Raw genomic sequence first — 72,089 nt, 5'->3', positions numbered from 1 at the left:
TTTTCAGGAATATAGGGCTGAATTTCCCCAGATTTGCACTAAGTGCGGTAGCGGGCAGGTAAAACAGAGTCCTACCCGCCAATGAAAATGGCAGGTTTTCACCTGTATCTTCCTGAGCCCACCTCACTATATATTCAGTCCTGCGAAACACGCCGTTTCCATGGTGGCAGGCTCTCATTCGCCCGCTCGCCATCACCCAGCTGTTGCATCACGCCGGCCGTCATCTTTAATGGGCAGCCACCAGCTCATCACCGCTGCATGAGAGACATGGCCAGCAAAGGCAAAAACACTACAGCCCCCTGCTTCAATGATGGGTCCTTTGAGCAACTTGGGATGCTGTGGAGGCCGGCTGGGATGTGCTTTACCCCTGCTCTGGCCACAAGATGGGTAGCAATGTCACCAACCCGGCTTGGGAGGCGGTAGCAGTGGTGGTCAGCATCAACACCCTTCAGAAGAGGACAGCCATCCAGTGCTGCAAAAGGATGAATGAACTCTTCTGTTCCACCAGAGTAAGTCACTCTTCTCATCACTTCCAACTCTCACACTCACAAACCCATCACACACCCACAGGGCCCTCACTCACTGCCCAGCGCAAGGGACATCACCATTCACTCTTTCGTGCACACCATCATTGTCTTTATCTCGTCCATGGGGCCACTCACCACCCACACAAGCCAGGCATACTTATCATCTGGCCTGGCAGGCATCCTGATACATTCCCCCCATCTCTATCCATGCAGGACAAACTGGCCCACAACAGGAAGGAAAGGTCGCAGACACTTGGAGGGATGTCAGAATTCAAAGTTCTCACAGAATTCGAAAACAGCCATCCAGCTGGCCAGCAATAAACAGGACCGGTCCTGTGCTTACGGTGAGGTCGGCACTGCTCTACCAAGTGAGGATCCAGCAGTGCAACATCCATCAAGTAACCATGCATGAGTGATGTGTCCTCTTTCACAGGCCACTGCCATGCACTAATTATCTCCCTTTGCTTTCGCAGATACATCTGGGAAGCAGCAGACTGAGTCCACGACCCAGAGCCTCCAATCAAGCTCCGAAGAAATCTCCGAAGAGGAATCTAAAGGCACCCTCCCTGAAGCCCTGTCACAGCGCTCACCCACACCCTCTGCCAGTGCAGAGACACACACTCGGTAGGACCACAATCTGGTGAGCATATCACACTTTCTGATCCACAGCAGGTGGAGGCAGGGACTTCAAAAGTCCCTGGCACTTGGAGGACTACTAGAGGCCAGAACGTTGCTGAGTCTGAGTCAGATGATGAGCCTCTGGACTCGGTCATGGCACAGTTTCTGGAGCTGCAAAGGCAAGCTCAGGAACATCAGGAAGGGATGGCTGCTGCACTCCTCAGATTGCAAGGCATGATGGAGGAGTCCATCTGTCTTCAGGCTGAGGTGATAGTGCCAGCATTGCAACACAACAAGGTCAATACTGGCAGGATGGCGGCCGCACTGCTGTCACTTCTGTACTGCTGCATGGGCTTAACTCCATCACTGATGCCATAGTGGCCTCCAACAGTGTGTGTGCGAGAGGGGTGCTGGGCAGTTCAATCTCACTCAAGTTACCACCTCTGCTCATGGAGTCAGCCAGGGGGCCCCAGGCACCCATAGGGAGGAGGATCAGCAGGTGCACACTCCGGGGCCATCCACCCAGATGACTCTGGGATTGACCGGCCCATCTGACTCCCCTCTTCCTGTGACCTCCGCAGATCTAGCTTCACCGTCCGAGAAGGGTGCCACTGCCACACAGCAGGACCCCAAAAGCAGGCCTGGGCTTTCCAAGTCTCGGCCCTCCAGAGTACGCCCGCCAAAATCATCACAGACAGGGCGTCACAGTCAGCAGGCATATAGCTAGGTCACCAGGATCCATGATCCTAATCTGGTCCTCCTGCAGCTTGAAAGAGAGAGAGACATGATTAGCATGGCTGTACTTAGCACCTTTCCTGGCCCTGTGTGCTTCCTGGAGAGTGCTGGTCACCCCTCAGATGGCCAGAGATGAGTGCGCTGCATGGCTGCCCTGTCAACCTCCAACATGGGAGACATTGGTCCAAACCAGGATGCTGAGATTGCAAGGGGCTGTGAGCGCCTCCAGCAGTGACTGCTACATGGCCAGCGTTGGTGAGGAGATTGTACCAGGTGTGCAGTCCAGTGCTCTGCGGTCCAATAAAGTGGTAGAGGACTTGACGTCTTTGCTGGAAGGGTGGGGGTGGGGCGGATGGGGGGGTGATTAAGGTATGGAGCGCTTGGTGGCCCTTTGGTGCCTCCGTGATGCTTGCATGGGAGGGCAGGCTAGGAGCTTGACCCCAATCATATCACTGTGGTTGCACCTGATCTGTCTCAGTTGCAGAGGCATGGTCAGTTTATACAGGTGTCCCTAATGCATGGCCATTTCCCTTGCTTACTTTGCTCCCACCTTGAATATCTGTGCGTGGGATGCAGCGCCAGGGCAGCACTTGACCCCCCCTCAGCAGTTGCCTCTGAGGTTGGCCAGCACTTTTCTCCAGACACCTCCCACCAGTTGCCTGCGGGTCCAGGCATCAGTTTCCCCGCACCCCCCCCACCCCCAGCGCCACTGAGGCCTGTAAACAACAGGCGAGCTGTGGAGAACACGGCTGCTCATTCACCTCAGTTTCCCCAAAGTGAAGGCCGCCAAGTGCATGTCACCTGCGTGCTGTTGTGAAACATGTGGATGTGCTTTCCTGCCGATGTGGACAGATGATATGGTGGGGTTCCAAGAGCCTGGTGGGATGGCCTTTTAATTATATACTGATGTATTACAATTAGCTCCCCGCCAACCGATGGCGGGAAACACGGCTCGCCATTAGCGGGCTGAGTGGAAGATCGTGACCTGCCTTCACACTGTTGTGAAGTGGGCCCTGCCATATTTTCCGCGCATGCCACCTATCACGCCTGCTGCCATGGGCTCTGAAAATTCTGCCCATTGGTAATGAAATGAAGAGCCGATATTCGATTATTGCATGACACATACGAAGCTTGATGAACCAACAATGGGAAAATGTTCTCTAATGGGGGCTAAGGAAATGTCAGTACATGGCTGAAGAACATTGGGATATTGCTGAAAATAGAGACGTGCTGTTGAAGCTTTCATCCAGGGTAATTTGAGGTAAACTGGGCACTTCTCAAGTCTGAAGGTGGTGGGCTTAGGCCCATTCATAAGTTTGTGCGATATACAACAAACAATTACCTGATTGGGGTAACCATTGTTACCCCAGTAACAGAGCTTTGATGCACCATATTTCTTAAGTCAAATTGGCATGGAGCATATGGCTTGGGCCCCATTTACAATATTGCCAACAAGGCCAATCTCATACCAGATGGAGCTGTAGAAATCCCAACACGTAATTACCATGGAAGGATAAGGTATCCTAAAACTTTGAGCAACAGGTGAAGCTGGCCATTTCATGCTGCTACTATGCAGTAGCAACATGAGTGGTATTTTGCACTCATAGGATGCTGTTGTCAAGCCAAAAAGATATTCTGCCTACCACATAAATGAATAATGTGGCCTATGAATTTCAGTGCCAGTGCGATGCCATGTATGTATGTCATCCCGATTGTGCTCATCCAGCCTGTGCTTGCAAAACTCAGTTCGTTAGAGGTAATTCCATGATTGGACAGCAGCTGTTAAGAAATCCAAAGTGTGCTGAGAATTACGCTAACAACCAATTTAAGATTATCAGCTGGGCTTGCAATGTGGCTCGCTTATGCTTGCTAGTAGTTACATATATTCCTACATAGGGACCTGTCCTCTGCAGGCAAAAGGAACATGGCCAGGCATTGCACTTATTTTCAATTAAACAAAAGTGTGGCAGACCATAGTTCCCTAATGCATTTTCCATGGAAATGCCTCGACAATTGAAGCTGATTTGCCAACCAGTCAGCATCCTTTTCTCATACAGTATAAGTCATTGCACCCTTTGAAACTTGGCATTCTTGTTTTTGTCCTGATGAGGGCAAGACGAAAATCTTCAACAGCATGTCTCTTTTTCAGCAACATTGGAATAATAATGCCAAGGGCCATAAGAAAAGAGGATGCTAGTAGAAGATAAAATGCATAGGGAATAAGTGCAAAGTCTTGTTGACCATGTGGGTCAGGTGATAGAACTTAAAATGGAGTTCAAGGTTGTATTATGCTGCAACATGAGAGAAGCCTCTGCATAATACACTGCAGCCTGAAATGAATGGCAGCTGCAGGAATTTGTGTCTCAGGGAACAGGAGCCTTTAGGTAAGTCGTCAGCTCTAAATGCTGGTTTTGACAAATGGCATTAAGGCCTAGAGTAATGGAATGGACAGAATAGAGAGAGAAATATCTTCTCAATACTGCAATCTCCAATGTGGGTATTCATTGTATGCTTCTAGGAATTAAGAGATATCAATAATTCCTTGAGGATGTTTTAGCATAGATCAGTGGAAATCAATGAGGCACTTGCTGCTGACCAAGATAAAACTCCACCATTACTTTTTTGCGCTGGAATTTTAAGGACTTCCTGTCCTGGCTGCGGGATGCAGCCATTGGCGAAGGCAACCATGAAGAGTAGTGGTGAGGCGTTGATGTCAGCAGCACAAGGAATGTCCCTTGAGTTCCAGTGGCCTGGTGATTTTAACAGAGGTGATGTCTTTTGAGGCTCTTAAGCATTTGTTAACTATTTTTAATCTTTCAAAGACTTCTAATTGCTTTTATGAGTTTATGGAACCTTTAATTTATTGCAAGTAAACTTGGAAATGTCTTGATATGAATTAATAAAGTACTAGACTAGGTCTGCAGTAGGTGTAAGGTAACCAACATGAAAGAAAAACATAGTTGGCCTCATCCCCACCAATCTGCCTGCCGCGAATGCATCTGCCCATGACAGTATTGGTAGGAGTATCCACCACACAGTCGCTGTGGAAACAAAGTCCCATCTTCACATTGAGGATAACCGCCATCATGTTGTGTGGCACTACCACCATGCTAAATGGGATAGATTTCAAACAGATCTAGCAACTCAAGACTGGACAACCATGAAGCTCTGTGGGCCATCAGCAGTAGCAGAATTACACTCAAGCACAATCTGTAACTTCATGACCCGGCATATCCCCCATTCAACCATTACCACCAACTCAGTGGATCAACCCTGGTTCAATGAAGGGTGCAGGGTGGCATTCCAGGAGCAGCACCAGGCATACCTAAAAATGAGATGTCATCCTGGTGAAGCTACAACACAGGGCTACTTTTGTGCCAAACAGCATAATCAAGTAATAGGTAGAGCTAAGCAATTCCACAACCAATGGAGCTGATCTAAGCTCTGCAGTCCTGCCACATCCAGTCATGTGTGGTGGTGGACAATTAAACAACTCACTAGAGGAGGAGACTCCACTAACAACCCCATCCTCAATGATGGGGGAGCCCAGCACATCAATACAAAACATAAGGCTGAAGCATTTGCAATTATCTGCAGCCAGAGGTGCCAAGTGGATGATCCATCTTGGCCTCCTCTGGAGGTCCTCAGCATCACTGATGCCTTTCTTCAGCCAATTTGATTCACTCCATGTGAAATGAAGAAATGGCTGAAGGCACTGGATACTGCAAAGGCTACGGGCTTTACAATATTCCGGCAATAATAGTGAAGACTTGTGCTCCAGAACTTGCTGCGCCCCTAGCCAAGCTATTCCAATGCACTGGCATCTACCCAGCTATGTGGAAAGTTGCCCAAGTATATCCTGTACACAAAAAGCAGGACAAATTCAACCTGGCCACTCACCACCCCATGAGTCTACTCTCAATCATCAGTAAAATGATGGAAGGGGTCATCCATAGTGCTATCAAGCACACTTATCTAGCAATAACTTGCTCACTGATGCTCAGTTCGTGTTCCGGCAGGGTCACCTAGCTCCTGACCCCATTACAGCCTTGGTTCTAACATGGACAAAGAGCTGAACTCCAGAAAGAGAGGTGAAATTTACTGCCCTTGACATCAAGGCAGCATTAGGCAGAATGCGACATCAAGGAGCCATTTTGTAAGTTTCCTTTAAACTTTGTTCTTGGTTTTACAGCTGACCTGAATTAGGGGCTGTGCCTGATTTATCCCAATTTTGTTGATTTGGTTTTCATTTAAAAGATTATCAAGGAGCCATAGCAAAACTGGAGTCAATGGGAATCAGGGGAGAAACTCTCCACTGGTTGGAGTCATACCTAGCACAAAGGAAGATGGTCATGCTTGTTATAGGTCAATCATCTCAGTTCCAAGGCATCACTACAGGAGTTCCTCAGGGTAGTGTCCTAGACTCAACCATCTTCAGCTGCTTCATCACTGATCCTCCTTCCATCATAAGGTCAGAAGTGGGGATGGTCGCTGATGATTGCATAATGTTCGGCAATAGTCACGACTCCTCAGATCCTGAAGCAGTCCACATGCAAATGCAGCAAGACCTGGACAATATCCAGGCTTGGGCTGACAAGTGGCAAATAACATTTGTGCCACACAAGTGCAGGCAATGACCACTCCTAACAGGAAGAATCTAACCATCGCCCCTTGAAGTTCAGTGGCATTACCATCACTGAATCCCTCACTATCAACACCCTGGGGATTACTATTGACCAGAAACTGAACTGGACTAGCCATATAAATACTGTGGCTGCAAGAACAGGTCAGAGGCTAGGAATCCTGTGGCAAGTAACTCCCCTCCTGATTTCCCAAAGCCTGCCCGCCATCTACAAGGCATAAGTCAGGAGTGTAATGGAATACTCTCCACTTGCCTGGATGAGTGCTGCTCCAACAACACTGAAGAAGCTTGACACCATCCAGGACAAAGCAGCCTGCTTGAATGGCACCCGCTCCACAAAAGTCAGTCCCTCCACCATTGACGCACAGTAGCAGCAGTGTGTACCATCTACAAGATGCACTGCAGGAACTCACCAAGGCTCCTTAGACAGCACCTTCCAAATCCACAACTACCATCTAGAAGGACAAGGGCAGCAGATAGATGGGAATACCACTGCCTGGAAGTTCCCCTCCAAGCCACTTACCATCCTGACTTGGAAATATATCGCCATTCCTTCACTATCATTGAATCAAAATCCTGGAACTCCTCCCTAACAGCACTGTGCGTGCACCTACCCCACACAGACTGCAGCGATTCAAGAAGCCAGCTCACTCCCTCCTTCTCAAGGGCAATTAGGGATGGGCAATAAATGCTGGCCACCCAGTGACACCCACATCTCTTGAATTAATAAAAAAAATTAAATAAATGGTAAAATGCATTAATATTTATGGTTTAAAAAAAGGGATTGCATGGACAAGGTCTTTGAGTGCATTGATGTCTTCTTTCATTGTTTAAAGAAGAGATGAGCAGTGGACAAAGACTTTGAACAAGGGTGGGAGCTGGGTGACCATCTACCAGTGAAACATTTAAGGGACACTTTGACTTGGTTGCAAGCCTGTAAGAGCACGTGGTGGGAGAGAGTGGTGCTGCTGACTGAGGTGCTACCTCAAGCTGCACACGTGCAACGTTTGACACATGCGCACAGAATCAACAAAAGCATGTGCCAGGCCCAATACAGGCGCAGATATGAGAAAAGAACGTTCGGGGCCCAATGCATATGGAAATCTGGGACAAAACACTTGTTTTTTTTATAATGATATAAAAGCGCCAAGCGCTCATCAGAGATTGGGTAACATGTTGTGGGTTCATTTATTTAGACTACCACTTCTCACACATATCCTGAAATGTCTTACCAATAAATTTTAGACTTATCCATAATGACCTCTCTAGGCACATCAAATGAATTGAAAATAGCAGTTAGAGTGTGTGCAATAGTTGAGTTTGATGTGATTGATGTATTTTATGCAATTGTCGAATAATGGGGTACTTGGCAAAGTAGTCAACAATGACGAATTCACTGCCATGGATGTGAAAGAGGTTGGATGTGACTTTGGACCAAGGATGGTTAGGAACTTCATGTGAAATCACTGGTTCTTTGAGTTGACTTGGCATATGCTCTTAACATGCCTCGCACTTCTTGACAATGACTTTAATGTTATTGTTCACAGTCGGCCAATGGACTGTCTTCTCATCCAATCTATACCCATTTGTGAGTGGTGAAGTTGTTGAAAAATGTCATGTTGCAAAGATTCCAGTGTGATGACCTGCCTGCATTTACAATTGACTCCCCTGGAGATGCCTAGCTTGTCCTGGTAAAAGTAACATGGTCCAACACGTATGTGGCATGCTAAATTGAATCAATGATTGTTTTCCACAGTTTCTGCAGTGTAGAATCTTTCACCATTTTTTCTTTTAGCTGCTGGCATTTGCTTTGCAAAAAATGTACCAGATCAATTAATAGACTTGCATTCCCCTGCAAGTGTAATGCAAGCTCCTTTGAAATGCCAATTTTGTTGAAACTTTCTGGATATTTTGATGTTAGGTCATGAACTGAGGTGATAGCTGTTGTTTTTGAAGTTGATCTGCCTTGTGATGTCTGACTATTTCCATGGATTGTTACTACTGCAAGGTCATGGCATGTCGGTAGACCAACAATCACTGGGCCTTTAGTCTCCATGATGTAGAACATCTGTGACACCAGGAGGATTGATGGTACTTGCACTCTAAGAATAAGGATCTGCATATGGAATTAATGAAAGTTGCACAGTAGTAGGTTTTGCAATGGCCTTCCATGTCTGTGGATACATGTATTTTAGAATTTGCTGGGGTAGTGTGTTGGCACTTGCTCCTGTGTTAATCTTGGCCAATAATGAATAGTTACCAACTTTATTGGGACAGATAATTTGAATCTTGGCAAAGACCTCAAATGCTGTGACGACATCTGTGTTTTCCATGAGATTGACAGTGTGAAACATGTGCTCTTCATCTTGTCATGTGCATCACTGTCATTTTCTGGTTTGTCAATCACCTCTTTTATATGTTTCTGATGGGATAGTGGATGGTCATTCTTATTGCTTGAAAGTACCCATTGTGTATTATCTGTTTGGATCAGTGCACAGTTCTTTGTAGCTGCATTGGCCTTTGCTCTAGTGCACTGCCACTGCCAGTGGCCTTTTCTGCCACATGCCTTGAAGAATTGCTGGAAAGCTGGGCATCTCCTTGTTGCACGCAAAAGGCCACATGTTCCATATGTTTGGCTAGGTTTTGGTGTTCTGGTAAGTGCATCAACAATTGGGGTTGTAGTTAGAATGTGTATGCTTTGTTGGCCTGCGAGGATCGCTTCGTACTCACATCTGTCCTTGAGTAGCTCTTCGATGCTATATGGTTTGGACTTGCCCAGCAAATCTTGCTGGAATGTTTCCATGGGAGTGGATGCGATCACCAACTCAACAATTCTGTCTGCAAGTTCTGTATCTGAAGAATCACAGTACATACATTTTCCTCTTTGCCTGAAGATGAAGTGGTCAATAGATTCTGTAGGTAGTTGTTGAAATTACATGAACTCTAGTCGATGAATACGGAAGTTTAACTTGATTCTGATCTGGCCTTTCAATGTAGTCCATATGTTTTAGGGATATTTTAGCTCTTTTGTTAATCCTGACACGTTCAGCCAATGTAGACCTTCATTCCCAATAGCTAGGCAAATTATTATGGCTTGCTTGTGCAGTTCAGACCCATCTGAATCGAGAAACCATAGCTCTGTACATTGTTTAAGCATTTTGAATTTGGATAGTAGGCCAACTGAATCCCAATTCAAACTGGGGAATTCTGTGGAAATTTTGACAATATCCCTTTGGCCTTCCTCTTTGTTTTATTTAATTTATTGTTCAGCTACTCCCAAAGCCACCCGTTAAAATAGCAACCTTCTCTGGCCCGAATTTTATGACGGCTTTGTTTGTTTTTTTTGTTTGACCCACCCTCACTCGCTATTCAGCCGGCCCACATCCTGGTTACTAGCCTTTTCCGACTGACGCGATCTGGTGCTGGTCTCTTGATGCGCTGTCCCACTCATTGAACTGACAGGCTATGCACTGCAATCGCATGAGGAAGGATCCGTTTGCTTACCAGCTCTTTTCTTGAGCACTACCTCACTGCGTCTTCCAAGCTTTTCTATGCAGTCAGTATGCTGCAGTTTCGGGTCTGACCAAAACGTCATGGGTCGTCTTATTCCATGTACCGTGATCTAAGGCTGTTCACCATGGTGCATTTGTACTTAAAAAGCTGCCATGCTGTTTTACTACTGTTGCGCACCATGTTGTGTTTTAATAATGATATAAATACACCGATCACTCCTACGGGATTGGGTAAACACATTGTGGGTTAATTTATTTAGACTAGGCACATGAGAACATATATACATGGATAGAAAGCTTGAAGACATCAACAGCAGAGCTGTGTGTACTGTGTCCTGCTTGCAGGCCAAAGTGAAACTGAAGCTGGATCACATGACATACTTCCCTGCTAGTGATGTCATGCTGCTATCCCTTAAAGGCATATTTCAACAAACACATCCCAGGAAGCCCTGACCTGGAACACAGGACAAAAACCTAGATTATGGGACAATCCCAGAAAATCCAGGATTGTTGGTTACCCTGGGTGGGAGTGAGGGAGTCCAGACAGCATATCTCTGTCCATCAAAAGTTTGAAGTTTGCACACAAATAGTGCGCTTGTGGGCGCATTGGGACTTCCTTGCTGGATCCTGATGGTCAACAGTGGCCACTATCTCTTTCAGAAAATCCAGCCCATTATGTTTGATTCCTTGCCCACTGAATCCTTTTAAATTGCAACAGGAGATATCTGTTAGGCCAATTTTCTGCCTTTTCCTTTACAAGATAAATAATTAATGTAATGTTTGCTGATGAAACCCGGTTCATTGCATTTGATACATGATCAATGGATGATTAAATTTTATTGGATCACAGGCTTTCCACATGTGCTTCAAGCTACAGATTAAACTTGCAGCCATACAAACCCAAGAAGTTAGCATGTTGACTTTTCAGAGCCATTACAAGCACGGTCATGCTTCTTGAGCAAGTTTGTAGAACTCCCTATTTGATTGTGCAATTCTTTTTCATAGCTTCTGAGCTGAACCACAGCCACCTTATGCATAACTCTAGAAAAACATTTCAATAAGAAATTCTGAGTCTATACACCCAGTGACTTCTCTGGTCCATTGGAATGAAATATTGGGTAGGGTGTATGTAATGAGCAGGCAATGAGGAGAAGGAGAGCTACTGGCAACACAAGTCTTGCAGAAAATGCATCCTTCCTGTCCATATTAACTTTACTTTCTCCATCATGATTTTTCAGTCATGCTTTTTAATGTCAACATACCAACATTCTATAATAGATGATTAGAATTTTGTTGCTATGCTGTAATTGAAAGTTTCATGATGCGAGTTGATGTAAATATGTCAGCCTGGTCACATTACAACTCTGCTTGTCATTTTTGTTTTTCATGTTTACCCCTTACCACCACCTGAATTTTGGGCAGTTCAATTCTGACAGGGGACTAGACATAACTATTTATGCATTTGCTGCCATTTGATTTTTGACCATGCCCTACCTGCTCCCCTCTTTGTAACTGCCTCCAATGAACTTATTAAATAATATGTATGTTTAGTTCCCATGATCATATATCCTTTTTCAATTGCCTCATTCTTAGACTTTTGAGCATCCTATTATTGCCTTTTTGAAATTATTCCCTTTGTAGCGATGGAATGTAGTTCAGCAAATGGGAATTAAAGCTTAATGGTTATGTTACTGGTTTAGTAATCCAGAGGCCTGGACTAATAACCCATGATGAGTTCAAATCCCATCACAATATGCTGAATTTAAATTCAGTTAACTAAATAAATCTGAAATTAATAAGCTAGTAATAATGACTATGAAAATACTGGATTGCTATAAGTATCCATTTCAAATCACTAATGTCCTTTAGGGAAGGAAATCTGTTCTCAATTACCTGATCTGGCCTATATGTGTTTCCAGATCCATGTGTGATGTGGTTGACTCCTAATAACCCTCTTAATTAACCAAGCAAGGTGGCTCAGCACCACCTTCTCAAGGGCAATTAAGGATAAGTAATAAATGCTGGTCTTGTCAGTGATTGCCTCACCCCTTGAATACATATTAAAAATCAATTTAATAATTTATTGGAAAGTAAAGCTGATCCACAAAATTATTTATGCTATGTGCACCTGACTGAAGGGAATCCAACAAATCTATTAAATAATGATGAGTCAATAGAATTCAATGAATTATTGAATGTAGCTTCCTGAATTCTTTCTTTTGTTCTCTCTTTACCCCTATTTCCCCCTACTACCCCAAATATCCCTCACGCCAATACCCACTAAATTTCCACCACAGTCTGCTCCCTCTCCAATTTCTCATTTTTCCCTTCCAAATTCTTTTTACGCAAAGCTCACCTTGATAATAATTACCTGTAATCACCCTTTTTCCCGCCTTCCTCAAAATAATTACTACTATGGCAAATCGAATTGAAGTATATATGAGCCACAATCTACTGGAATAGTGAACAGGCTTGATGGGCTTAATTTACTTACTCCTGTTCTTATGTCCTTAGTTGCAATTCACCCTTGCCCCACAAATTCACGCTTGCCCTACAACTAATTGCAACACCTTATTCTTTCAGTATAAAATTCTTTACATCAATAACCCTTCCACAAATCCTCTTTTCTCCCATAACTGCTCTCTAATCCCATTAAACTACTCACTACCTGAAAATACAACTCACTTCCTCATCCTCTAAACTACTCCCACATCATTTCCCAAATTATTCTCTCACTTAAAATTACCAACACCACATTATTTTTACTTCCTTAGAAAATAACATATCCTGTGACTTCTTGTCATCAAAATAATCCTGTTTTTTTGTGTATTAATTTTAATATTTCATATTAATTTGTTTTACCTCACATTCTCCTTTTCGTAAATTCTACAGCTACATTAGAGTCAGCCAATGTTAAACATCATCTAATTTTTTAAATAACTAAATTAATTTAATTTGAGTATTTATATAATCTTTCCATCATTTACACATTTTTTTTATTTTGAATCACCGTTCTTTTTATTTTCAATAACAGCTAAAATATACTAGCCTCCATGTAAATCTCCTTTCATTATGAACAATATGTGGAGCAAATACCTGTGGGAGATGGGGAACAACCTAGCATAAGTGCTGAGGCAGATTTGACTGGGATCTCTTTGCTGACATTACCAAAATTTGTGAGGTCAGGCAGTTTTTAATTTCAATGGTATATGTCAAGTACCTGTGCCACTAAGGATGCACCTTGGACATCTACCTTGTTGGAGGCTGAAAATTGCAGTGACCGAGTGGCCAGCCAGGTGTGCATTGGGTTCCTCTCACCCCACAAATAATTTACATGTGCCTCCAGTGGCCCCTTTGCAGCTCCTCACCATGTGAGTCTTCCCTCCCACATTGCAGCCTATGGTTATTCCATTGGCCTTGTAAGGCCTGAATGGTAGTTCCTCTTATGTGACCCATGAAAATTCTGATATCATAGTTCTTGTCTATTTTCAGGTCTTCTGTTGAGTTCTCAGTAAGTTGCAGCATGACTGCAGGAATAGAGAAAAAAAAGCACAGGAACTGGAATTACAAAGTTAAGACGATTCTGCTAAACAAAATGACTCCGCGTTCTGAGTGGGTTCCTCCACCCTTATATTCTTGGGCATTTTTATATGCATCTGGATCTACTGAGATATTTCTCGTAGTGAATAAGTAGATTCCAAGTTTATAGCATTTAAGGTACAGTGTATTTTGAAGGCCACTAGTTTATACTAACTGAATATGTGGCATATCATTTTATTGTACATTTCTAGGGTTGGTGATATTTTCAGGCATGAATCCCATGGTTATATCCAACAATGTACATAATAGGATTGAAAGTTCAAAACCCTTCTAGCACACTCCAACTGTAACTCCACTAGGAGTATCAGATATAAGGGCCTGGATTTTGTGAAGCAACAGTGCTTGCTGCTGCCCTTGAAGAAAGCTGCCCACAATTATGGCATGTTTTTCCCCTTTCCCGATGGTGGTTTAAATCTGATGCAAAGTCACTGGATGTCTTGGCATGAAGCAGCAGTGATGTCAGCATGCAGATAAGTAGCCAAACACATTTGGGATATTCATAAACCATGAAGTTAAAAGGACTGAAATGCCTTCACTTTAATTTAAAATTTCAACCAACAAAATAAATGATTATTATTGAATTAAGACAGAAGCTAAAATAAAGGCAAACAAACTTTTATATTTTTAGATGACAACCAATTTAAGATTGTCAGTTGGGCTCACAGTGTGGCACATTTGCATGTACTGGAAGCTACATACATTAACACACAGGGTCCTTTTCTTTGCAGACATAGTGCACCTGTTTCAGCTAAACAAAATAAGTGACAGTCCTTTGCTGACTCATTCCTCAAGGCAATGCCTTGACTAATTAGGGTCAAGCTACCTGGTTTAAATTTCAAACAATGCTTGGCAGTTAACTGTCAGTCACTATCACTGGTGCATTCTCCGTGGCAATGCCTCTATCAATCAGAGTCCTCTTGCCAACCAATCAGTACTCTCTTCACATACAGTATAAATTGTTGTTTCGCCTTATATTGGTATTCTTGCGAAGTGTCCTGATGAGTGCAAGATGAAAAGCTTTGACAAATCTCTTTTTTCAGCAATACTCAAGTTCTGTACTACAAAAGGACTATTTTTATATTTTATTTACAAATATGTGAAAATATAAAGAAATTTAACATTCCAAAAAAAAAGATTTTTTGGGCCAGTAAGGGTTGTGAGCAGTAATTATGAAGTTAGCATGCAGTTAAAAGGCCAGTTAAACTTCAATCAACAAAATATAGCTTTTTTACAGCCAGACTAATAGTGTAACAGTTGATTTTCTTGTTGATTCAATTGTTTTCCAATTGATTACACTCTGGGGGTATCTCAGATTTGCACCCTCTGGAGAAGGATAAAATCACAAACAGAAACTTGATTCTTGTCTTCAGTATTCTGCCCTCATGTGGATTCCAGAAGCTGCTGCCAGTTTTAGTGGAGTAATGACAGCTAACACTGACTTTTACCATTATTGCCACTGCAAAATCCAAGCTTAGGTTGAAACACTAATGCACCGAGTTCTGGCCAAACATTGGGATTTCCACAGACCTTGTTAGCGCTGCATTCTCCAAGATATAGAAAACCAGTGGCGTAAGAGGGGTTGGGTCAGGACCGGGGTTGAACCAGGAACTCCCAACATCATGAATTCTCATATCTTGAGTGCTCATTGGAACTGCACTGAAATCCATGGTGAAAGGGCTCCATGCTGCCTAATGGTGGAAGTGATCCCATCAGAGGAGCCCATAGAGGTATAATGGCGAATCGAGCTTCTGTCAATACCTCTTCTTAATGCCATTAATGTCAGTGATGCAGCCTCCAATTACTGTAGATGGGAGTTATTGAGCAAATAGGATTTCCTATATAAAGTGGGATTAATCGTTTTGCATAGCAGCAGTAGCATTGAAGAGAGATGGCACTACTCCCACCCCAACGAGTCCATTAGCAGGACTGAAGCTGAAATAGGATGGGAAAAGCAGATAGAACATATGTGTGGCAAATTGCTGGGAAGTGAAGAAATGGGAAAACAGATAGTGTTGAAGGGATATTGAATGGTAATGAAAGGAATAAATAGGATTTTTTTCATCTTTCATGACCTCAGGATTTTTTTTTCATTCATTCATGGGATGTGTAGGCTTTGCTGGCTAGGCCAGCATTTATTGCCCATCCCTAGTTGCCCTTGAGAAGGTGGTGGTGAGTTGCCTTCTTGAAGCACTGCAGTCCATGTGGTTTAGGTACACCCACAGTTCTGTTAGGAAGGGATTTCCAGGATTTTGACCCAGCGACAGTGCCAGAATGGCGATATATTTCCAAATCAGAATGGTGAGTGGCTTAGAGGGGAACTTCCAGATGGTGGTGTTCCCATCTAACTGTTGCCCTTGTCCTTCCAGATGGTATTGGTCATGGGTTTGGAAGATGCTGTCTAAGGAGTCTTGGTGAATTCCTGCAGTGCATATTTTAGATGGTACACACTGCTATGTGTCGGCAGTGGAGAGAGTGAATGTTGGTGCATGTGGTGCCAATCAAGTGGGCTGCTTTGTCCTGGATGATGTAAAGCTTATGGATGTTGTTGGAGCTGTACTCATCCAGGCAAATGGAGAGTATTCCATCACACTCCTGACCTGTGCCTTGTAGTTCATGGATAGGCTTTGGGAGTCAGGTGGTGAGCCACCTGTCACAGGATTCCAGGTCTTTGACCCTCTCTTGTAGCCACAGTATTCATATGGCTAGTCCAGTTCAGTTTCTGGTCAATGGTAACTCCCAGAATATTGATAGTGGGGGATTCAGTGATGGTAATGCCACTGAACGTCAAAGGGTGATGGTTGGGTTCTCTCTTGACAGAGATGGTCATTGTATGGCACTTGTGTGGCGCAGATGTTATTTGCTACTTGTCAGCCCAAGTCTGGATATTGTCCAGGTCTCACTGCATTTGGACATGGACTGCTTCAGTATCTGAGGAGTCGCAAATGGTGCTGAACATTGTACAATCATCAGCGACCATCCCCACTTCTGCCCTTATGATGGTAGGAAGGTCATTGATGAAGCAGTTGAAGATGGTTGGGCCTAGGACACTACCCTGAGGAACTCCTGCAATGATGTCCTGGAGTTGAGTTGACTGACCTCCAACAACCATAGCCATCTTCCTTTGTGCTAGGTATGACTCCAACTAGTGGAGTGTTTTGCCCATGATTCCCATTGACTCCAGTTTTGCTAGGGCTCCTTGATGTCACGCTAGCTCAAATATGGTCTTGATGTCACTCTCATCTCACCTCAGGAGTTCAACTCTTTTGTCCATGTTTGAACCAAGGTTGTAATGAGGTCAGGAGCTGAGTGACCCTGGCGGAAGCCAAACTGGGTGTCAAGTGCCCCTTGATAGCACTGTTTATGACCCTTTCCATTACTTTACTGGTGATTGAGAGTAGACTGATTGGACAGTAATTGGCTGGGTTGGATTTGTCTTCCTTTTTGTGTACAGGACATATCTGGGCAATTTTCCACGTTGCTGCTGTCAGTGTTGTAGCTGTGCTGGAACAACTTGGCTAGAGGCACGGCAAGTCTTCAGTACTATTGCTGGAATATTGTCAGGGCCCATAACCTTTGCATTATCCAGTGCCTTCAGCCATTTCTTGAAATCACATGGAGTGAATTGAATTGGCTGAAGACTAGCATCTCTGATGTGGGGGACTTCTGGAGGAGGCAAGATGGGTCATCCATGCAGCACTTCTGGCTGAGGATTGTAGCAAATGCTTTGTCTTATCTTTTGCACTGATGTGCTGGGCTCCCCTGTCACTGAGGATGGGGATATTTATGGAGCCTTCTTCTCCAGTGAGTTGCTTAATTATCCCCCACCATTCATGATTGGATATGGCAGGACTGCAGAGCTTAGATCTGATTTGTTGGTTGTGGGATCACTTATCTCTGTCTATTGCTAGCTGCTTATGTTGTTTGGCATGCAAGTAGTCCTATGTTATACCTTCACCAGGTTGACACCTCATTTTTAGGTATGCCTGGTGCTGCTCCTGGCTTGCCCTCTTGCACTCTTCATTGAACCAGGGTTGATCCGCTGGCTTGATGGTAATGGTAGTGGGGGATATGCCAGCCATGAAGTTACAGATTGTGTTCAAATACAATTCTGCTGCTGCTGCTGCTGATGGCCCACAGTGGCTCATGGATGCCCAATCTTGCTACATCTGTTTGAAATCTATCCCATTTAGCACAGTGGTAGTGCCACACAACACAATGGAGGGTATCCTCAATGTGAAGGTGGGACTTCATCTCTACAATGACTGTGCGGTGGTCACTCCTGCCGATACTGTCATAGACAGATGCATTTGCGGCAGCCAGGATGAGGTCAAGTATGTTTTTCTCTCTTGTTGGTTCCTTCTCCCACATGCTGCAGACCCAGTCTAGTAGCTATGTCCTTTAGGACTTGGCCAGCTTCGTCAGAAGTGGTGCTACCAGGCCACTTTTGGTAATGGACATTGAAGACCTCACCCAGAGTTTGTTCTGTGCCCTTGTCACCCTCAGTGCTTCCTCCAAGTGGCGTTAAACGTGGAGGAGCACTGATTCATCAGCTGGGTGAGGGCGGTATGTGGTAATCAGCAGGAGGTTTCCTTGCCCATGTTGGACCTGATGCCATGAGATTCTTGGGATCCGGTGTCGATGTTCAGGACTCCCAGGGTAACTCCCTCCAGAATTTATACTACTGTGCTGCCACCTTTGCTGGGTCTATCCTGCTGGTGGGACAGCACACACCCAGGTATGATGATGGTGGTGGCTGGGACATATTTGTAAGATATGATTCTGTGAGGATGACTATGTCAGTCAGAAGCCCCCAGATGTTAGTAAGGCGGATTTTGCAGGGTTGACAGGGCTGAGTTTGTCATTGTCGTATCCGGTGCTGAGGTCGATGCTGGATGGTCCATCCAGTTTTATTCCTTTTTTGAGACTTTGCAGCAGTTAGATACAACTGAGTGGCTTGCTAGGCCATTTCAGAGGGTATTTAAGAGTCAACCACATTGTGGGTCTGGAGTCACATGTAGGCCAGACCAGGTAAGGACAGCAGATTTCCACATTAGTGAACCAGATGGGTTTTACAACAATCGACAATGGTTTCATGGTCATCATTATTCAATTAAAAGTCAATGGATTTTTAATTCCAGATTTTTATTGAATTCAAATTCCACCATCTGCCATGGCAGGATTTGAACCCAAGTCCCAGAGCATTACCCTGGATCTCTAGTTCAACGACAATACCACTACGCCATCCATGTAACATATGCAATGAAGGAAGTAATGAAGTAGGAGGAGTTAATGGATGGCAGTTAAGATAAATGGATGGTAATGCAGAGAGCAATAAATGCTAGCAGGAATGGCAGAGGAAATGGATGGCAAAGTATGGAGAGACAACAGGAGTAGATGGTAGAACATACATACAAACATACAAATTAGGAGCACGAATGGGCCATTTGGTCCCTCGAACCTACTCTGCTATTCACTAAGATCATGGTTGATCTGATTGAAGAGTAGAACTTCAGTTGGTAGAGGAGGATAGGTTAACAAATAGAAGAAAGAAGGAAAGGAAGACTTGTATTTATATAGCATCTTCCATCGTTTCAAGAGGTCCCAAAGTGCTTTGCAGCAGGAGTAGCTTGTGGATAGATGACCCCACCCCCCACCCCTACCAATCCATTAGCAGGACTCAAGCTGGAATAGGATGGGAAATGCAATACTGTTGCAATGTTGGAAAAATGTCACTCAAATGTGGCAGAGCAAAATCCCAGAAACATCAATTTATATTTTTTTTTCAGTGATGTTGTTTGAGAGGCAAGTATTGGTCAAGCCACTGCAAATAACTTCACTGCTCTTTTTCCAAATAGTGCCTTGGGATCTTTTATTCCCACTTGAGAGGGCAGCAAGGCCTCAAATTGAATCACCCAAAAAGCAGCAGCTGTAACGGTGGAGCACTTGCTCTGTACTGCACTGGTGTCAGCCTAAATATCACATTCAAGTCTCCAGAGTGGAACCTAAATGCAGAAACTTCTGGCTCAGAGGTAGGGTTGCTACCATTGAAACACAGCAGATGTGAGAAGAATGTGTCCTGTCATAAATGGAGCAAAGAAATCCCTGCAAAAATGTGTTGAAATTATTGCAAGCTTGAACTGAGAAAATTGAAAAGAGTGCCAACTTGAATTGGATTGGGAAAGAAGAACACCAATATGAATAGTAAGATGAAAGAAGAATGCTAGTTTGAACTGGGTTAGAAGAGAAGAATTTCAGTTGAATTGAGGGGGAAAGGGAATGTGTCAGTATGAAATGGCACAGCTGTACATGGACAGGAATGTGTCAGCGTGAACTGCCAGAACGGGATATGGACAGGAGTGGGTCAGTATGAACTGACAAAGCTGGATTTATACAGGAGTATGCATGTTTTTATTCTTTCATGGGATGTGGGCATCACTGGCTAGGCCAGCATTTATTGCCCATCACTAATTGCACTTGGGAAGATGTTGGTGAGCTGCCTTTTTGAACCATTGCAGTCCATGTGGTGTAGGTACGCCCTAGTGTGAATGTCAAGGGACATTGGTTGGATTCTCTTATTGGAGATGGTCGTTGCCTGGCACTTGCGTGGCGTGAATGTTACTTGCCACTTATCAGCCCAAGCCTGAATGTTTTCCAGGTTTGGCTGTATACAGGCATGGATTGCTTCAGTGTCTGAGGAGTCGCGAACGGTGCTGAACATTGTACAATTACCAGCGAACCTCCTCTGCTTCTGACCTTATGCTGCTGAAGATGGTTGGGCCTAGGCCACTACTCTGAGGAACCCCTGCAGTGATGTCCTGGGACTCTTTGACCTCCAACAACTACAACCATCTTCCTTTGTGCTATTTATGATTCTTCTCCTCTAACCCAGTTCAAACTATTTATGACCAGTGAAGAATTTTTCTCCTGAATCCCATTGTCCCCAGTTTTCTCAGGGCTTCTTGATGCTGCCTACATGTCAAGGGCAGTCACTCTGATATCACTTCTTGAGTTCAGCTCTTTTGTCCATGTTTGGACTAAGGCTGTAATGAGTTCAGAGGCTGAGTGGCTCTGGCAGAACCCAAACTGAGCATCAATGAGCAGGTTATTGCTGAGTAAGTGCCACTTGATAGCACTGTCGATGACAATTTCCATCACTTTGCTGTTGATTGAGAGTAGACTGATGGGGTGGTAATTGGCTGGGTTGGACTTGTCCTGCTTTTAGTGGACAGGACATACCTGGGCAGTTTTCCACATAGCCAAGTAGATGCCAATGTTACAGCTGTACTGAAGCAGCTTGGCAAAGGGCGCAACTAGTTCTGGAGCACAAATCTTCAGTAATATTGCTGGAAAGTTGGCATTTCTGGTTGAAGGTTGTTGCAAATGCTTCAGCCTTGTCTTTTGCACTGATATGCTGAGCTCCCCCATTATTGAGGATGAGGACATTTATGGACCCTCCTCCTCCTGTTAGTTGTTTAATTGTCCACCACCATTCATGGGATTGCTTAGCTCTGTCTATCACTTGCTGCTTTCGCTGTTTGGCATGTAGATAGTCCTGTGTTGTAGCTTCATCAGGTTGACACCTCATTTTTAAGATGTCTGGTGATCCTCCTGGCATGCCCTCCTGCACTCTTCATTCAGCCAGGGTTGATCTCCTGGCTTGGTGGTAATGATAGAGTGGAAGATATGCCGGGCCATGAGGTTACAGATTATGGTTGAGAATAATTCTGCTGCTGCTGCTGATGGCCCACAGCACCTCATGGATGTTCAGTTTCGAGTGCTTGATCTGTTTGAAATCTACCCCATTCAGCACAGTGAAAGTGCCACTCAACACAATGGAAGATATCCTCAATGTGAAGAAGGGACTTTGTCTCCAAAAGGACTGTGTGGTTGTCACTCCTACAAATATTGTCATGGAAATCTGCGGCAGGCAGGTTGGTGAGGACAAGGTCAAATAGGTTTTTCCCTCTTGTTCGTTCCCTCACCACCTGCCGCAGACCCAGTCCAGCAGCTATATCCTTTAGGACTTAGCAAGAGTGGCTCATTAGCACCACTACTGACAGAGCTGGCTGGGTCCCCCATCCAGAGTACATTGTGCCCTTGCCAACGTCAGTGCTTCCTCCAAGGTGTGTTCAACACAACTCTTATCAGCTGAGGGGATTGTTGGGGGGGGGGCGGGGGAATGGTGTGTGCGGTAGGATGTGGTTGGTGGTAATCAGCACCTTGCCTGTATTTGACCTGTTGCCATGAGATTTTATGGGGCCCAGAGTCGATGTTGAGAACTTCCAGGGCAACTCCCTCCCGATTGTATACCAATGTGCCACCACCTCCACTGGGTCGGAACTGACAGAGCCAGACATAGATAGAACCATGTCAGTATGAACTGACAGAGCTGGACACAGACAGGAGAGTGTCAGTATGAACTGGCAGAGCTGGGCAAAGACTGAGTGTCCCAATGTTTAATGAAGTGGGGGATTGAAGTGTAGAGAGCTGGGGAGAATTAATGAAGGACAATGATGGAGCAATAGATGTCACTGAAGGGGCAAGGGTGGCAAGAAAGGTGTTAGGTATTAGATTCAGCACATTGTCTTTATAATATGTATCTGGAAGGCTGGAAGGTCTAAAGTGCCTCTGTAAACTGGAGTCTGCAGCGGGGTTGAATGGGAGTGTGCTTATTGAGGTAACTTTTGGAGAAGTGATGGCTTAGTTGAAAAAATCTATTCATTGTGAAGTAATGAACTACTTAAAATAAATCAGAATGCATCTTCTATAATATTAAAAATCTATTTTTTCGGGGAGCATCATGTCTTACGATTCATTAGAAATGCATCACAACTTTGTGTCACCAACGCCTTCTTTATATTCTCATGTACTTATACACTTTCCTTAAATATAATTGTAGGAATGTTAGTTAGGCACCGCTTAAGTGACACAGCCTTTCAGATGTCAATCTGGCAGAGTGGATATCCCGCCCATTACAGAATCATCTAATTTTCATACCATTGATTTCATGAAAATCAGGCGGGTTCTGTAAGGGGGCGAGCTGGTCTGTAAGTCTACTACACAGGCACTGAAAAGGATAAGGAACTTCCTTCTTGTTGTTAGGAAATAAACAGGGTGCTTATTGAGGTAGCAATCTGTTTCTTCGTATTTTGCGGAATTGTTGGTTAGCTCTTTCATGTTACTAGTACAACAATATTGCATCGTTGGCAAAACAACATCATAAGATGGTCAGAAGACCATCAACATATGAACGAGAAGTTTGAGATTGAGTAATGTGCGATCTTTACTACATTTCAGGCTGATTTGACGGAAGTAGTGGATACCGAAAGTTGGCCAGCGGTCGCAACAACTTTCGAGTGTCTGCCACGCCGCCAGCTGCTCTCGGAGGGACTTTGCTCCTCTTCTGGCTGTAATTTGCATTATTGGGCAGCTATCCACACTGTTTCTCCAAGAAATCACATGATGACTGTTAGTTTCCACCCATAACAAACTGCATTTAACATTGGATTAATTCGAGTGACGTGACCTGGTTAAATGGAAAAGTGAAAGAGAACAAGTTGCCTTCACTTAAGTTAGGAATTCAACAGTGGTTCAGCAAGACGGTATGGTTTGACCGTAAGAAGGTGTGACGTTTGAACATGGCAAGCGAGGTAAAGTTCACCAAGTGCGATCTTCTATTGAACCTAGCCGGATTCGTGCTGTACTCAGCAGACATTGCAACCGATCTTTGGGTTGCTGCAGTGTATTTGTTCGAAGGACATTTTATTTGGTGTGTTCTGGTGTTGACGGTGACACTAGTTTCTGCAGTGATACTTCAGAGCTTCAGCTGGACTTGGTATAAAGATGACGAGGAACGCCAGCAGGATCATTCAGAAACAGAGGGTTCCCACAACCAAGTCTGTAAATGCGGGTGTTCCTGGCTCCTTGTCATTCATATCTTTCAGATGGGGATACCAATGAGGTAGGTACCTTGAGTTCATTTCCACCGGAATGTTACCAGTCCTTTGGGGATGATCTGGGAAGCGGGAAGCTGTCAAAATTGCACGGGAAGGTGTGGGATGGCATACTGGATCATGCCACCTCGCCTTTTTGCTAACAACAGGAAAGCTGGCAGATTGACTGCTCCCCCCCCCCCTTAAGTGGCCAATTAAGGGCCACTTCCCGTTTCTGTGAGCATTTTGCTCTCATCAGGTGGGCCCACTACCATGTGGGGAGACCACCAGATAAACCCTGTTGGCCTCCCAGCAGGCTCTGGAGGCAGGATGGGGGGGCTTCCTTTTTGTACATTCTTTGGTTCCCAGAATGGCTCCTGGTGGCAATGGCTGCTGACACGGCAACAGTGCTGCCTACCCTCACTGTGCCCCTCACCCCCTCACTGGTGCCTACCTTACTGGCCCTGGTGTCCTTAGGTACCACTTACCTGTCTTTGAGGGTGCATGGCCATCAGTGTACCCTCATCCTGCAGGTGCAGCCCCACCAATGGCCAGTGCTCCCGATGGTGCTGTTGAGTGTAGGTCCACAGGTCCTTTGATTGGGCAGGCAGCTGTTGGGGTCAAGGATGGAGGGCCTTGTGGCAACTACTTAATTGGCTGGCACTGGCAAAATGTGGTACCCGGTCCTCCTGTCTATTGAAGCGGGGTCACTTCTCATTTTTGGGCAACTTCTGCTACTTCAGAAAACTCTGGCATGTATTCACACACTGATGCAAATGGTCCAGAAATCTACATGAGTATGCAAAAGCTGACAAACTGGAATTACAGTTTTAGTGCAATCAGAAGTAGCCTGTCTGGGCTGCAACAGTTGAAGTTTTTTTTTGTAATTTACTAATTTTCCAGCCCACCCAACCTCACATTTTCTAGTGAAGGCTATTTCGTTCATGAAGAGAATTTAACTTCTATCCTCCGTGACTCAATAATTGATACATATAAAAACGTTAATCCCATTCATTTTAAACATGTCACTGTTTCAGCAAAAAAATCTCCTGAATTTGAATCTGAGGTTTTAGAAGTCCCTCTGCCTTGGCCGAAAATGGAAGCTAACTTCAGCAGACGCCTTGACACAGGGGCCGCACTTTGTCAGCTAAGTGGTTTGTGCTGGGGCTGCCAGCCTATTATGGATGGCGGCCCACCGCCAAGTGCTGCCCAGAGGGCTGGCAGCAGCCTTGGCAGCATCACCACTAGCAGTGGCCATTGCTGGGGCTGTATCTGTAGAATGAGGGCACATTGATGGCCAGTGTCCTTGAAGAAGGGTAAGTGCATTGGGGATAGTTGGGGCCTGGCAGGCGAGCCCTGTGATCAAGGGTGGGGATCTCAACGGATAGACAGTGAGTGCTGTTTTTGCAGGTTGGCCATTTCCAGAGGGGCATCAAAGAGTACTTAGAAAGGAGCCACACCACCCTCCCGCTCCCTCTCCTTCTCCCCACTATGCCCCCCTCTCCTTCTCCCTGTTCCCCCCCCACCCCAACCCACCCGCCACCAGCGCCTGTTCGGAGGCCGTCAGATTTCACTGGATGAGTGGCCCACAATGCAGGGCTAACTGCCTGTGAATGTGGGAAATAATCCTTAATTGGCCATTTACGTGGCTCAATTGGGGTCCTGGTGGGCGATTTGTCTGCCATCTTACCCGCTGCTAGCAAAACGGCATTGCAGCATGAAGGTTTTGGACCTCCCAATGCCCTTTTGCCAGTCTTCCTGCCTCCCATCCCAGCTGGCAAAATTCAGTCCATCGTTTCCTGTGGACTGAATACAATAGTTCCATCCTCTTTCCAAGTTACGCTTGTTATACCATGTGTTGTGGTAATATTTATGAATTGCAAAGAATTACAAATTATTTATAGAGCAAAAACAGATAATTCTGTCCAATAGGTCTATGCTGGTGTTTAAACTCCACCCACCCTCCTCTCACCCTACATCTCACCTCATCAACATATTTCTGTTTGTTTCTCCCTCATTTGTTTATCTAGATTTGCCTTTAACACGTCTATGCTATTTGCCTCAACTACACCTTGTGAGAGTCCCACATTCTAACCATTCTCTGGGTATGGGAGATGCTCTTGAATTACAAATATATCTATCTTTGCTACTTCTGAGAAGACTTTTCAGTGCAGGCCTACTGAGAAACAGTGGTGTACCCTCACTTGAAGCAGTAACGTTGAAATTATAACCCTCTTAAATTTAAAGGTGTATTTACAGTGCAATGTGGTATCTATTTAAAGTGGCTTTGCTTCCCACCAGAGCAAAGTGGTTGTGTAAATTGGCTGTCAGGGCCTGACCTGACTCCGGTGGGTTACCCCCTTCTTCAGCCAGTCTCACTCAAGCTCAGTCTAGAATCAGGTATTGATTTATAATATATTTTAAGATTTACTGAACCAAATAACGTTGCACTGATGTGACGGACTCTAAATGTCACTAACGTGTGGATGTCATTGAATGAATATTCATTATTTGTATTAGCATTTACGATTGCTAATGTTGCTATGCAATTGCAGCTGATGTGATCTTGTGATGGGCTTGCTGAAAAGTAATTTTACGGTGGCTTGTTGAAGAAGCAAGTCATTAATTACAGTTGCAGTATAGGCCAGGGTTGGGCAATAATTTAGGCTAGAGAGCCACTTAACAAGTTTTGGTGAACTGATGAGAGGTGTACACAATCAATTGTGTTAACAACAGCTATTTAAATATTAAATATAAAGTCTATTCTTTGTTGAATATTCAGCAGTTAGCATCTAACTTTCTCTTCTTTGATGAGGTCATTCCCAAATTTGGGTTAGGGTTTCAGGAAATTTTTCTGGTCAGATTTTGCAACACCAACATAGTCACAACAAAACCAATGAACACCAGTGAGGCTCAAATCACACACGAATACAGAGAGGTGCTTCTTTTATTCACATGTGCAGCGATAAATATTTATATAAAAAATATATTCCTTGGGCTGAATTTTCCCCCCCCGTTGAGGGGGGTGGTTTTATGGGTGGGTGGGAGCAAGTGCGAACCTGATCAGCGCCCCCAATCGGGTACGCACTGCCATTTTACATGGGTGGGCCAATTAAAGTCCACCAAGCGTGACGCTCGCCCGGAAGTGCTGGGCGCTCCCTGTGGGCCGGGGGAGTGGGGGGGGTGGGTTTCCCCTGAGTCAGGGCCTGCATTCTTTTGCCGATGTGGTTTGACATGTGTAAATTTAAAAAAAGGGAAATAAAAACTTTTAAAACATCACCCCTCGTGATACTTTCATATGAGCTGTGACATGTGAAAGAATTATTTTAAAAATTTTTATTGACTTTTAAAACACTTCATGGAACTTCATCCCGCCAGTGGATGAGGTTTCATGAAAAATGTGAAAGCTGCCTGGGCTCAGCTAATTTAATTAATTACTATTTAAATGGCCTTAATAGGCCTTTGACAGTTTGTTGGGCCCGCTGAACTGAAAATCTAAATGATGTGCGGTGATGTTGGGATGCCCGCCTGATGTCACCGTGCATCATTTTACATGTCCCGCTTGCCGACTGGAGAATTCTGACCCGTATGTTTTTTTTCCTGTTGCTAGACCAGTGTTCTCAAAAGTTTTGGTTGAAGAATCTCTTTTCAAATGGTGAATGCTCATGGATCCCCCATCTAAATTGTAATACTATACAATAATGACATGGATATGCAGCACTTAAGAGTATTTTGATATTGCTTTTAGGAAAACAGTGGAGGCAGTAGCGTAGTGGTATTGTCGCTGGACTAGTAATCCAGAGACCCAGGGTAATGCTCTGGAGATGGTGAAATTTGAGTTCAGTTGAAATCTGAAATGATGATCATGAAACGATTGTCGTAAAAACCCATCTGATTTCCCTTTAGGGAAAGGAGAATTTGCCATGGATCTGCCTACATCAGCAATTTGATTGACTCTTAAAATGCCCTATGAAATGGCCTAGCAAGCCACTCAGTTGTATCAAACCACTAACCACTAAAAGATCACAAAGGAATGAAACCAGACAATCACCCGGCATCGACCTAAGCACCAGAAATAACAACGGCAAACTTAGCCCAGTCAACCCTGCAAAAACCTCCTTACTACTATCTGGTGGCTTGTGCCAAAATTGGGATAGCTGCTCACCAACATAGTCATACTTATGGAATCATACCTTACAGACAATGCCTCAGACACCACCATCACAATCCCTGGGTATGTCCTGTCCAAATGGCAGAACGGACCAGCAGAGGTGGTGGCACAGTGGTATACAGTCAGGAGGGAGCTGCCCTGGAGTCCTCACCATCAAATGCATGGCATCATGGGCAAGAAAACCTCCTGCTGATTACCACATACCACCTCCCCTCAGCTGATGAATCAGTGCTTCTCCATGTTGAACAATACTTGGAGGAAGCAATGAGGGTTGCAAAGGCACAGAATGTACTCTGGGTGGGGAACTTCATTGTAGCACCACTACTGACTGAGCTAGTTGAGTCCTAAAGGACATAGCTGCCAGACTGGGTCTGCGGCAGGTGGTGAGGGAATCAACAATAGGGAAAAACATACTTGACCTCATCCTCGCCAACTGTCTGCTGCAGATATATCTGCCCATGACAGTATCGGTAGGAGTGATCTCCGCACAGTCCTTATGCAGACAAAGTCTCGTTTTCGCATTGAGAATACACTCCATTGTGCTAAATGAGTTAGATTTTGAACAAATCTAGCAAGTTAAGACTGGTGACCATGAGATGCTGTGGACCATCAGCAGCAGCAGAATTGTACTCGACAACAATCTGTAACCTCATGGCCCGGCATATCTCCGACTCTACCATGATCACCAAGCCAGAGGGTCAACCCTGATTCAATGAAGAGTGCAGTACCGTATACCAAGAGCAGCACCAGGTATATTTAATAATGAAGGGTCAACCTGGTGAAGCTATAATACGGGACTACCTACGTGCCAAACAACATAAACAGCTAGTAATGGAGAGAGCTAAGTGATTCCACAACCAATGGATCAGATCTAATCTGTGAAGTCCTGCCAAATCCAGCCGTGAATCATGATGAACAATTAAACAACTCACTGGAGGAGGAGGCTCCATAAATATCCCCAACTTCAATTATGAGGGAGCCCAGGACATCAGTGCAAAAGATAAGGCTGAAGCATTTGCTACAATCCTTAGCCAGAAGTGCTGAGTGGTTAATCCATCCTGGCCTCCTCCGGAGGCCACCGGAATCACACATGCCAGTCTTCACCCTATTTGATTCACTCCATGTAATATCAAGAAATGGCTGAAGGTACTGGGTAATATTCTGGCAATAGTACTGAAGACTTGTGCTCCAGAACTTGCCGCGCCCCTAGCCAAGTACAGTTACAACACAGGTATCTACCCAGCAATGTGGAAAATTGCCCAGGTACATCCTGTACACAAAAAGCAGGACAATCCTAACCAGGCCAATTACCGCCCCATCAGTCTACTCCCGATCATCAGTAAAGTGACGGAAGGGGTCATCAACGGTGCTATCAAGCGGCACTTGCTTAGCAATAACCTGCTCACTGATGCCCAGTTTGGGTTCCACCAGGGCCATTCAGCTCCTGACCTCATTACAGCCTTGGTTCAAAAATGGACAAAAGAGCTGAACTCCTGAGGTGAGGTGAGAGTGACTGCCCTTGACATCAAGGCAGCATTTGACCGGGTGGCATCAAGGAGCCCTGACAAAACTGGAGTCAATGGGAATCAGGGGAAGACTTTCGGCTGGTTGAAGTCATACCCAGCACAAAGGAAGATGGTTGTGGTTGTTGGAGGTCAATCATTTCAGTTCCCAGACATCACTTCTGGAGTTCCTCAGGGTAGTGTCGAAGGTCCAACCATCTTCAGCTGCTTCATCAATGACTTTTCTTCCATCATAAGGTCAGAAGTGGGGACGTTCGCTGATGATTGCACAATGTTCAGCACCATTTGTGACTCCTCAGATACTGAAGCAGTCCACGTCTAAATGCAGCAAGACCTGGACAATATCCAGGCTTAGGCTGACAAGTAGCAAGTAATATTCGCACCACACAAGTATCAGGCAATGACTCCAACATCTCCAACAAGAGAGAATCTAACCATCTCCCTATGATATTCAATGGCATTACCATCGCTAAATCTCCCAATATCAACATCCTGGGGGTTACCATAGATCAGAAATGGAACTGGTCTAGCCATATAAATACTGTGGCTACAAAAGCAGGTCAGAGGCTAGGAATCATGCGACAAGTAATTCACCTCCTGACTCCCCAACGCCTGTCCACCATCTACAAGGCACAAGTCAGGAGTGTGATGGAATACTCACCACTTACCTGGATGAGTGCAGCTCCAACAACACTCAAGAAACTTGACACCATCCAATATAAAGCAGCCCACTTGATTGGCATCTCATCCACACCCATTCACTCCCTCCACCACCAACGCACAGTAGCAGCAGTGTGTACTATCTACAAGATGCACTGCAGCATCTCACCACTTAGATAGCACCTTCCAAACTCACAACCACAACCATCTAGAAGGACAAGGGCAGCAGACACATGGGAACACCACCACCTGAAAGTTCCCCTCCAAGCCACTCACCATCCTGAGTTGGAAATATGTCGCCATCCCTTCACTGTCGCAGGGTCAAAATCCTGGAACTCCCTCCCTAAAGCACTGTGGATGTACCTACATGACATGGATTGCAGCGATTCAAGAAGACAACTCCACCACCTTCTCAAGGGCAATTAGGGATGGACAATAAATGCTGGCCTAGCCTGAGAAACTCACAGCTCTTGAATGAATAAAAAAAACTATCAGCAATATGACTTGTCCCCCAATATTGTTCTTGTGTCATGGACTGGATTATAAATGCTCATTGGTGCATTTGAAGGTGTGGGGGATGGCATGTAAAATCCAGCAGGTGCTCTGCCTGCTACCCACCTGCCTGAAATGAAAAGGAGTGTGTGGGAGCCTTCAGGTAGCCCACCTTGGCTGTATTGAGGCTCTTTGGTAGCCAATTAATCGCCACGTAAGGACCTCATCTCACTGTCGTGAATACTATACCCACGACAAGAGAAAGTTCACACCCATCATTTAGCTCACCAGTTTTAACTGCATGGGTTAGGGTCGGGCAAAGTTGCAACAGAAACCTCCTCTTTGGGCCCTCTGAGCCGATCAAAAGCAACCCTCCCATGGTCATCTCCTTCATTAAGCCTTCCTCCAGCAGGCAAATCTATCTGTAGAATTTTCCTTTCTCTTCTGACGCTATCAAGAATAACCTAACAGCAAGTCATTTTTCAAGATATGTTCTGTATGAAAGTTTCAAAGAAGTGGAAACACTTAAAGCAATGAAACAGCCAAGTAATAAAGAAAACAAAACTGGCTGCACATAATTTGCAGAATCCATTGTTCAAGCAGTCAGTCATTTTTATCAGCTTACTCAGTATTTCTTAATGTTATAAAAACATGCTTACCTAGTTTTGAAAATAATAGATCAATGTCAATTTGATGATTAAGTTCTGTATAACTAATTTATGGTGCATTATAACCAGTTTCATATCACCTGCAATGACTTATCTTCTCATTCCTGCTCCATTACCTCTGGTGCTTCCCAAAGTTCTATTATTGCTTCCCCTCCTCTGCTATTTCTCATCCACATGCTGTTCCTTGCATTCAAAAACACGGCATCAAATTCCACCTAGCTCTAACTCACCACCAACTCCCTTGACCATTTGACCAACTTTCCACCAATTTTCTTTTGTTGTGCCTGGCCTATTCATTGGTACCTTTTTGTTTGCACATTCATGCACGTTCTCTTTCTTAAAGGAGACAAATTGTGCACAAGCTGTGCGGTAACTTCCATGTGGCCGCACAGCTTTGAGGGAACATTGCACTCCACTATCTCTGATTTGTCACAATATTTGTTTGACATCCAGCACTGGTTGAACAGAAACTTCTTCCAGTTAAATATTGGGAAGACTGAAACAATTGTCTTCAATCCCCACAACAAACTCCATTCGATAGGTACCAACTGCATCCTTCTGCAACCAGATCATTTGCAACCCTGACATCCTATACTATTCTGAGATGAGCTTCCAATCATATATCTGTTCCACCACTAAAACCACCAATTTCCACCTAACTAACATCGCTCAGCTATGACCCTGCCTCAGCTGATCCACTGCTGAAACCTTCGTCCATGCCTTTGTTACTTCTAGATTTGATTATCCCAATGCATTCCTTGCCAGCCTCCCATGTTGCAACCTCCATAAACATCCAAAATTCTTCTATTTCATGCCAAATCCTGTTCACCAATACTCCTATGCTCGCTGACCTACGTTGGCTTCAATTTAAACAGATGCAGTGGCATCGCTGGTAATATTTCTCCGGATATTTAAGGTGTCTGCTGTACATTGTCCACGTCCATGATGCATACAGAAAGGCAGGGAGCACTGCAGCCCTGTAGACCATGAGTTTGGTGCTGGGTTTGAAGCCTTTATCATCAAGCACTGCATTCCTCAGTTGGTTGAAGGCTGCGCTGGTGCACTGGAGACGATGTTGAGTTTCATCATCAATGTCGCTGAGAGGAGGCTCCCAAGGTATGAGAAATGATCAATGTTATCCAATGGTTCACTGTGGATTTTGATATTCGGAGGAGGTAGTGTTGCATGGCGGGACCAGGCTGGTAGAGGACCTTTGCCTTCCAGATGGTTAGCCTAAGCCCATTCTGTCCAAGCTTCCGTAAATACATCAACAATAGTTTGGAGCTCGGCCTCTGAATGTCTGCATACGCAAGCGTACAGCAGCTCGATGACAGACATTAGGATGATGTTGGTTCTGGACAGGAGGGGGCATATGTTGAACATTATGTGTGTGTGTGTTAGTCACTGTCCATACAGCGGAACCTGGTCTCGGCTATCCCTGCCATTGGACAAAGATCTTGCTCTGTCAGGACCATATGGTAGTTGGTGTTCAATAGCCTCCCCACATTAAAAAGAACCCACACACAGCATCTTCCACCTCCTCAAAATGAATTTTGGGACCTGGAACATCAGGACTCTCGTGGACTTGAATACAATGGGATATCTGGAATACTGTCTTCAGTACCTGAACTATCCTTTAATCTTCCAAAGATAGTTGAGAGTTATCACTAATTACTCAATCAGGATCGAGTACAATCAGTATGGTGGGACGTTGAGTTTAACCAGAGTTTGTGGTGAGACCTAATACGCTAGCGATACAGCAAAAACACACGCCATGACCAGTAGTGAGTACCGGGCCAGACTGGGCAGGATGGCTGGCATGTGTGATCAGCTCTTTCTTCTTCTTCCACTTTTGTTCTTGGTGCCCCATCTCTTCTTGAACTCATCATGAGTGCTGGAGCAGATTCTTCCTTGAGAATTCTTTTTCACCACCCACTACAGTGATTTCTCCCAAAGTCTCTTATATATCTCTTTATACCCTTTATTAAGGGTATACCTGGGTGAATTATTGACAAGGCCTTTTTGTTCAATAATGATTTCAAAATAGCCTTTAAATGTTGAGTTCTTTGTCTAAACCTTGGGTTAAAAATCCAGCCTTTAATAATATTCATCTGCCATTAGCTTCTTGAGCCTTCAGACATATCTTCTGGCCTTAATCAGTCACTCTTAATTCATCTTTTCCTCATCACATTGTGATGAAATCTATGTTTTGTTTTTGTCAATGCGTATTTTAGGTGTGGAACCATAGTAATTTTGTCCCTGTGAGGAGTGACCCTTGGTTAACTGGAGATTGTAACGTTTAAGGTACAAATGTATCAAGGATTCATATACTTGGCTTTACCTCAGAGCAGGTGTTCGGAACCTCGTTAGCAGGACAGATCAGTTCAAGGGTCAGTAAGTCGGGAACAGACAAAGAGGAAGGTCAGTTCCACGCAGCTGAAGTGCTGCCATTAGCTCTGTGCTGTTGAGGGGACTGGGGCTCAGAGGAGCCCCGGGAGCCAGTGATGTTCTGCTCAGAGCAGCTCGAAAGGATCATGTCGGTGATTCGCTGATAGCTCTGTGCAGCTGGCAGTTGGGGAAAAGAAAGCTGTGGTTGTCTACTAGAGACCTAGAAGATGTGCCAGTAATTAGACGCTGGAGTGCAGCCTTGTAAATTGAGTGGGGCGCAGTCTTGACTGAAGAGATTGAGTAACTGGGAGACGAGCAATTGTTAAGGTAGTCTGAATTGGAGAGGTTTTTGAGGGAAATCAGAGGCCAGATCTTCAAAAGGGAGGAGCTGAAAGCCCTCAGGAGGAAGACAAAAGTTTAAAGAATTTTTGTGACTCACTGAGGTCTGGGTGGGTTGCTGAGAAAATTCAGAGGACTTGGCTTGTTTGTGTCTGTCATTTAATGTGCAGTTTGGGTGTGTACGACCACAGTTTGATTCATGTTAACCTCATGTTAATTCTGTACATTAGAATATAAGATAGAGTATTGACTGTTTGCTTTGTTGATCTTTGTAATGTAAAATTTCTTCTGTTTGTTTAAAACTGGAATCTTGTGGCTATATTCTCTTAGAAAGTAACTGGGATTTCAAATTTTGTCCACTTTAACAAAATATGTACTGGTCCCAACTGGGGCCTCGACTAGGATCGTAACAAAATTTTGGGGTCCTGGTCTGTGATCGTAACAACATCTCAAACAGTTCTCCCTGACTAGTTTCATCTTCCCAGTAACATTCCATCCCCAGTATCAAACTAACTCTTAAAAGTTTCATTATTTGTATTTATTCCAATATTAGCTATTTATGTCTAAGGCTGTTCCTCAGACCTGTTAACAAGTTGTTCATAATGGCCATTCAGTTCAGCTGTTCTTATTCCTTATCAGGTAATTGAACCCTGGTGCTGTTCACTGAAGTAATTTCTGTTTTACTTTCACTCACCAATGATCTCATGTAATTCAGGAAGTATCTTAATTAAGCAAGGTTAAATGAAAAGCCTAGTCTAGCTTTGTACTATGGTTGTTTATTTTTAGTATCTGATAGTTACTCTCATACTAGGCCTCATCTGTCCTTTGGCCCCTTTTCGGGTTAAATGCTGCTGTTATCATTTCACTAGCTTTGCTTTTATGGAAATTGAACTGTTAAGCAATCCCCAGTAAAATGAAACTTACAGCACTAATCTATCCCTTTATCTATTTCAAGCTGGTTATTTATACAGATGTACCAAGCATATAGTTAATTTCTAACACACCTCAGTACCCATATTGTTATATTGTACATGAGGATGCTGAACTGACTAGCTGTGTATAGTGCAAATTATTGGGGCCAGTTGAATTATTAAAAGATAATTGAACTCGAGAGCTAATTTTAAACCACACTGAGTAATAAATTGACCTTGTTATAGCATACTAATGATAAATCAGCTGAAAAGATCATATTTCAAAATAGGCATGTTAGAATACAAACGAGTGTTTTGGTTTCTGAAATACAGTAATATCCCATATGCATGTACTCATTATAAATTTGCCTGTAGTTTTACCTCAAACCACAACTCATCCAAAACGTATTGCAGCCTACACACTTGCCTGCACTGATGTTCACACACTCAGTCCTGTCATTATCAAATTTCACTGAGCTCTGATCATGTGATTGTTAACATGCTTATCCTTGCCTTCATTCCATTCGCAGCCTCACCGTAGCCTACTGCAGTAAACTCCCCCAGGCCAATACTCTTGCACACAATCACCATTCCTTCAATTCCTTGTTTGCTACTTTCTCTGTTTCTTTTTCCACTCTGTCTTTTGTATATTTGAACTTTCTCACTCAGCACCTTCACCTAGTCACCTCTTCTTGCCTTCAGAAGTCTTAAGATTCTTCTCTTTAACTTTACTTCTTTCTTTTCTCCTCTTGTTTGATATCTGTTCTTTGCCCACTGCTCTTTAAAGTGGTCATTCTCACCTGGACTCTGGGGACCCCTGGGGGTCTGTAGAGACATTCCGGGAGATCTACAAAATAATGTGCAACATGACCCAGGAGGAGGGAGCAGTGTATGACTGCAACGTGTGCAGTAAAGAATGGGCTGTCTGTCTCACCTAGGACGGGGAGCATGGATAGACAGACCCAGCAGTGAGAAGCAGGCAATGTTCTCTTTACTTTCTCTATGCTTTGTCTGTTTGTTGCACGGTGTGGTCTCTTTAATACTGCTATGTGGCCACGCATGCTTACATCTTAAAGAAAATATTGGTTGTGCATGGTCTGTTTTTTTTCCCTGTATGGTATATTACAGAAAGCTGCAAGGTTGTGTTCCTGCGCAGCTTATAGGGGACATTGGAACATCTCACTGATGTCTCTTAAGTAAATACCTGCTATCATAAAAGCATTATTAAAACACTTTTTACATGCAGCACTTTTGTTTATGAGTATAATGTAGTATTATCATTCAGATGGGCAGTCCATGGGTACTAATACATTTGAAAAGGTCCTTCAACCAAAAAAGTTAGAGAACGAATGCTTTAAGGTACTCCGAGAATTCTATTCTCTCTCCATGCAAGGACCACTGTAGCAATGCAAGTTGGCATGTTATGTACAACTTAAGAAAATACATATTTAGCAACTTCCTTTTCAGAATTTAATGGATAAATAAAAGTTGAGTTATGACACAGTTAAGTAAATCGATAATGAAATGCATCACAGCTATTTGCTCCACCTTAGAGCCTGAGAACAATTGGTAACACCCATTCATAATATCTTAATGTATTCAATTATTCTTATTGTTGAGTTTTACCTTGCTCACCTGAAAATCTGTGATAGCATTAATTTTCAACTGTAGCTTTAATTTACCATATAAAATATATGTAATGTTAAATTCAAGACATGGCCTTAGTAAGGCTGGACATACCTAAATTTGTTGCAACAAAATAGAGAAGCTCTGAAGGAAAGTGAAATTTCAAATTGATATTTTGAAGCCACCTTGGTCTTGTAGTCCATCCACAGGGAATTTTATGGAGACGATGGTATTGCCTGGAGAGCTGGCGAGAAATGCATGTTGCCCCCTTTGGGGAAGACCCACTGAATTATTAAAAGGCAATTAACAGGCCATCGGCAGGCCTTCCATTGGGTCAGGAGCTCGGGTGGGAAGTCCCACCTGCCAAGAGCTGCTGGCCAATCAGAGGCCGTCAACTCTTTTGCTCAGTAGTGCCACTGGGGAAGGTGCTGGCTGGTGCTGGAATGACACCCACCTGAGGCCCAGTATCGCAGAGTGAGTCAGGCCAGAGGTAAGTGCTGGCAGGAAGAGTCTTTGCAGATTGGGGGAGTGGGGGGCGTAGGGCGTCAGCAGCAAGGGCAGAGGGGTGGCTCTAGGTGGATCCCCCTTCCCTAAGCCGGGTCCCTCAATCAGGCACTGAATGCCTTTGGCCATGCCTGGGAGACCACAAGCAATCGGCACAGGTTTGCATGTCATGTGTGGCGACAGACCTGCCTGCTGCTGAGTTAATATCAGCAGTGGCAGGACGAGGCCCTTAATTGGGCATTAATTACCCATTTAAGGGCCTCAATTGGCACCAGGGTGGGAAGGCCATCCATGGACCTTCCTATCACTGATGTAATTGGGGTGGAAGCAGGAAGGTGGCAGGGTCCTTACCTGACACCAAATAGCCTGATTAAATGCCCTCCCTGTCTCCAAAGTTGCCATAGGGGAGAACATAAAATATTGTCCAAATTCCAACAATGATAATACCATTCAAAATTTTATCCTATTTTTTAAAATCTAATTAAATCTCTCAAAAATAGTAAACACAAGAGGTTCAAAGATTTGTATCAAAGTTTCTTTCTTAAGTTAAATTGGATTTTATCTCACAGTATTTAATATGGCTAACAAAAGATCATACTCCATGTTATGAACATCAATTTTAAATGAAGGTAATAATTGAACAATGGTTTGATACAGTAGCACACAGCCAGTACTTTTACACTATAAATGAGGGTTTCAGTAGTGCCTTATTTATTTATTTACTTTGTCTTATAAGTTGTCAGTAACTCTTACTTTCTCAGTTGATGCACTAGAGAGCATATTTTTCTGACTAATACATCCTCATTTTGGGTTTTATTCAACATTGATTGGAAATGGGACAGAGACTTGTTTCACCTGATCTCTGCTCTTTTTGCGCACCATTTACATTTCTGATGGGAGCCTTGTTGGATGTAGGAAGCTGCTGCCTGAAGCAGCTGGGAGCACCATGTCAACATTCAAATAATTTTCTGATATCACTTTGGTCACACAAATTCTCAATGTTCATGCTGCATTACACTGAGTGATCTCCTCTCCTTTATAAATTGGAAGCCCACTATTGCAAGATACTGCAATATTTGCCAAAGTGTGTTCAGAGAGCACTGAAAGAGATTTTTTGAAGCATTTTTCAGGAAATTTCAGTACTTTTTTCTTGTTTATTCTCTGCTGCTACCATCTAGGTTTTCAGGACCCTTGCAGCGATTGTGGCTTTTATTCCAACAGCTGCAATGATGCGACAATATGTTTACCCATGGTTATTTTCCAATTTGATTATTAGATCATGGTATTACTAAAGCCTTTGTTAAATGTGTTTGAAGCAAGGTTTACAGCATCTGTCATATTGTTGGTGACAGTTTGGTTGGAGCATGAGTAACCAGTAAATTGAAGATGGACTGATTTGTATTTTAAGGTGGAACAGTTTAATTAGTTTAAAGAATTCTTGCAATGTTTTATGAGTTGATTCATTAGGGTATTATGAATGGGTGTTGCCAATTGTTCTCAGGCTCTCAGGTGGAGCAAATAGCTATGATGCATTTCATTAGCGATTTATTTAACTGTGTCATGACTTAACTCAAAAGCTCATTCAAACACATCAAGTAATAGCAGGGAAATGCATCACTGTCAGTTGGTTACGGACCCAGGAATGTACAGGACAAGAAGAGAGCGATGTGGTCTATTTGATTGATTCCGAAATTCAGGATTATCAAAACAATGTTTTATCTCTCAGTCACTTTGTGTTGTATATCTAGTCAGCTCCTCCTTGGCTACACAGTTACGACCTGGCTCTACAGCCTTCCCAGGCAGTCATCTTCTAATATTTGCCACCCTTAGTGAAAAGCAATTAAATTTAATTTGTATGCTCACATTCCTTCTTCTAACTTTGAACCATGCTCCTTTTTAACAGAGTTTGTAAATGTGCTAAACATATTATCAAAGCCCAAGTTATCTACACCTCTTAGAATTTTAAATATACAATAAATTCTCTCCTGAGCTTTCCCTTTATCATAATAAATATTTCATGTTTCTGTAATCTCCCTCCATAGGTGCCTCTTCCAAGCTGTCAAATTTGTTGGCGTTAGTCATATCCTTCCAAATACCACGAAGCTCCAGGCATGGTGACATACCTGAGTTCGTAGGATAGAAATTGCAGCACAAAACAAGGCCATTTGGCTCATTGGGTGGAGTTTAATGGTTGTGATGGGGGCCTCGCCTGCCAGCTGGAGAACCGGTCGGAGCCCTACGTCTCCTCCATTGGTGATAGCCCATCAATATTAAGTGCCCATCAGGCACTTAAGTAGCCAGCACAGGCCTTCTCCTGGATTAAAGACCCTGGGTACGGAAATCCCACATCGATCCAAAGTTGCTGGCCAGTCAGAGACCAGCAGCTCTCTATTGCTATCAGTGCCACTGGGAGTGGTGGCAGCTGTCGGTAATGCATCCACCAGAGGCCTAGGGTCATTGAGAAATCCAAGACCTAGGGTGAGTGAGGGCAGGATGGGGGTCGTGGGAAAGAGAAGGGTTCAGAGGCAAGGGCAGAGAGGTGGCTTTCAAGTGGGCCTTAACTTCCTGAAGCTGGGTCTCTCGATCAGGCACTGAGTACCTTTGAACGAGGGATCCAACCTGGAACCCACAAATAAACTCAACAAGGTTTGCTTTTTGGACTTCCCACTTGATGACTCTCTTGCCTGCCACTTATTGAATACCAGTGGCAGTGGGATAAAGCCCGTATGTGTGCATTAATTCCCCACTTCAGGGCCTCAAGGCTTTCACACCCTGGACTTAATCAGCAGGTGGCGGGAAGGCAGCGGGGTCCCCGCCCCACACCCTCTTGCTTGATCCAATGCTGCCCCACCTACAAACTCACCAGCATGGGGCATTAAATTCTGCCCATTGTTCTGTGCTGGTGCTAACTTTTCAACAGAAGCTACCTTTTCTAATTCATTTCTGTTCCTTTTCTCTTTATGTTTGTCCTTTTCAAATACATACCCTATTCTGTTTTAGATGAGGTAATGGTTTCTGTTTCAATAGTTGCTTGTCATAAAGCATTCTATTTTGTAATAACTCTTTCTATGAAAACATTTCTTCCAATCTACGTCTTTCTGCCAGTGTTAATCTTCTGTGCCTATGTCTTTCACAGATTCATCAATCAATAGAAACAATCTTTTAATATGTACCCTCTCAAAATCTTTCTTAATTTTGAAAACCCTTTGGAATCCCCCTTAACCACTCTGATCCAATGAACACATCTTAGATTTTTGAGCATTTGATTTTAACAATGACCGTTGGTAACTATAATATCCTTCCTATGATGACCAACCAGAACCAGATGCAGTATCCATATTGTGCCTTAACCAATTGTGTGTATTATCTATTCACTGCTCACTGTGATGGGGTAGGTATCTCTCACAACTTGCAGTGTGATTTAGTTTCTGGGTATTTTTAAGTCAGACTAAGTTTCTTCTTACAACAACCTTGTCAGATTTCTCACAAGTTATGCATATGTTCCCTATGGACCTGTAGTTTTATATCCTTGCAGAGACCTCATACCCTTTAGACCTCAAGGGCCTGGATTCTTCTCCCATTGATGGCGTAGCAGTGGGACTGGGCTCCAGCTTGTCCATGTCACTGTGCCGCTAACCTGTTACTCCAAGGTCCTTAATTACATATGTAAGGGAAGAAGATGAATAGCACAGAGCAAATGGTTATTCAGAGATCCTAAGCCACAATAACAAAAAGGCTAACAGCCTTAAGAAAGAAGAGTTCAGCAGCAGGAAAGGATGCCAAGATTCTAAGACACATCTGTCACTGTTTTCCTGACTGAAGTAAACTTAAGTAGGAAGTGCCTGTCGGGGATATTTGGTAAGTGGATGACTTAGCCCGAATGGGGGGACGTTGCTCAAGCAGTGAGTACAGCTTCCACCACCTCAAAACATCCTCTTAGTACAGAAAGAGATTCAATAAACTCATAGGATAGCCATAGCAAGTCTTGTGATTGCAAAGATGTGGAGGATGTAACAGACCTCCATGAATTTGGGGACAAGCTCTGGTGAGTATTGGAGGGAAACCCTCTGAATGGTCAAGGCAGTGGAACCTGTGGTCAGGATGCTGATGGTTTGCCCCACGATATTCCTGGGGACTGCGTGACTCTCATTATAGGTGCGCTGTCCTTGCATGGCTGGGTGGCAAGGGGTGTAGACCTTGTATCCCTTGTCACCCAACAGCCAGCCTCTGAGTCTTCATGGTGACCCAGAGATGACAGTTATGGCTGACTGGCACAGGATGAAATTATCTTGGCTGCTGCCTGGATAATGGGCATTCACTGACAGGATATTCTGTGCATGGTCACACACCAACTATACATTCATCAGATGGTAGCCTTTGCAGTTACAGTATATCTTTCCATTAACATGTGAGGCCCGCTCAGCCATGTACATGCAATTGATGGCACCCTGGACCATTGGCAATAATGCTAGTCTGAGAAAGCCACTTGCTATCTTCCCCTATTTTTCTCTGGTCAGTGAGAACACAATGAAGTCTCCTCTCCTCTTTTATGAGGCTTCTGTCATCTCCCTGATGCAGCAGTGGATATTAGCAGTGAGATATTGCTAATTCCAGTTGCTCCTGTCAAGAAGGATCCACGGGTGTAGGATTTTAGAACCATGGTGATCTTGATGGCCAATGGCAGTACTGTCCTCAACCTGCTGCAGGCTGGATTACAGGAGATGGGATCTCACCATTCTGTAAACCACTTGTGGAGATAAATAGGAAGATTGCACATAACCACTGCTGCAGTATTTCAACTGGGGGAGTAACATGATTACCAAGAAGTTCGAATCTCTGTGAAGTTGAAGCACCAGACTCATTCAGGATTTCCATCATGATTTCTTAATTAGTGACAATTTCTGACAATAGGTAGACAAACAGGAGAGGCTGGGGAATTCAGTGAGGTTAGAGGTAATGTAAGGCCAATAAAGATTGAGCCAGGCTCAACATCGATATTGTCAGTTTTCTTGACATATTTGAAATGCTTTCACAGTTGGCCATTATTACTTTGAGAAGTATAATTTGTACACAGCTAATCAAGCTCTCCCATTTTCACTTACTGATTGGGATCCTCCATCTGATCTATCACCTGCACCACTGCCATAGAATCAATGCTCAATGATCAATTTTCTTTTGGACTCTTGAATTCTGGTTTTCTCAGTTCCCCAAATGCATTCAGGGACTGGCCTTTCCTTTTCTCCTGCCAGATCTTCCTGCTCTCTTGTGCTTAGTGCATTGCTTGAGTGCTGTTGAGTGAGTTGATGCTTGGCTAATTAAGACATCACGATGGAAATTGTGAATGAGTCAGGTACATGAAGAATCATGGAGGTGCTATGTTGCTTTTTAGACAGTTATCTTCTGGCTAAGCTTCACATAGGAGGGCTGCAAAGTATATCCATACAGATCCTGAAATAATGCTGGAAGCATGAGACACATCCATACCTACCATACTCGTTGGAGCCATATCGAGCACAAAGGAAGATGCTTGTGGCTGTTAGGAGCCAATCAAGCTGAATCCCAGGACTGCAGGAGTTCCTCATGGTAGTGTCCTAGCCCCAACCACCTTCAGCTGCTCCAACATAAGGTCAGAACTGGTGATGTTCGTGGATGATTACACAGTGTTCAGTGCCATTTGCAACTCCTCAGATAATGAAGCAGTCTGTGTCCAGATGCAGCAAGACCTAGACAACGTTCAGGCTTGGGCTGATAAGTGGCATGTAACACCAGACAAGTACCAGGCAATGACCATCTCCAACAAGGGAGAATCTAACCATATCTTCTTGACATTACAATCACTGAATCCTCCACCAGCAACATCCTGGGGGGGTTATCACTGACCAGAAAATTAACTGGATCAGCAATATAAGTATTGTGGCTCCAACAGCAGGCTGGAAGCTGGGAATTCTCCTGACTCCTTAAAGTCTGTCCCCCATCTACAAGGCACATGTCAGGAGTGTCTTGGAATATACTCTGCTTGCCTGGATGAGTGCAGCTCCAACAACACACCAAAAGATCGGCACCATCCAGGACAAAGCTCGATTGGTCCCCCACCCACCACTTTCAACATTCATTCTTTCCACCAGTGGCGAACCTTGGCAGCAATGCGTACCATCTACAAGATGCATTGCAGCAACTTGCGAAGCCTCCTTCGACAGCAACTTCCAAACCTGCAACCTCTACCACCTAGAAGGACCCAAGGGCAGCAGATGCATAGGAACACTACTTCCTGCAAGTTCCCTTCAAATTATATCCCACCCTGGCTTGGAATATATTGCTATTCCTTATTGTTGCTGGGTCAAAAACCTGGAATTCCCTTCCTAATAGTGCTGTTGGCGTGTGTACGTTGATGGACAGCAACAATTCAAGAAGGCAACACACCACCATCTTCTCAAAGGTAATGAGGGATGGACAATAAATGCTGTCCTTGAATGAATAAAAAAAACCTAGTTGTTTAAATGAAGAGAAGGATGTTACCATTAATATTGATTTGGGTAGGCAGAGATCCTGTCCCAACACATTTACAGTGGACAGGGAAAAATTCAGCCCGCACTCTTCACATTATGTTCCAATTGCTTATTCCCCTTCTCCAGTCTCATCTCTCTGCATTCATCCACCTTAAAAACACAACTGATGCTTGATAGCCCCACTTCTTATGTTTTCAAATCCTTCAGTATTTGATGTCATAATTTCCTGTTATTTGCAGCCTCCCTACCACTTCCAATTTGGCATCATCAGCAAACTATGACAGCCTTGTTTCTGTCCCTCTTCCAAATTATTTATTTATTATAAATGGTGACTCCTTGGCCTGAATTTTGCGCTCGTTGGGTGCATGCGATTGGCAAGCCCAGGAGCGGATGGGAAACCGTTCCCCAACCATGATCAACCCCCAACTGCAATTTCACACTGGCTGGCCAATTAACTGCCAGCCAATGTGAAATGTGCCCTGAGAAAGGCTCAGCACTGCCACTGGGGGCAGGAAGTATGTGGGTGCCAACGTCACCGTGGGTGCTGGTGAGTGCTTCCACTGAGCTCCCTGAAGGCAGACAGATGCTTCAGACTGCCACAGAATAAAAGAAAGCACAAAAATGCTGCAAAAAATGTCCATGCAGCACAATCAAGCACCTGAAAGCATTCCTCATAAAAAACAGTCCCCAGATATTTCTTTTCATTTTAAATCCTAAAGGGGATTTCATCCTGTTCTTGGATGAGGTTTCATCAAAATCTAAAGCCCACCTGACCGATTGGCCCGACTGCCAACCATAAGATTGGAAGGGCCACGAAAAATCGCTTACAATTGGGTTGTTAATGAGCTTAATTGCCCGCTTAATTGTTGATGGGGGCTGTTCAGACTTTTGCGCACGCCCACCAAGCGAAATATCACCCAAATGCGCGATGACGTTGGGACGCTCGCCCAACGTCATCTCGCACGATCTTACACCTGTTTGGGTCGGGTGCGTGCCCACCTGCGGGATGTAAAATTCTGGCTGTTGAGTGACCTGTTAATTAACTCCTTCCATGTTGATGTAGCTTCATGCTTGACCAAACTTTTGAAATTTTTCGAAGAAATAATGGAACAAAAATTTATAAACAATATGATTTATATAGATTTTCAGAAATAAGGTACCACTTAAAAGACTCATGGCAAAGATGCAATGAATAGAATTAAGAAGAATGTGATCACATGGATAAAGAGATGGTTGGAGGGAAGAAAACAATGAGTAGGGTTAAAATTAAGTTGTGAACATGTGGTGAATAGTGTTTCTCAAGGAACTGCATTTGGAGTGCTGCTATTTTCTATGTACCTAAGTGAAACAGCATAAATACAGCAGAATGTTACAAGGGCTGAGGAGTTAAAGCTCTGGAGAGGAGCTGAAACACTATTTATTTGAGAAACTTAAGGGGTGACCTGACCAAGGTCTTTATGATTACAAGGAGTTACGATTGGGTAACTAAATTGACTTTTTCCACTGGCTCGGGTGACTGGATGTCCCAGTTTGACCGGGACAGGTCCCAGTTTTTCATTGTGCCCTGGTGTCCCGACAAGTTTCTCCAAGTTGCTCAAATGTCTGGGTTTTCAGCTCTGCTGAGGCCCCTTCCTTTAACCCGCTGCTGGTGCTCAACTTGCTTTCTGCACAAAGCCCATGCACTGTGCTGCACCCTGGGAATCGGGGCCAGCTCCACTCTGGATCCTTTGGCAATTGTTGTGCAGCCAGGAAGCTCAGTCCATGGGGGTTATCACTACCTTTTTGGCACCGATGACTTCATTGCCGATGACGTCTTTTAATTGTCCTTGTGGCACCCAGGCACTTGCCTGGCTGCCTGATGTCACAGCAGGCACCGCTCAACCCAACCTGCTGCTGGTGCTCTGTAACGACTCCGCCTCTCAGTTCTCCTCAAGTCACCTTCAATGATATGCCATTTGTGTGGTTGTGAGGAGCTGCCAATCACTTTACTGTTTAGGATGAACCTGTCCCACTGTTCCGGTTGGCCTCCAGATCCAGTGCGGTATGTTCATAGCAGATAACTCAATTACACAATTAATCTTCTCTTAAACTTTAGAATTATTTGGTTGATTAGCCACTTAGGTAATGATTGACTAGGCATATGAATTATTACCCAAGTATCTAATACTCCAAGTGTACCTGTTACCTGAAAGAAATGTGTTTATTTGTGAAAATGATATTCAATGATAATTGGTAAATGGTCATAAATGCAATCCTCCTGCTGCATGCTAACACAATCTGCTCAGGGTGTGTTCACCTGTAACTAATGGCTGGATTGCTGACAATGCTGTTCTGAGTTACTCGTTCATAATTAGAATAATTTCATTGCATATTGTTGTTTGTACATAAGTGGAGCAGCATGCAATATGTAAAATTACAGCACAATGAACCAGTATTGAAATGGTTTCTTGAAAGCTTGAAGTGTGTTTCAGGGGAAGAGATATTGGGTTAAAACTAAATTGATTGGGCACTTCTCGGTGACTCAAGAACAAAGGAATAGGGTTCCCAATTCTGGCTGGACATAATCTGGGAGATGTCATCACATGATCTCTTACCTTCAACCGCCCCTTCCTCAAATTCCGGCCATTGGTCACCCAACATTTTAACCTTCACAGAGTCCTGCCTACCCAAGGCTTTTCAACGTATTCCAGTTTTGACATTTGAAGATCTGGTCACCCTACCATTGGCTAGCAAGAGAATAACAAGAGGGCATAAATTTAAGGAAATCTGAAAAAGAATTATGTGGAGGTTAGAAAAAGGTCTTTCTACAGAAGATATTTAGAATATGGAATTATCCATTGCAAAACAGTATTGAGGCAAACGTCATGAATTATTTTTAAAGGGAATTAGATCCTTGAAAAAGAGGAGTAGACTCATGAGGCGAAAACCAGTGGCACAACCACATTGTAGAAGTTCCTCGTAGAATTGTCCAATCATCCTCAGTTAATCTGTCAATGACCTTCTTTGTGTCATAAGGTCAGGATGAGTTGTTTACAGTTGATTCCATTTACAATTTCTCTGATAAGGAACAATCCCATGCCAGCCTACAGCAAGATCTGGGCTAACACCATTTTTGGGCTAACAGCCATATTTGGGCTAACAAGTGGCAGCTAACTTTTGCATCACATGTGTAAGGTGATGATCATTTTGAATAATAGAAAACTGAGGCCTTTGGTGGCAGCATCATCACCAATCTCCCATCATCGACATGTTATACTTGACCAGAATCTGAACTGCAACTGCCATATTAACACAGTGCTGACAAGAGCAGGTTGGAGGCTGCATACTCTGCGATAAGTGGTTCACATCCTGATCCCTCAAAGTCTTTCCAACATCTGCATGGTTCAATTCAGGAGAATGATAGAATACATATCATTCGCCTGGTTAGGTACTCCTGTAACAGCACTCAAGAAGTTTGACATCAACCATTCTATGCTTCCACACCACCAAAACTCTTACAGACAAAATACATTAAATGATATTGGTTGACTAGTTTCTCTGACCTGGTACTTCTTATTTGCTTTTCATCAGAAAATTTATGGCAGTTGTGCACAAAGTAAATGCTTAATATTGCTTGAGTACATGTTGTCTTTTATTTCCAAAAACATTTTTCTCTCTTAAAGGTTCATAAAAGCACTTATGCTTGGATACAAAGCAGCAATTAAACAAAAAGATACTCACATGGATGCCATTTATGCAGCAACAGACTTGAGCATGTTACGATTGTTTGAGGCATTTTTGGAAACCGCACCTCAACTTGTTCTTCAGACTTTCATCCTCCTGGTGTCTACTGACCGAGATTATGTTAAGTGTAAGTTTATTTGGCATTGATTTTATTTATAATGTCACTGACTCTTTTACTGACCTAACCTGCAAGGAGTTTAACTCCATAGTGTGTCTCTAATGTTAGTGATAGGTTCCCTGCCCAGAGGTCCAGAATGTTTGACAGCTGGGTCTTTAGTCAGGCCGGAAGCCAGCCACTGATAGCCTGAGCAGCAAATGATAATATGAATGGGAATGAATGGGGAAGTCAATTAGCGGGCTGTGATTGGAGGGTGGCCGACTAGAGGGGGGCACTTAGCTCCTGAACCAATAAGCCCTCAACCTGAAGAAACTGTCAGGTTCTCTGACATTTAGGAAACCTAGCCGGCAACAATTAAATTTTAAATGGGGAATTACAATGAAGTTCACTGCCTCACTGTCATATTTAAAGCCCCAGACCTGCTCCTTGGATCAGCTTTTTTACTGGGCCAGCTTCGGCCTGAGTTAAAGTTGGAAATGGCAGGTTGGAGACAGGTTTGGGTGGGGAAACAGATTCCTGAGACTTTAACCATACGCAGCACCCACCCCCACCCCCTCCCCACCCCTCTAAATCCAAATCCATGTGCTGAATTTTCTGGTTGGCGGATGGGGGGGGTAGTGGGAATGGGCAGGCGCGGACCTGATCACTGATTACCATTTTACGCGGGTTGGCCAATGAAGGCCCGCCCAGTGCAATGCGTGACTCCCGAGGATAGCGGGAGTGGGCGGGTGGCAGCGGGAGTGCACTGTCCACTGGGTCCAATGGCGACCCTCTATCCTGTTTATATGAAGCGCTGGCAGCCTTTGCAAGGCTGCTCAAAATGGTAAGTGGAAGGACTCAGCAGAGGGCTTCTGGTGAGCAGGCCAGTCCTGAGGGTAGGCCAGCGGAGCAGGCCAGGCCAGAGGGTAGGGCAGCAGGACAGGCCAGGCTGGAGGGTAGGGCGGGGGTCCAGTGTGCACCTTGTTTTTCAGATTTCTGCCTTGCTGCCTTCCTCGAGGAGGTGGCAGCATGGTGGGAAATACTGGTTCCCCAGGATGGGAGGAGGAGTCCCCCCCACATGATGAAATGTGCCTGGGAGGAGGTGGTGGAGGTGGTGAGCTCCCATGGCATTGTGCGGTGCACGTGGATCCATGTCACAAGCGCTTCAATGACTTGCTGTGCTCTGGCATGCCATGTTGGCATTGGTCATTTAACCCAGCAGGTTGGCTTACCCCCTTGCTGCTCTCCCCGACCCCCCAAGTCTGAGTGTAGTGACTGCATTGAGTCATTGACGGCATGTGTCCTTTCTCTGGGTGGGCCAGCAGATATTTCTCATGCTGAGGTCAGCCTGAGAGGGTGATGAAGAGATGTGTTTTGCCCCCGCAGCATGTGTTACAGAGACCCACGTGACCAGTTTGGGGGCAACCTGGAGGAGCTGCACCTAGGGGCTGTGCTTGAACTGCAGGACATGTCCATGTCAGGGTGATGAGATGCTGGGAGGGGAGCTTCAAGGTGGTGTGGCAACGACCCATCTGCTGCCCTCTGTGCTCCACATGCTTGTGTCTTGATGCTATGGAAGGATATACTGCCTAATGTGATGTAGGCAGCATGCGTCCCGACGGGGAACAGGCCTAGCATCTTTGTGTGAGTGTTTGGCAGCAGCAGGGTGAGGAGGCACTGGAGCCCTGATATGTCCCACGCTGGTTGGGGTGGGCCATGTGCGAAGAGAGTCCATGTGCAGTTTGCACTAATCAATGCTCGTCTCTCATTTTCAGGAGAAGAATGCTCATAATGCAGCAGAGCGTACGAGGACTGATGGCGGCCAGGCGCAGATCGCCGTTCTTAGCTGCTTCGCGCAGGAGTCCCTGGATCTGGAGAGGTGCCATACCCCAAGGTCCGCTGGTGTCGGTGAGGCTGGGGTGCCACGGCCAGGTACTTATGCCCAACAGTGAGGTCAGCATTGTTCTCCCAGCAGCTATAGCAGTGCTGAATGTTAATTGATTTAATTTTGAAACATGGCTTGACCATTGCTTACGGAAGGATGAGCGCATAATGATCCGGGGCACAGGGATGCACTTTGACATTGTCTCCACATTAACTGATCCACTGTTCTTGTTCTTCCTTTCAGCATCAGCGGAGCAGGGCCAAGAGGAGGAGCAGCAGAGGTCCCCTCTTACACCTGAGGGGCCTGAAGTCTCACCAGCGTCACACCATTTCTGCAAGGCAGGCACCAGCGCAGATAGTGGCACCTCAGTGGAAATTCGAACATCGGCTAGTGTCCCAGGGCACAGTGGTGAGGGCACTTCACAGTTGCTGGAGGAGCTGGCAGAGACAGAGAGTGTCCATGGTGCCAGCAGTCAGAGGACTGCAGGGGACCAGGCACATGCTCAGTTGGTGCTTGATGATGTACCTCTGGAGTCGTCCGTGATGCAGCAAGCGCAGGAAATGCAGCCAGGTGTACGGGAGCATCTGGGGGAGATACATGTGGTTATGCTTAGCTTGGCCTCCATGGTGGAGGAGTCTACTTGGACGATCGCTGAAGCAATGAGCCACATGTCCGAACGCCACAAGTCCTCCATGGAGAGACTAGCGACTCTTGTGGAGCGGCTACTCCAGGAGACCCGTCAGGGCTTCCTGGGGATGCGCTCAGACCAGCAAGCCCTCACATCGGCATTGACCTCAGCTGGTCAGTGCCAGTGTGGGAGATGATTTGGGTATCAACTTTCCCGTCTCGATGCCCATCCATCCACCGTGAGCAGGGAGGTCCGAAGCGACCTCATAGCGCAGCAGCTGTCTGGCGTCTCTGCGGGCACCTCTCAGGGCACTCTGGATAAGGGTGGCTATTCCTCCGCCCCTCTTCCAGTGACCATTGCATCTGGCGAGGTTGCGACGCCTGGGGAGATGGCAGCTGTGGAACTGGCAGCTCCCTCCCAGGCGGGGCCAGCGCAGGCTCCACGGGCCAGAGGACGCCTGTCAAGGTCATCGAGGCCAACAGGACAGCAGAGTCAGCAGGCTGGCTCAGATACCACTCTGAGCGATGGGGCAGCACCAAGACGTAGCACCCAGAAATGAAAACATAAGGCACCTTAGGCACACCACAGGTTTCTCACTGGTGCTTTTGTGTTGGACTGAGATGAGGTCCTTATGATTTGTTTTGATTTGTAACACTGTTCTCTTTTTTTTTGGAATAAGTTGGCTTGCTTGACATATTAAATTCAGATATATCACCATGGCTGAGGGTGCCTTTTTTCTTCTGCATGTGGATGGTTTCCAAAATTGTAATGAGTGCTTTGTTGGACATTCAGCTGTATTAACAAGGCCCTTAGTGACTGCTCCTAACCTGGCAGATTTTGCACTCAGGTATTGAGTATGGAGCCTGCAGCACAGGCTTGCCCTGGAGGTCCATCTGTGTTGTGTTAGCTGAAGGTTCGTTGGATTAAAGCCTCCCAGGTGTCTCTGCCTCCTTGGCATATGCCCGGGTCAGCATCTACCCCCTCAGCATTTCCCTGTGCATGCTTATCCTCAGACTCACTGCTGGACTCATCGTGTGCAGCCGCAGCCACTACGCGACAATTTCATCATCCACTGTGTCCCCCCTTTCCAGTGCAAGATTGTGCAGGCCGCAGCATGCAACCACTATCAGTGGCACACGATCTGGGGGGTACTGGAGAGCGCCCCCTGAGCAGTCCAGGCATCGGAAGCGCACCTTGAGAAGACCGATGGCTCTCTCCCCCACAGCCCTTGTGGAGGTGTGGCTCCTATTGTAGCGCTGCTCAGCTTCTGTTCTTGGATGGTGGAGAGGCGTCATCAGCCACCTTCTGAGGGGATAGCCCTTGTCACCCAGCAGCCATCCATCCAGCTGAAGAGCCCCGGCACCTGGGAGTGTCTGAGGATGTAGGCATCGTGGGAGCTGCCTGGGTACCTTGCACGGACTTGTACAGAATGTAGAATCCTGTGATCACACAATATCTGCACGTTCATGGAGTGGAAGCCCTTCCTGTTGACAAAGGCACCGGGCTCACCTGCTGGTGCCTTGATGGCCACATTTGTGCAGTCTATTGTACCCTGGATGCGGGGGAAGCCAACAATGGCTGCGAAGCCTCTGGCTCGCTGTGTCTGGCTGGACTGATCCCAACGGTAGTGGATGAAGGTCAATGCATATCTGAACAGAGTGTCTGTAACCTGCTTGACACAGGTGTGGGCAGCTGATTGGGAGACACCGCAAAGATCACCCACTAAGTCCTGGAAGGAGCCAGAGACATAGAAGTGGAGGGCAGCTGTGACCTTCAGAGCCACTGGCATGGGGTGTCCACCCACACAGTTAGCGGAGATCTCAGGCCCTATCATCTGATAGATATAGTTGGCTGTCTCCCTTGAGAGACGGAGCCTCCTTTGGCACTGCACCTCAGACATATTGAGGCAGCTGCTTCGCTGCCTGTAAAACCTGGCAGCAGGATAGCGGCCCCTTCTGCCTTGGACTACCTCTTGGCCCTGTGCCCCTTGTGCCTGTGCCTATCCTCCCAGAGTTGACTCCCTTGGAGCTGAAAGTGCACACTTGGCCTCCTCCCCCTTCTAGCCCTCCCTCCTCAGAGGAGCTGCCTCCAGTGGAGAGTTCAGCTCTCATTCCCAGGCTAAGGGAAGGCTTCCTGAAACCTGCAGGCCCAGAAAAGATTCCTCACCGCGGAGTGCTGACCTGAAGGTTAAGAGTCCAGAAAAAAGCAGCTGGTATGCGTTTTGAAGTACTGCAGATCACACAGGCAAGTTTCAAAAACTTTCATAAATGAATACTTGACAGTGCACACTCACAACCCCAGTGAGCCCTCTTATTCCACCTGTGCAAATGCTCAATACAAATGTGTCCTACCCGCCCGAAGATTGCATGGGCACTGAAAAATCAGCGTCAATTGGTGAGTCAAGGGCCTTAACTGGCCTGTTAATTAATGGCGGGCGCACATTGGACATCATTGCGCGCCCACCCAATGAAATATCGCGATGGCACACAGTGACGTTGGGGTGCTCGCTCGCCCCTGCAAGCCAACGGGAAAACTTTGCCCCATCTGTTTTTTCCAGTTAAAATTCAGCCCTAAGTACAATTGTTTGAAAAACTGAGTTTACAGTTTATTTAGGGTAGATTTTCCTGAGCTTAATAGCTATTTTGTAACATAAAGGAAAATTGTGCGCAATCTCACAGTGCTCATTCAAAAGGAATGCCTATGTTTTTCCTGTTGTTAAGGTAGAATTTCCACCAGGATTTATGAATCTCCCGCCATAACTTTGGCTCAACATTTGTTGAAACTTTGGAGAAACAGATCAAGTGGCCTTTTACACCATTTCTTTGGGGTGTCTGTTGATCTTCTATTGGAGTTTAGAAACCTCCATGGACATTACAGACAGTTAAATATGTTGCCTTTGCTGTTTTGCATCTTGGGAGGTGAGGTTGGAGGTCTGTGTTAGTCCATGTTAATGAGGTCCAGATGTTGTCACAGTAACTTCGGCCTCACTATCCTGTAATTACTCCAGGTGCTGGTCAGGTACTGCTTCTCTCCATATAAATTGAGGACCATGAGGCTTTCCAAGAAGGCAACTAGAGAAATTTGTAGCCTCCTGGATACACCTCTGTCTGGGGGTATGAGATACCAGCATATGGACAAAGTACTTTTCTTTGCAACCAGACCTGTCTCGTATCTCTTCATTGACCATCCTTTCTCCCAATGAGAAACCTATTGTGATATTATTGGAACAGTTGGAAAAATAGCAGCAATACAACAATTGCTATAACGCCTAATTTACAGAAGAAAAATATCAAAGAAAATGTCCTAAAGATTGTTAGATTTGTTCTCTTGCTAGGTCCTATAAATGAACTGTTTTATAAAGCTCATTCCCTAGCAACCATATACATCATTTCATTTGGGTGTTTACCTCACTGAGTGTAATGGACTGTACATAACAGCAGAAAACTGTGTGAATATCAAACTGCTGTAATTTTTAGACAGTTTCAAGCAGCAGCTTCCTGCTTCATTCACTGTCATAAATACGTGTGTGTGTAAAGCACATGGCGAGTTTATGTTAAAGATCTATGCTTAGCTTTCCAATTGGACTTGGGCCATTAAGAACCAGAGAACGATAACAGTTCACTGCACAGGCAGATGTAATTTGGCCCATTGTATCAAGGCCAGCTCTTTGCTACAGCAATCAAAATTCTAAATCTACCGTAGCTGACTCTAGACTAACTGGTCTATAGTTTTGTTTATCCCTGTCTCCCTTCTTGAATAAACATATTATACTAGCTATTCTGTAGTCTCACTGTGCATTTACATAACTCATGAAAATGGAAAAAATGTGACCAGCACCTCTGCTATCTATAATTCCCCTATGGTCACTGTGAGATTTCTACAAATAATGCCTGGCACAAAAGCAATTTACATTGGGGATGTAGTCCCAGTCCACTGTGGTGGCACTAAAAATAGAAAGATTACTTTATATAGCGCTTTTCATGACCACCGGATGTCTCAAAGCACTTTACAGTCAATGATGTACTTTTGAAGTGTAATGTAGATATGCACATACGCACACACATACACACACACTCACAAACACGGTTCATAGAGTGTCAAAAATCTTACTTAAGTGGCCTGGAATAAAAGTACCATGCCTGAAACTAACATTATATGAAGCATTTTGTATCTTCTGAGATTGTTCCTGAGGCTGCAATGATAGAGAAGTTCTAAAGTGCTTAAGATTGCTGTTTATTAATACTATAAAGTATTGCAGCTCTGAAGGGCATTGAATTATATCAATATATTGTGTTCCTTTTCTTTTGCAGATGGATCTGTGATTGTATCATGCATGAGCATTTCATGGGCGACTTTGGATTACTACGCGGCACTAAAAAAATCTTTGCCCGCTCAGCAGACAGTAACTTGTGGATTCCCTTATGTGATGTACTTTTTTTACAAGCTGTTGACACTTGGGTCCAGGATTTTGAGCATAACTCTACTAACCATGCTGTCTGTCGCAGCTGCTGCTTACTTGTTTGTTTTGTGGCTAATCATGTTTATCTGTGTCACAAGGCAGAAGACCATATTTTGTAAATCTCGCTGTCAAGAAATTGTTTACAGGATGGTAGTTGGCATCATCTTAGTTTTCACCTTTTTCAATATAAAAGGTCAGAATACACAAGCGGTAATGGCTCTATATTATATATTTAGAACCTTTGAAACTACTATAATACTTCTCTTATGCTGGTTGTTGAAAGGCTCTGCGCTTGACATAAACTATTATCTGTCAATCAGCATAACTATAGGGCTATCACTAGTTATAGGGATTGTTTGTCTTGTGCTGTACTATAGATGTTTCCATCCTCACGTTTATTCAGAAGCTGCAACTGATGAAGACTCTAATAATTCTCACACTACATCACAACCATACAGGTCTCATGATGAAATTGATGGATTCCTGCCTGAAAGTTCAGCAGTTAGACTTAACATAAATGAAATCAGCAACATGATTCACTCATCAGTGCCTAATCCTAGAGGAGGAAACAGTAGAATAAGACATTGTTTAACTTATTAATTAAATGAGAATGGGGCACAACCAGAATTCATTTGAACACCTTCGACAAATGGAGGGGTCACATTTGGGACCTAAGTTGATCATTTTTTTTTCAAGATTCACAGCAGATCCCATAAGTGAGGGTTGTTCTTTACAGTCTGAAAGCTTTATTTTTATACATAATATAGAATTTATAATTGATGAGTTGTTAAAATGAAGCCTTGTCTGCCATTGACGTGTACATTAAAAGTTCCATGGCACCATTCAGATGATAACAGGGTATTCACCTGGCGGTACTGAGTAATGTTCCTCCTCCCTCAATCAACACAAAAACAACTTAAATGGTTACTCATCTCATCCCATGGGATCGTCTGCAAGAAAAATCATTGTAGCATTTGCCTGAGTAACCATTACTGCACTCCAAAAATTACCGACTTGACTGTGAAGTGCTTGTAGTCATTTCCGGCAGATATGAAAAGGTTGTATGCTCATGTCGCATGAAGAAATAAAAACCACATGTAAATGCAAATTTAAAAAATATCTACTGCAGTAATCTATATAATCGGATACACATATTCTTGTCCATTGCTAATTTCAGACTGGCATATTTCAAATATAGATCTGAATTTATGGACTAAAGCAATTTTTACAAATTCATTTCGGGATGTGGGCATCACTGGCTGGAGCATTTATTGCCCATTCCTAATTGCCCTTGAGAAGTTGGTGGAGAGCTGCCTTCTTGAACAGGCACACACCACAGTGCTGTTAGGGAGGGAATTCCAGGATTTTGACCCAGTGACAGTGAAGGAATGATGATATATTTCCAAGCCAAGATAGTGAGTGGCTTGGAGGGGAACTTCCAGGTAGTGGTGTTCCCATATATCTGCTTCCCTTGTCCTTCTATATGATGATGGTCGTGGCTTTAGAAGGTGCTGCCTAAGGAGGCTTGGTGAGTTTCTGCAGTGCATCTTGTAGATGGTACACACTGCTGCTACTGTTTGTCAGTGGTGGAGGGAGTGAATGTTTGTGGAAGAGGTGCCAATCAAGTGGGCTGCTTTGTCCTGAAAGCTGTCAAGCTTCTTGAGTGTTTTTGGAGCTGCACCGATCCAGGCAAGTGGAGAGTATTCCATCACACTCCTGACTTGCACCTTGTAGATGGTGGACAGGCTTTGGGGAGTCAGGAGGTGATGTACTTTTCACAGGATTCCTAGCCTCTGATCTGCTTTTGTAGCCATAGTATTTATATGGCTAGTCCAGTTCAGTTTCTGGTCAATGGTAACCCCCCAGGATGTTGATAGTGGGGGATTCAGCGATGGTAATGTCATTGAATGTCAAAGGGCACTGGTTAGATTCCATCTTGTTGGAGGTGGTCATTACCTGACACTCGTGTGCAAGAATATTACTTGCCCTTGTTAGCCCAAGCCAGGATATTGTCCAGGTTTTGCTGCATTTGGACATGGACTGCTTTAGTATCTGAGGAGTCACGAATGGTGCGGAACATCCTGCAACCATCAGCGAACATCCCCGCTTCTGACCTTATGACGGAGGGAAGGTCTTTGACAAAGCAGCTGAAGATGATTGGGCCTAGGATACTACCTTGAGGAACTCCTGTAGTGATGTCTTGGAGCTGAGATGATGGACCTCTAACAACCACAACCATCTTCCTTTGTGCTAGGTATGACTCTAACCAGCGGAGAGTTTTCCCCGATTCCCATTGACTCCAGTTTTGCTAGGGTTCCTTGATGCCAGACTTGGTCAAATGCTGCCTTGATGTCAAGGGCAGTCACTCTCACCTCCCCTCTGGAGTTCAGCTCTTTTGTCCATGTTTGAACCAAGGCCGTAATGAGGTCAGAAGCTGAGTGGCTCTAGCAGAACCCAAACTGGGCATCAGTGAGCAGGTTATTACTAAGCAAGTACCGCTTGATAGCACTGTTGATGACCCCTTCCATCACTTTACTGATGATAGAGAGTAGATTGATGGGACGGTAATTGGCCGGGTTGGATTTGTCCTGTTTTTTGTGTGCAGGACATACCTGGGAAATTTTCCACATTGCTGGTAGATACCAGTGGTTTGGCAGTACAGATTGGGTGGGGTCACGGCAAGTTCTGGAGCACAAGTCTTCAGTACTATTGTCGGAATATTGTCAGGGCCCATAGTCTTTGCAGTATCTAGTACCTTCAGCCATTTCTTAATATCACGTGGAGCGAATTGAATTGGCTGAAGACTGGCATCTGTGACACCACTGGTATCCACCGGCAATGTGGAAAATTTCCCAGGTATGTCCTGTACACCAAAAGCAGGACAAATCCAACCCGGCCAATTACCGTCCTATCAGTCTACTCTCCATCATCAGTAAAGTGATGGAACAGGTACGAGGGCAGATTTGGCCCTGGTGGACTGGGCCAGAAGACTACAAGGTAGGACAGTTGATGAACAGTGGAAGATATTTAAGGAGATATTCAACTCCTCCTGAGTAAAATATATTCTAAAGAGGAAGAAAGATGTTAAGAGGAGGAGAAAGCATCCATGGCTAAGCAAGGAAATTAAAGATAACATAAAGGCAAAAACTAAGGCATACCAAGTTGGAAAGGTCAGTGGCAGGCTGAAAGATTGGGAAACTTTAAAAGATCAACAAAAGGTTACTAAAAAAATAATAAAAAGAGCAAAGGTAAATTATGAAAGAAAACTAGTGCAAAATGTAAAAGCTGATAGCAAAAGCTTCTACAAATATATGAAAGGAAAGAGAGTAGCTAAAGTGAATGTTGGTCCCTTGGAGGATGAGACTAGTGAGTGAATAGTGGGGAACACAGAAATGGCAGAGACACTTAATCAACATTTTGCCTCAGTTTTCACGGTGGAGGACACTAGTACCACCCCAATAGTAACAGGTAGTGCAGAGGGTATAGAGAAGGAGGAACGTAGAACAATCACCATCACTAGAGAAAAAGTACTGAGCAAACTTTTGGGATTAAAGGGTAACGAGTCCCCAGGACCTGATGGCCTACATCCCAGGGCCTTAAAGGAAGTGACAGCGGAGTTAGTGGATGCATTGGCTATAATACTCCAAAATTCCCTGGATTCTGGAAAGGTTCCAGTGGATTGGAAAAATGCTAATATAATGCCCTTATTCAAAAATGGGGAGGTGGAGAAAGTAGGAAACAATAGACCAGTTAGTTTAATGCCTGTCATTGGGAAATTGTTGGAATCCATTATTAAGGAAGTAGTAATGGGGCATTTGGAAAGTCAAAATGCAATCCATCAGAGTCAGCATGGTTTTATGAAGAGTAAATCAAGTTTGACTGATTTGCTAGAGTTCTTTGAAGATGTGACAAGCAAAGTGGATAATGGAGATCCTTTAGTGACAGATATGGTCATCCTTTCTGTTTCTGAAAAACAAAAATCCTGGCAAAATGAATTAAATGTTTTCATATTCACATACAACTTTCAGTTACTGTACAACTTAACATAACAATTTCTCTTATAGTGTGCTAAAAATGTAAGCCAGATGTACAAATATACATTAGAAGTTGCATGTCAAATAAGGAGTGGACAAATTTAGCAAATTAGGAAATATGTACTTTATGGCAGTGCAGACATAATCAAAATCCATTCAGCAGAAAAGTGACATCTGGACTAGGAATATCCAAACAACTTATCAATTTCCAACAATAATTCCTTCAAGTATTAATAGGATCCATTTTGAAACTAGGATCAAAAGTCACTGATAATTACAAAGTAAACAAAGCAATTTTAAAATTTATGGTGGAGGGCTGGGCTGATAACAAGAGGAAAGATCTAAATACATATCACTACTATAAGACCATAAGGTGTAGGAGCAGAATTAGACCATTTGGCCCATCAAATCTGCTCCACCATTCAATGATAATGCTCAACTCCACTTTCCTGCCTCTTACCTATAACACTTGATTTCCTTACTGATTAAAAATCTGTCTATCTCAGCTTTGAATATATTTAATGACCCAGCCACTACAGCCCCCTGCAGCAAAGAATTCCACAGATCCATTACTTTCTGAGAGAAAAAATTCTTCCTCATCTCTGTCTTAAACGGGTGACACCTTGCTCTGAGATTATGCCCTCTGATCCTAGACTCTCCCACAAGGGGAGACAACCTCTCAGCATCTACCCTGTCAAGCCCCTAAGAATCTTATATGTTTCAATAAGGTTGCCTCTCATTCTTCTAAACTCCAATGGGTACAAGCCCAATCTACTCAACCTCTCCTCATAAGAAAATCCTCCCATACCTGGGATCAACCTAGTGAACCTTCTCTGGACTGCCTCCACTGCCAGTATATCCTTCCTTAGATAAGGGGACCAAAACTATTCACAGTATTCTAGATTTGGTCTAACAAGTGCTTTGTATAGTTTTAGCAAGACTTCCCTATTTTTATACTCTATTTCTTTTGAAATAAAGGGCAACATTCCATTTGCCTTCCCTATCACGTGCAGAACTTGTATGCTAGCTTTTTGTGATTCATGCATGAGGAGCCCCAAATCCCCTTGTGCTGCAGCTTTCTGCAGCCTTTCTCAATTTAAATGATATTCAGCTCCTCTATTCTCCCTGCCAAAGACCATAACCTCACATTTTCCCACATTATATTCCATCTGTCATCCAAGTCATTAATAGATATTGTAAATAATTGCGGCCCCAGCATTAATCCCTGTGGCACTCCACTAGTTGCCATCTGGAAAATGCCCCCCTTATCTCAATTCTCTCTTATATTAGTTAGCTAAACCTATAGCCATGCTAATATACTACCCCCAACACCATGGACTCTTATCTTAATAAGTAGCCTTATGTGTAGTACCTATCAAATGCCTTTTGGAAATCCAAATATATTACGCCTACTGGTTCCCCTTTGTCTATCCTGCTTGTTACCTCCTCAAAGAATTCTAATAAATTTGTCAGGCATGATTTCGCCTTCGTGAAACCATGCTGACTCTTCTTGATTATATTATGCATTTCTAAATGCTCTGCTATTACAACCTTTATAATAAACTCTAACATTTTCCCAATGATGGATTTTAAGCTAACTGGCCTATAGTTATCTGATTTTTGTCTCCCTCCCTTTTTGAATAAGGGTGTTATATTGGTAGTTTTCCAATCTTCTGGGACTTTTCCAGAATCTAAGGATTCTGGGAAGATTACTACCAGTGCATCCACTATTTGTGTAGCTACTTTCTTTAATAGCCTAGGATGCAACCCATCAGGTCCAGAGGACTTATCAGCCTTTAGCCTCATTACTTTCCCTGGTAATTTTTTCTCTAGTGATAGCAATTGTATTTATTTCCTCTGCGCCCCCCCCACCCCAGCCCCCAGCCCTTGATTATTTAGTATTTTTGGAATGCTATTAGTGTCTTCTACAATGAAGACTGATGCAAAGTATTTATTCAATTCCTCTGCCATTTTTTGGTTCTCCATTATTATTTCCCCAGCCTCATTCTTTAAGGGGCCTATGTTCACTTTGGCCTCTCTCTTCCTTTTTAAATATTTAAAGAAGATCTTACTGTCTGTTTTTATATTACTTGCTAGTTTACCCTCAAAGTTTATTTTCTCCCTCTTTTTATTATTTTTTTGGTCATCTTTTGTTGGTTTTTAAAATTTCCCGAATCCTCTGGCTTACCACTAATCTTTGCCACTGTAAGTTTTTCTTTCTTTCAATGTTTTTTCTTTCTATCTACTACAGACATTAAGAATATTGGGAGAAAGAAGTTACATTTTTATAGCACCTTTCATGGCCTCACCAATGAGGCACATTTGAAGCATGTTACTGCAATAATGTCGGGAAATGCGACAGCTAGTTTGCACACAGCAATGTCTCACAAACAACAGTGAAAAAAGACCGTGCAATCTGTTTTAGTGAAGTTGGTTGGGTGATAATTCTTAGCCAAGATAGGAGGGGAACTCCTCTGATATTCTTTTGTATAGTGCCATAGAATATTTTATAGTCACCTGAGAGGGAAGCCAGAGGCTGGATTTAACATCTCATCCAAGGGTTGGCAGTACCTCTGCTGTACTGATGTGCCAACCAAAATTATGTGCTCTGGAGTAAGGCTGGAAAACCCTTTCAGACTTAGGGGCAAGCATGATTCCAGTGAGCTTCAGCTGATTTCTAAGCAATCTATTGACTACTCAAATCAACCCCAGACAAGGCGAGGTGCACATGTATCCAATACATCCCTCTCTCAATGTCCACAACAAGTAAACACCCTGATCCTGAAACTTACAACATTTATTCACCAGTATGTACAACTGTGCCATGGATTTTCTAACTGGAGTCCCTGAAGTCATCTGATCTCTGTATTATCTATATTTATTCTCTTGCCAGCATGCTATTTCTGTTATTGTTGTGAATAAACTGTTTTTAAAAAAAATTATGGCAATACTGATTTCCTTTGGGTAGGCGACATTATCTTTTGGAACTTAAGACAGGAAGTCACTGGGTGTAATAAAAACAGAAAACAGCAAGTCTGGCAGCTTATGTGGAGAGAGAAATTTGAGTCCAATATGACTCCTTCGGAACTGAAGACAGGTAGAGTTGAAATGCGTTTTATGCTGTTGATTGCTCAATATCATTTCCCTGGTGATTGTAATTCTCCATCCCTTCCATTTCCTGATTTACAACTATTTTCAGGATGTTACTTTTGTCCTGTATAGTGAAGACTGAAGCAAATATCTGTTTAATTTATCTGCCATCGCCCTATTTTCTATTACCAATTCCCCAGACTCACTTTCTATAGGACCAATGCTGTCTTTGTTAACTCTTTTCTTATTTAAGTATCTATAGAAACTCTTACTCTCCACCTTTATGTTATTGCTAGTTTTCTCTCATACTCTAATTTTCTCCCCTTATTAATCTTTTCACCATCCATTGCTGTTCTTTATTTTCTTTCCAATCTTCTGACTTGCCATCCGTCTTTTCTTAATTATATGTTTTTTCTTTAAGTTTGATACTGTCTTTAAGTTCTTTAGTTAACCATGGATGGTGGCACCCGGCACTCCCCCCCACCTTGGGATTTTTCTTTCTCATTGGAATGTATCTATTCTGTGTATTCTGAAATATCCCTTTAAATGTCTGCCACTGAATCTCTGTTGACCTATCCCTTAACCTCATTTGCCAGGTCACTTTAGCTAGCTCTCATTTCTCCCCCAAAATGAATGTAAAATTCAATCATATTTTAACCGCTGATACCTAGCGGTGCCTTCACTAGAAGGTTATCAATTATCCTATCTCATTGCTCAATACCAGGTCTAGTATAGCCTGCTCTCCGGTTGTCCCCAGGATGTGCTGTTTTAAGAAACTGTTCTAAGAGAGATCATATAATGGTACAGACCCCACTTTCCCCAATACTGGCACCAGTGCCCCATGAACCGGAACCCACTTCTCCCACATCAGTCTTTGAGCCATGTATTCATTTCTCTAATCTTATTTGCCCTATGTCAATTCGCACACGGCTCAGGTAATAATCCAGAAATTACTACCTTTGAGGTTCTGCTTCTTAATTTGGTGCCTAGCTCATCATACTTGCTATGCAGAGCCTCCTTCCTCATCCTGCCTATGTCATTGGTATCTACATGGACCACGACCACTGGATCCTCACCCTCCCACCGCAAATTCCTCTCCAGCCTTGAGCAGATGTCCCGAATCCAGACACCAGACAGGCAACAAAGTCATCTGGACTCTCGCTCTTTGTTACAGAGAACAGTGTCAATCCCCCTCACTATACTGTCCCCTCGTACCGCTAGATTCCTTTTTATTCCCCCCACTCAGATGGCTTCCTGTACCATGGTGCCATGGTCAGTTTGTTCATCCACTCTGCAGCCGCTGCTCTCATCAAACAAGCTGAGACAGCCTCAAACATGAATTGTGGTGGCTCACAGTCCTGCCCTCTAGGTCCCCTTACCTGCCTCACTCAGTCACACCCTCCTGTCCCTGACCACTGACCAGATCAGAAGACCATATGCTAAGTGGTGTGACTGCCTCCTGGTATAAAGCATCCAGGTAACTTTCCCTCTCCCTGATGTGTCACAGCTCAATGATTCTGAGCCGAAGTTCTACAAGCTGCAAACATTTACTGCAGACGTGTTTGCCCTGGATCACAATGTTATCCAGGAGCTCCCATATGCTGCAGCCTTGACACATCACATGTCCTGGCATGCTTAACGTGTTTTAAATAATTATTTTATTGTATTAATCACTTATTTATGTTGCTTTCCACTTACCACTTACTAGATACTCACCAAACAGCTAACCCCTTTCCCTGTAGTAGAGCAAGAACCAATTTCTATGGGGTGAGAAAGATAGAAAAAGGAAATGAATGACTCCTTCTCACTACTCCCCTCTCACCAAACTACAAGTCTTTACTCAGTTAGTTGGCAACACTGCCAAGGCTGCACTAAAGAATTTATAGTAAACTGAACTGGGAGCTACAGTAGCCAGATTCAACCAGTCAAATAATTAACTAAAATAAAAGCAAATTACTGCGGTTCCTGGAAATCTGAAACAACAACAAAAATAGCTGGTAAAACTCAGCAGGTCTGACAGCATCTGCGGAGAGGAACACAGTTAATGTTTTGAGTCCGTATGACTCTTCATCAGAACTAAGGAAATAGAGAAATGAGGTGAAATATAAGCTGGTAGGGGGGGTGGGGGAGGGGTGGTGGGTGAGACAGGGTGAACTGGATAGAGGGCCAGTGATATGTGGAGGCAAAGAAGAGATTGCCAAAGATGTCACAGACAAAAGGACAAAGGGGTGTTGATGGTGGTGATATTATCTAAGGAATGTGTTAATGGTGACATTAAGGGTAGAAAGCAGGACAAGCAAGTGACAGATGGCCCTATTGGGGGTGGGGTGGGGGGGGGGGTAGGGATTGAAATGGGCTAAAAGGTGGAGATAAAACAATAGATCGAGATAAATTTAAAAATAGGTCGGAAAAGAAAAGTATATTTTTTTTAAATTATAAATTATTGGAAAAAGGGGGATCAGAAAGGGGGTGTGGATGGAGGAGAGAGTTCATGATCTGAAGTTGTTGAACTCAATATTAAGTCCGGAAGGCTGTAAAGTGCCTAGTCGGAAAATGAGGTGCTGATCCTCCAGTTTGCTTTGAGCTTCACTGGAACATTGCAGCAGGACAGATATGTGGACAAGAGAGCAGGGTGGGTGTGTTGAAATGGCAAGCGACAGGGAGGTCTGGGTCATGCTTGCAGACAGACCAAAGGTGTTCCGCAATGGGGTCACCCAGTCTGCATTTGGTTTCTCCAATGTTGAGGAGACCTTGTTGGGATGAGCGAATGCAGTAGACTAAATTGAGGGAAGTGCAACTGAAGTGCTGCTTCACTAGAAAGGAGTGTTTGGGCCCTTGGACGGTGAGGAGGGGGGAAGTAAAGGGGCAGGTGTTGCACCTTCTGTGGTTGCATGGGTGTCCCGGAAAGAATGATCCCTGCGGAATGCCACCGAGGGGTGAAGGGAAGATGTGTTTGGTGGTGGCATCATGCTGGAGTTGGCGGAAATGGCAGAGGATGATCCTTTGAACGCGGAGGCTGGTTGGGTGATAAGTGAGGACAAGGGGGACCCTATCATGGTTCTGGGAGGGAGAGGAAGGTGTGAGGGCGGATGCACAGGTAATGGGCTGTACTTTCTGAACTTACCGCACTCCGTTTTCTCATGTCCAACCCTGACTTTGTCATCAAACCTGCTGACAAGGGTGTGGCTGTTGTTGTCTGACGGACTGACCTCTACCTCGCGGAGGCTGAGCGTTAACTCGCAGTTACTTCTTCCTACCTTCCCCTGGACCATGACCCCACCACTGCACATCAAGCCATTGTTTCCAGGACTGTCATTGACCTCATCTCCTCTGGAGATCTTCCCTCCACAGCTTCAAACCTCATGGTCTCCCAACCTCGGACGGCCCGCTTCTACCTCCTACCCAAAATCCACAAACAGGACTGTCCCGGCAGACCGATCATGTCAACCTGTTCCTGCCCTACAGAACTCATTTCTTGCTATCTTGACTCCATTCTCTCTCCCCTTGTCCAGTCTCTTCCCATCTACATCAGTGATTCCTCTGACGCCCTACATCATATTAACAATTTCCAGTTCCCTGGCCCCAACCGCCTCTCTTCACCATGGATGTCCAATCCCTCTACACCCCCATCCCCCACCGGGATGGTCTGAGGGCTTTCTGCTTCTTCCTTGAATAGAGGCCTGAACAATCCCCATCCACCACTATTCTCCTCCGTCTGGCTGAACTTGTTCTCTCACTGAACAATTTCTCCTTCAACTCCTCTCACTTCCTCCAAATAAAAGGTGCGGCCAAAGGTACCCACATAGGCCCCAGCTATGCCTGTCTCTTTATGGGGTATGTGGAACATACCTTGTTCCAGTCCTACTCAGGCCCCCTCCCACAACTCTTTTTCCGGTACATCGATGACTGCTTTGGAGACGCTTCATGCTTTCGTCTGAACCTGGAAAAATTTATTAATCTGGCTTTCAATTTTCATCCCTCCATCATTTTCATGTGGTCCATCACTGACACTTCCCTTCCTTTCCTTGACCTCCCTGTCTCAATTTCTGGTGATAGACTGTCCACCAATATTCATCACAAGCCTACCGACTCCCACAGCTCCTTGGACTACAGCTCCTCACACCCCGCTTCCTGAAAGGACTCCATCCCATTCTCTCAGTTCCTTTGCCTCCGTCGCATCTGTTCTGATGATGCCACTTTCCAAAACAGTTCCTCTGACATGTCTTCCTTCTTCCTTAACCGAGGTTTTCCACCCACGGTGGTTGACAGGGCCCTCAACCGTGTCCGGCCCATCTCCCGCGCATCCGCCCTCACGCCTTCTCCTCCCTCCCAGAACCATGATAGAGTCCCCCTTGTCCTCACTTATCACTCCACCAGCCTCCGATTTCAAAGGATCATCCTCTGCCATTTCCGCCAACTCCAGCATGATGCCACTACCAAACACATCTTCCCTTCACCCCCCCGCCCCCGACGGCATTCCACAGGGATCGTTCCCTCTGGGACACCCTAGTCCACTCCTCCATCACCCCCTACACCTCAACCCCCTCCCACGGCACCTTCCCATGCAACCTCAGAAAGTGCAACACCTGCCCCTTTACTTCCCCCCTCCTCACCGTCCAAGGGCCCAAACACTCCTTTATAGTGAAGCAGAACTTCAGTTGCACTTCCCTCAATTTAGTCTACTGCATTCGCTACTCCCAATACGGTTTGCTCTACATTGGAGAAACCAAATACAGACTTTGTGACCGCTTTGCAGAACACCTTTGGTCTTTCCGCAAGCATGACCCAGACCTCCCTGTCGCTTGTCATTTCAACACACCACCCTGCTCTCATGCCCACATGTCCGTTCTTGGCCTGCTGCAATGTTCCAGTGAAGCTCAACGCAAACTGGAGGAACAGCACCTCATCTTCCGACTAGGCATTTTACAGCCTTCTGGATTTAATACTGAGTTCAACAACTTCAGATCATGAACTTTCTCCTCCATCCCCACCCCCTTTCAGATCCCTCTTTTTCCAATAACTTATAATTAAAAAAAATATACTTTTCTTTTCCCACCTATTTTTAAATTTATTTCAATCTATCATTTTATCTCCACCTTTTAGCTCATTTCAATCCCTTCCCCCCATTCCATCCCCACTAGGGCCATCTGCCACTTGCTTGTCCTGCTTTCTACCCTTAATGTTTCCCATTAGCACATTCCTTAGATAATATCACCACCATCAACACCCCTTGATCCTTTTGTCTATGACATCTTTGGCAATCTCTTCTTTGCCTCCACCTTTCACTGGCCCTCTATCAGCTCTATCTGTCCCACCCCCCTCTACCAGCTTATATTTCACCTTGTTTCTCTATTTACTTAGTTCTGATGAAGAGTCATACGGACTCGGAATGTTAACTGTGTTCCTCTCTGCAGATGCTGTCAAACTAGATAATTAACTACTCAGCTCCTACAGCTGAGAGTGAGTTTACTCTGTCTAAACTGCAAGAAAGCAAGAACTTAGCCTGCTTACACAGTACTGTCACAGTTACTGCTAATTACAGACCAGATTAGATTTTAAGAGCAAAATGTAAGTACAAACTTAACACTTAAAACTCCCCTCTCACCAAATTCCAAGTCTTCACCCAGTTAGCTCAGCTGCACTCCATTTTCCCAAGAGGAACCCTATCATGGTTCTGGGAGGGAAGGTAAGGGGTGAGGGTGGAAGTGTGGGAAATGGGTCGGACATAGTTGATGGCACTGTCAATCACAGTGTGGGGGAATTCTCCATTGAGGAAAAGGGAAGACATGTCACTGTTGAGGAAGGTAGTATCATCAGAACAGATGTGATAGAGATGCAGAAGCTGGGAGAATGGAATGGAGTCCTTCCAGGAAGCAGGGTGTGAGCAGGTGTAGTCAAGGTGGATGTGGGAGTTGGTTGAGGAGGTGTAGTCATGGTTGCTGTGGAAGTCTCTTCAGTTCCAAAGAAGAATCATATTTGACTTGAAACGCTAACTCTCTTTCTTTCTCCACAGATGTGGCCAGACCTGCTGAGTTTTTTCCAGCACTTTGCTTTTATTTCAGATCTGCCACATTCCCAGTATTTTGCATTTACTTTAGTGCTTAAGTCACTGAGCGCATTCATATTTTTAGGCATCCACTGCATGGAATAGTTTGAAAAATATGTTAACAGATTCATTTGGAGCAAGTTTTCTTTGTGCAGGACAAGGCACTCACGTGATGACCAAGCTATTTTGAGGGCTGGATGGCATAGCATTATCAATATTAATGGTAAGCTGCAAGCACAGAAGCAGTGCTCATAGGTTGCTCACTATTTGGAGGCCAGGGTGATGGGTGGCAGGAAGTCCAGAAGCTCCAATGCAGCTTTGAGCTGCAAATGGGGACTAAAAGGGGAGCTTTATCTTGGAAGGGGTGATGATGGCATAGACAGATGTGCAGCATATTGTAAGATACTTGTGGGGTCACTAAATTTTTCTAAAAAATTTATTTTGGGCTGTTTTAAAGTCGGTTGCAGCAGCCTCTTTAAGGGCCACTGGGTAGGATGTTCAACATCTCATTATAATGAGAGGAGTGTGCATGTCACATGCTCCGCCAACTGGTACTTCAAAATTGCATGAGGATCCTATTGATACTGCAGATCTCAAGGGGAGACAGTGGGTAGTGGTAATATCTTTTTTGAACAGATGCAACAACTTTATTTCAGTGGGTCTTTTTCCATGAGGTGGAATGACTGAGTAGCTCTGCAAAGCAGCAGATGAAGTTGCTGCACTAGTAATCCAGGGGCCCATGTTAATGCTCCGGGGACGTGGGTTCAAATCCCACCATGCCGGCTGATAGAATTTAGACGTTATTAATAGAGCTGATCTCAGTGATGGTGACTGTGACAACTATTATTGATTGTTGTAAAAATCCGTCTGGTTCACTAATGTCCCTTAGGGAGGGAAATCTGCTGTCCTTGCCTGGTCTGGTGATTGTGACTCTAGACCCACAGTAATGTGGTTGAGTTTTAACTGCCCTCTGAAATGGCCTAGCAAGCCACTCAAGGGCAGTTAGAGATGGGCAACAAATGCTGGACTTGCCAGTGATGCCCACATGCCATGACAGAATAAAGCAAAAAAAAAATTGAGGAAGTCTTTTTGCCTGAATGCATTGGAAATGGGGGCAGCCATATTCGGAGGAGGAACAAGGCTATTAGTAGTGTACTGCCATTTTAAACCCACACCACATATTCCTGCTCAACTGAGATCTGAAAATCAAGGCCATTTTATCAATGTACCTTCTTGTAAATGCCATGCAAAAAAAAGTTCAACTGCACTAATATATATAATATAATATATATAATATAATATGCACCCATGTAAAAAATTACAACAAAAGAAAGGTTGTTTATTTATCCATTGGGTCTGGTGATCACAAGAAGTAGGTCGATGTTTAAAACAGAAACAAAAATTAGAGGGCAGGAGTTTTCCTGCTTGTTAGTCCACAATTCTCCACCCATTTATTTTAATGAGTGCAAAATCACAGGTTGGCTGCGCACAGGCAGGAAATCCAAATCAAGAGTTTGCAGTTTGTTCTCACTGAGATACACACCATTATTAGACTGTGGGCCAAGTCTCAAAAATTGCATTTTCATACTCCCCTCCTTGGAAGTACTTCAAATTCGCACCATTATTAGGTGAAAAACCATTTATCACAAAAAACAATGTTCCCATCTTCAAAGGGTGAGCATTTCATAGAAAATATTGTTATAAAATATGCATAAATCACAAGAAAGCCCAGAGTGCTTGGTTACTTCTCAGTCAACTATGCCGGCCCTACTGAGCTTAGTACAGTGAACACAATTTTGCAACAAAGGGTGGAATTGTCCTAGATTTGCACTAAGTGCGGTAGTGGGCAGGAAAAAGGAGGTTTTACCCATTGGCCGCAATGGTGGGTTTTCGTGCCATATTATTCCATTCTTGCCTTATTAATTATGCATTCCTGGGAAACACGCCAGGTGACTGGTGGTTCGTCCTCTGACTTGCCTGCCCCACCATCACCTAGGGCTTTCAGTAAACCGGGCACCATATTTAAAGGTTGCACCAAGGAATAGGAAGATGCTGGGAACTAATGGCTGCCAAAGGGAGGAAAAATGCTGCCCCCATATTTAGCGATGCTCCCTGAAGCACCTACTGGAGGCAGTGGACGCCCGCCAAGATGTCCTCTACCCCTGCTCTGGGTGAAGGCCAACAAGCAAGGACACCAATCCAGCATGGGAGGTGATGGCAGCAGTGGCCAGCGCCAATGGCCTTCCAAAGAGGACAGCCATCCAGTGCAGGAAGAGGATGAACGGTCTCATCTGTTCCATCAGAGTAAGTTACTCTTCTCATCACTATCAACTCACATACTCACAAACCCATCGCACATCCACAGGGATCTCATACCTCAAGGGCAACACCACTAACTCTCACACACACCCTCACATCTCCATCAGGCTCATATTCTCTCAAGGTCATGTCCTCAACATGTCCATGGCTCCCCTCACCACACAAACATTTCCACACGGTGCCATGTGTCCTGCTCACACTCTACCTGTTTTCATGCAGGAGAAGCTGGTTCATATCAGCAGGGAGAGGTCCCAGACTGGGGGTGAAGTGGCCCATATTAGGCCCCTCGTTAACTTTGAGGAGTGTGCCATCGTGCTGACCGGTGAGACATGGGCCCTGCCTGCAGCGACGGTGAGGTCAGTGACAAACAGCCACATGAGGATCCTGCACCACATCATCCCTCTCTTAATGTAACCGTGAATGCTCTCTCTCCTGCTTTTGCCTCTGCTGCCATGCACTAATTCTCTCCACTTTTGTTCACAGGGAGCTCTGCCAAGTGACTGATGCCCTCAGCCAGCCAGTCCCTCAACTCCATCCACATCCTCACCTCCAGTGAAGAGGACACTTCCTCCACTGAAGAGTTGGAAATAAGCAGTCTGGAAGATCTGTCACAGCACAGAAACACACACCTTGGTGGGACCTAGATCATGTAGAACTGTTGGAAGCCCTCACCAGAGTGGCACGCAAGTTGGAGGAGTGCGTCCGCCTGCTCTCTGATGAAGTGTGCATGTATGGAGGTCTCTATGGGAAGGATGGCGAACTCCATGGAGACACTGGCCCAGCAGAATGCAGAGGTGCATGCAGACCTGCATGGTAGCCATGGTTGAGTTCCTGCAGTGGCAATGCGAGAGTGAACTGGGGCACCTCGACGTCTCTCCAGGTGCTCCTTCCCCTCAAGTCAGGCTGGGGCCCCAAAAGGAGGAGGAGCAGCAGCTGAACACCCCTGGATCATCCACTAAGGACCTCAGAAGCTGTCCTCTCCCTCCGAGTCCCCTTTGTCTGTGACCCCCGTCAACCTCGTTCTCTATCACCGCAGAGGGAGCAGCTGACCCACTTGAGGACAACCAAATTAAGCCGGGGCTTCAAGACCCCAGCTCTCCAGAGGACACATGCCGATGTCATCAGAGGTAACAGGACCAGCCATTGCACAGACTGTCTCCACCCCTGCTGTAGATGTCAGGGCATCACCTAGAAGAAGTGGTAGGCCTAGAAAAGTTAAGGAATTCTGATCACAAGTAGTTGCATGGGTAAACACATTTTGTCACTTTATAACTGGAAAATATATTAATTTTCATTGAATAGTGTGTAATGTTGTCTTTCAGCTTAATTTACAGACTATGCTAGTCCACCCCCTGCATTTCCCCCCTCCACTGGCTGTTCACCTGCATGCAGATGGCCCATGGGTGATCGGGAGGGAGAGGTGTGTGTGTGGCAGGAGCTTTCAGGGCCTCGTGCAAAAATTCTCCCACGCACGCCAGGGCTTTCTTCATCACATTCATCTCGCTGCCCCGAGCATTTTCAATGCTGCCTGCTGGGATTCTCTTTCAGTTGTCCGTGTGAGCTGTCCTGAAACTCTGCCCATCCACTGATCACACTCCCATGCAGCATCTGTGCTTGCCCAACACAATACTCCTTTCACTTTCGATTTTAGAAACATGGTAGTTGTTAAGTATGTCTTCAGCTCTCCTGTCCTTTACCCTCCCCCAGTCACCAATGTCCTTTCCCCCCTCACTGTTGACTCCCCTGGCTTCACTTTCCACCTCCCCACTGTCACCTACCAGCCAGAGCACTTTTCTTTCCAGGATGTCCAGGTGAATGTGCATGTTCCCTATCTTCCCAAGAATCCAACCCCCATCCACGTTGACCTCCCCAACCTCCGCCTCTCCACCCCCAGGGTCTGTGTCTGTGCCCGAGTCCCCACCAACCACCCACGCCATCCCCTCTATCACTACCATTGCACCCTCACCCTCCCAACCGACCACTCACTTTACCTCTTTCCTTCTCACCATTCCCTCCTATCACACCCACCCTCATTTTGCTCCCCAGGAGACATCATTGACTCCACAGATCCATCCCTTGCATATTCACCTGGACATTCCCACCCCTTTTACTCCTTCCTCCACACTTGCTCCTTCCAGCACCTTTACTCTTTCCTTGCCCCTGAACTCCTTCCCCCTCCAAGCTCACTGCTCCCCCCCAGCCTCCTTCTCCCCTCCAAACTCCTTCCTATCCCGGGACTCCTTCCCCCCTCCTAACTGCTTCCTCCCTCTGCTTCCCCCCTCTGAACTCCTTCCCTTACATCTTCCTCCCCCCTTACACTTACCTCCTCTGTTGCCTCATTCTCCGTTACATCCTCCTCCCCGTATTCCCTCCCCCCCCATCTCCCTCTCCCCGACACCATCTTCCCCCTCCCCTCCCAACCTCATGCCCCCTGACACCATCATTTCTGCCCAA

The 72,089-nt window shown here is 44.7% G+C and overlaps 1 protein-coding gene across 1 annotated transcript; it reads left to right on the top strand.

The window, feature by feature from the left end:
- The first annotated feature begins 22,997 nt into the window (after nt 1-22,997).
- Nucleotides 22,998-55,305, top strand: xkr9 (XK, Kell blood group complex subunit-related family, member 9). Its single transcript, XM_041190221.1, has 3 exons — nt 22,998-23,595; nt 47,017-47,204; nt 53,998-55,305. Exons 1-3 carry the CDS (start codon nt 23,273-23,275, stop codon nt 54,744-54,746), a joined length of 1,260 nt encoding a protein of 419 aa, XP_041046155.1. The 5' UTR covers nt 22,998-23,272; the 3' UTR covers nt 54,747-55,305.
- Nucleotides 55,306-72,089: the final 16,784 nt, after the last annotated feature.

Source organism: Carcharodon carcharias, chromosome 6 (genome assembly GCF_017639515.1).
Source record: "Carcharodon carcharias isolate sCarCar2 chromosome 6, sCarCar2.pri, whole genome shotgun sequence".
Taxonomy (NCBI): Eukaryota; Metazoa; Chordata; class Chondrichthyes; order Lamniformes; family Lamnidae; genus Carcharodon; species Carcharodon carcharias.
Note: the sequence above shows the minus strand (reverse complement) of the source record. Positions and strands in the feature narration are given on the sequence as shown.

What these genes read in the sequence shown, in the direction of transcription:
- xkr9 (XM_041190221.1), top strand. Translation starts at nt 23,273, where the DNA reads ATGGCAAGCGAGGTAAAGTTCACCAAGTGCGATCTTCTATTGAACCTA. An exon ending in CAGATGGGGATACCAATGAG is followed by an intron (nt 23,596 to 47,016) that starts GTAGGTACCTTG and finishes TCTCTCTTAAAG; the next exon opens with GTTCATAAAAGCACTTATGC. An exon ending in TGACCGAGATTATGTTAAGT is followed by an intron (nt 47,205 to 53,997) that starts GTAAGTTTATTT and finishes TTTCTTTTGCAG; the next exon opens with ATGGATCTGTGATTGTATCA.